The following is a 72,089-nucleotide window of genomic DNA, read 5'->3' as shown; positions in this document are numbered from 1 at the left end:
GTCTGTCTATTTATATAAATATATCAGATAGATTGTGGTGAGACCAAACACAAAGCTAATTTGCAATGGGTGCTAATTTAAACACAGCTTTTTTTTAAGCCATAGCATGGATTGTGATCCAAAAGGACCAGTGACCAAAAACCAGCCATTGACTGTACAATTTGGGCTTTTTGGGTCTCATAGTATTGGCGCCAGTTCTGGTGTGGAAAGTGAAGTCTGTCTGAGAATGTATTACTAAGTACCAGAAAGACTATGATTGAGACCAAAAACAGTAAAACTCCATAAAGTAAATACAAAGAAATTCCCAGAAAAGCGCTTAAACACAAGGCTGGAAAGATGAAGGGTGCGTCTGGATTCCAGCGACAGCCAGTTTAGCTCTTTTAATATGTCACAATGGTGGGTCCTGTAATTACATTGTAGCACAAATTGGCAGAACGAGTTATACAATGTATTAAGTTTATTAAGGTGGGTTTGCAATGAAGATGCATATACTACATCCCTATAATCAATGATTGGCGCCAGCATTTGCTGTACAATGTTTTCCTTTACTGTAGGGCTTGGGCTAGATTTGCTCCTGCACAGGGCACCTAGTTTTGGATAAAGTTTAGATGCAAGCTTTTCTATGTGGAGGCCAAAAGATAGATTGGGGTCTAACATCAAACCCAAGTATTTGAAAGAGTGGATTGCAGTCAGTGTGCTATTTGATTTTATTTTGATGCATAGATGGGAATTTTGTAATTTGTGTAATTTAGGTACTGTTCCAAAGATCATTGTGACAGTTTTGTCAGTGTTTAGGAAGAGTTTGTTTTTTGCGATCCACTTTTCTACCTCTGTGAACTGGTCTTGGAGCACAACCTCAAACTGCGGTAGATTGGATTTGCTTGCATAGATTACTGTGTTGTCTGTGTACATGTGTACATTTGAGGATTTGCAGACATTAGGCAGATCATTTATAAATAATGTGAATAGTAGGGGGCAGAGAATGGAACCTTGGGGAACACCACACGTGACTGGGAGAGGGAGGGAGTCGCTGTCAGAAATGGACACATATTGTGATCGATCCGATACTTATGATCGAAACCAGGTTAGCGGACGATCACCAATACCTGAGTTTTTTAGTTTGTGCAGTAGAATGTTGTGGTCTAATGTGTCAAAGGCCTTTGCATAATCAAGGAAAATAGCTCCAGTTAGGTCTCCTTGTTCCATGCCAGTTTGGATGTAATTGCAAATTTTTAAGAGGGCAGTTGTAGTGGAGTGATTCGGGCGAAAACCTGATTGATCAGGGGTCAGATATTTAGATTGTTGGATTGTTGGTAATACTTTCTAAGATTTTTGACAATACTGGGAGCAATGATATTGAGCGATAGTAACCAAAGTAATGTCACCGATTTTATGGATAGGCAATACTCTTACAGTCTTCCAAAGTTTGGGTATGTATCCAGACACAAAGGATTTGTTAATTAGGGTTGTGACAGGTTTAGCAATTGAGCTTCAACAACATTGCTGGAATTTGATCAGGTGCAGATTGTTTTTTTAATTTTTAGATTATTAAAGTGTTTGTAAAATTGAACTTGTCTCTATTGGGTCTTTGCAAAATTAGTGGGGCCTGATCCACATATATAGTTTCATGATGTGTGTCAATTTTTAGCTTGGCAATCAGGCTGGTGGAGCATGTAACAAAATAATTGTTAAAGGCATTTGCTACTTCTATAGGAAGTTGCAGGATTTGGTTGTCCAATTTGACAGTGGAGAGTTGGGAGTGGATTGGGGAAGTTTGTAAGTTATTTATGACTTTCCTAAACGTTTCTAGGGTTTGAGATGTTATTGTTCAGATTTTCACAGAAATATTAGGCCTCAGACAATTTGGTTTGTTTAGATATTTCCCCATGATTTATATGTACAGTTATTGTTCATAGAGCCAGTACGCTTGAACTTTGAAAACAATGAGTCCAGGAACTGGTACATTTGAATAAGGTCAACTGTGATCCAGGTCACATGTGCCCCTTTTACTCTCACCTTACGCAGCAGGGCATGCAAATTCCAAACTTGTAGGAGTTCAGACTAAAAGAATTAAACTGCACAGTCTAGATCTGGGATTAGGTTTAATCTGTGCCATGGGAGGTTCTTGATGTCATTTAGAAAGGATTCAAGATTAAATTTTTTGAAGGACTTGGTGATTTTAACCTTGGCAGAGGATTTTAGCCTTTATTTTGCGCACACAGTACACTAAACAGTGATCACTGAAACTGTTATGGAGAACATCTGCCTCCTGGATTCTATCAGGAGAAGTTGAGAGAATCCAATCGAGGACGATATGGTTATGGCTTTTAATGTTAATGCGAGTTGGGTAGGAGATTAATTGCTTTAGCTGCAAAGTATTAAACAGCGAGCAAGAACTATTATTTTTAGGATTCAGCTAATCAATATTAACCCCTTAAGGACACATGACGGAAATATTTCGTCATGATTCCCCTTTATTCCAGAAGTTGTGTCCTTAAGGGGTTAAAATCTCCAAAGACCAACAGTTAACTTTTGGGGTTTTGAGCTATGGTTTCACTAAGGAGATGGGCTATGTCAGAAAGGAAATGCACAGGGGAGCTATGTGGGCAGTAGATTCCTGCAACAATTATTGATTTACTGCACGGGATATCAATTGTGGCAGAAAGGAAGTCAAAGGTGGCAGGAGGGTTAAAGTTTTGTAAGAGGGTGAACTTTATGGAATTGTCAACATAAATAACTATGCTGCTTCCTCTTTTTGCTCTGTCATTTCTATGGCATGAATACCCATGTATTGCAATTGCAGAGTCAAGTATCTTTGTGGTTAGCCATGATTCAGAGAGCACAATGATTTTGGGCTTGTAATGTAAAAACGATGCTTGCAGTGCATTGATTTTTGGTAGTAAGCTGCGGATATTACAGTGCACAAAGGAGAGGCCTTTTTTAGCTGGAAGGCTAGAAATGGAATCTGTTGGGGGACCAGGGTTAGACTCTACATCATTAACAAGAGCAAGTAACATGAGTAATAGGAATTTGGACATAATCTTTGTTTGGTAGTATTGCAATTGTAGGGTTTTATATGTAATTATATACCAATCTGCAAGACCCCTCACATAACGACTTCACTCTACATGTCACCACAATGTAAACTCTTTAGCCAGCACACAATATCGAAAATGAGTGAACTCTGGATTTGTGAATTATAGAGATGTAGCGAACATAAAATTTTCCGTTCACGAATGGCGAACGCGAATTTCTGCAAATGTTCGCGAACGGGCGAACCGGGCGAACCGGGCGAACCGCCATAGACTTCAATAGGCAGGCGAATTTTAGGACTCTTTCTGGCCACAATAGTGATGGAAAAGTTGTTTCAAGGGGACTAACACCTGGACTGTGGCATGCCGGAGGGGGATCCATGGCAAAACTCCCATGGAAAATTACATAGTTGATGCAGAGTCTGGTTTTAATCCATAAAGGGCATAAATCACCTAACATTCCTAAATTGTTTGGAATAACGTGCTTTAAAACATCAGGTATGATGTTGTATCGATCAGGTAGTGTAAGGGTTACACCCGCTTCACAGTGACAGACCAAACTCCCCGTTTAACGCACCGCAAACAACCACAAGCAGTCCATTTGCACAACCGCAAACTCCCCATTTGCACAAGGTTGGATACCAAGCTAGCCATGTCCCGTTCCTTGTCCTCACTGATGTCATTGAAGGTCTCTTCCTCCACCCAGCCATGTACAACACCAAGGGTCCCCGAAAGGTGACAACAAGCCCCCTGGGACGCCTGCTGTGTTTGGTCTTCCACCTCCTCAAAGCCACCTTCCTTCTCTGACTCCTCTTCTTCAGACTCCTCTCTCTGCATTGCCTCTCTCTGCGTTATTATAAGGTGTGTTAAGTAGTACTATTCCTATCAGTTTAATCCCTGTTACGTCCCCTATCAGGGGACGTGTATATGGCATCGATTTTAGGAACCGGGAGATGGAAAAAGCTGCTTGGTCGGTCCTCCTACTTCAAATTTGGGGCACTGTGTGTGCAATCTAATGTGCCACCAGATAGGAGTGGTGTGTAAAGTAGTACTATTCTTGTCAGTTTAATCCCTGTTACGTCCCCTATCAGGGGACGTGTATATGGCATCGATTTTAGGAAGCGGGAGATGGAAAAAGATGCTTGGTCGGTCCTCCTACTTCAAATTAAGGGCACTGCGCGTGCAATCTAATGTGCCACCAGATAGGAGTGGTGTGTTAAGTAGTACTATTCTTATCAGTTTAATCCCTGTTACGTCCCCCTCATCAGGCCTTTTTTAGTCGAATGTATCGCCCACTGTCAGTCCCTTCGGGATCCATCCCTCATTCATCTTAATAAAGGTTAAGGTAATCTAGACTTTTTTGACCTAGGCAACTTCTTTTCTCAGTGACAATACCTCCTGCTGCACTGAAGGTCCTTTCTGACAGGACACTTAAAGCGGGGCAGGCCAGAAGTTCTATCGCAAATTGGGATAGCTCAGGCCACAGGTCAAACCTGCACACCCAGTAGTCAAGGGGTTCATCGCTCCTCAGAGTGTCGATATCTGCAGTTAAGGCGAGGTAGTCTGCTACCTGTCGGTCGAGTCGTTCTCTGAGGGTGGACCTCGAAGGGCTGTGGCAATGCGTAGGACTTAAAACGCTCCGCATGTCCTCCATCAACAACACGTCTGTAAAGCGTCCTGTCCTTGCCGGCGTGGTCGTGGGAGGAGGAGGATTACATTCACCACTTCCCCTTTTAGATTCCCGTTGTGCTGTGACATCACCCTTATACGCTGTGTAAAGCATACTTTTTAATTTATTTTGGAACTGCTGCATCCTTTCCGACTTGCGGTAATTCGGTAACACTTCAGGCACTTTCTGCTTATACCCAGTACAGGTCGTTCTCCTTCACCCTTTTTATACGAGGGTCCCTCAACAGGCACGACAGCATGAAAGACCCCATTTGCACAAGGTTGGATGCCGAGCTACTCATGTCCCGTTCCTCGTCCTCAGTGATCTCACTGAAGGTATGTTTTTACCCCCAGCCACGTACAAGACCACGGGTACCAGATAGGTGACAACGAGCACCCTGGGATGCCTGTTGTGGTTGGTCTTCCTCCTCCTCCTCAAAGCCACATTCCTCCTCTGACTCCTCTTCCTCACAATCCTCTTCCAGCGTTGCCGCAGGTCCAGCAAGCGATGCTGATAAGGCTGTTTCTGGTAGTGATGGTGACCACAACTCTTCCTCTTTACGCTCATCTACGGCCTGATCCAGCACTCTTCGCAGGGCACGCTCCAGGAAGAAAACAAATGGTATGATGTCGCTGATGGTGCCTTCGGTGCAACTGACTAGGTTTGTCACCCCCTCAAAAGGATGCATGAGCCTACAGGCATTGCGCATGAGCGTCCAGTAACGTGACGAAAAAATTCCCAGCTCCGCAGAGGCTGTCCTAGCACCCCGGTCATACAAATAGTCGTTAACGGCTTTTTCTTGTTGGAGCAGGCGGTCAAACATTAGGAGTGTTGAATTCCAACGTGTCGGGCTGTCGCAAATCAAGCGCCTCACTGGCATGTTGTTTCGCCGCTGCATATCTGCAAAGTGCGCCATGGCCGTGTAGGAACGCCTGAAATGGCCACACACCTTCCTGGCCTGCTTCAGGACGTCCTGTAAGCCTGGGTACTTATGCACAAAGCGTTGTATGATCAGATTACACACATGTGCCATGCACGGCACATGTGTCAACTTGCCCAAATTCAATGCCGCCAACAAATTTCTTCCGTTGTCACAAACCACTTTGCCGATCTCCAGTTGGTGCGGAGTCAGCCACTGATCCACCTGTGCATTCAGGGCGGACAGGAGTGCTGGTCCGGTGTGACTCTCTGCTTTCAGGCAAGTCAACCCTAAGACGGCGTGACACTGCCGTATCCGGGATGTGGAATAGTACCTGGGGAGCTGGGGGTGCCGTTGATGTGGAGCAAGACGCAGCAGCAGAAGAGGACTCAGCTGAGGAGGTTATGGAAGAGGATGGAGTAGGAGGAGTAGAGGAGGTGGCAGCAGGCCTGCCTGCAACACGTGGCGGTGTCACCAACTCCTCTGCAGAGCCACGCATCCCATGCTTGGCAGCCGTCAGAGGCAGCAGAAGAGGACTCAGCTGAGGAGGTTATGGAAGAGGATGGAGTAGGAGGAGTAGAGGAGGTGGCAGCAGGCCTGCCTGCAAGTCGTGGCAGTGTCACCAACTCCTCTGCAGAGCCACGCATTCCATGCTTGGCAGCCGTCAGAGGCAGCAGAAGAGGACTCAGCCGAGGAGGTTATGGAAGAGGATGGAGTAGGAGGAGTAGAGGAGGTGGCAGCAGGCCTGCCTGCAAGTCGTGGCGGTGTCACCAACTCCTCTGCAGAGCCACGCATTCCATGCTTGGCAGCCGTCAGCAGGTTTACCCAATGCGCAGTGTAGGTGATATACCTGCCCTGACCATGCTTTGCAGACCAGGTATCAGTGGTCAAATGGACCCTTGCCCCAACACTGTGTGCCAGACATGCCATTACTTCCTTTTGCACAATCGAGTACAGGTTGGCGATTGCCTTTTGTGCAAAGAAATTTCGGCCGGGTACCTTCAACTGCGGTGTCCCAATAGCTACACATTTCTGGAACGCCTCAGACTCCACCAGCTTGTATGGTAAAAGCTGGCGGGCTAAGAGTTCAGACAAGCCAGCTGTCAGATGCCGGGCAAGGGGGTGACTTTGTGACATTGGCTTCTTACGCTCAAACATGTCCTTGACAGACACCTGACTGTGGGCAGATGAGCAGGAACTGCTCAAGGCGAGAGACGGAGTGGCGGATGGTTGAGAGGGGGCAAGGAGGACAGCAGTGGTTGACATGGCTGAAGATGCTGGACCAGGAGGAGGATGGCGGCTTTGAGTTTGTGTGCTGCTTGTACTCATGTGTTGATCCCATAGGCGTTTGTGATGTGCGATCATGTGCCTTCGCAAAGCAGTTGTACCTAGGTGGGTGTTGGACTTCCCATGACTCAGTTTCTTTTGGCACAGGTTGCAAATGGCATCGCTGTTGTCAGAGGCAGACACACACAAAAAATGCCACACTGCTGAGCTCTGCAATGACGGCATTCTGGTGGTGGCAACAGCATGCGTTGATTGGCGTGCTGTCTGGCTGACCCCGGGTGCCGATGCATGCTGTCTGACTGTGCCACTAGCTCCTTGCGACGACCTCCCCCTGCTTCCAACTCGTCTCCTCCTCCTCTCTGTCTCCCCATCTGAACTTTCCCCCTGTTCTTCTTCTCTTCTAGCGGGCACCCACGTGACATCCACGCATCGTCATCATCAACCGCTTCACTTGTATCTGACAACTGAGCAAAGGAAGCAGCAGCGGGTACAACATCATCATCATCACACCGTACGTCCATGTGTTTAATGCTTCGTGACTGAGACATATCCCTGTTATCTACATCCTCTGGCAATAATGGTTGCGCATCACTCATTTCTTCCAACTGATGTGTAAATAACTCCTCTGACAGATCAAGTGAAGCAGCTGTGGTGCTAGTGTTGGTGGTGGCGGCAGGCGGGCGAGTGGTAACTTGAGAGGTGCCCGAAGCTAAGCTGGAGGAGGATGGTGCGTCAATATTCCGAGCGGAAGCTGTAGAAGATTGGGTGTCCTGTGTTAGCCAGTCAACAATGTCCTCAGAACTTTTCGAGTTCAGGGTACGTGGCCTCTGAACACTGGGCATTATTCTAGGGCCCAAGGGAATCACAGCACCACGACCACGACGGTCCCTGCGGGGTGGCCTGCCTCTGCCTGTCATTTTTTTTTCGATTAGTGGTACTATGCGTGCAAGCTACTGTGACAACAGATATGAGTGGCACTGTGCACTGGCAGAAGTTGGCAGAGTAGACGCTGTAGGCCTGACACCCACGCTTGCAGACAACTAACTGCTATTCAATCTATTGCAGTCAAAAATTTTTTTTTTTTTTAAATGTACACTACTGTTCCACCAGATATGAGTTGCACTGGTGTGACACTGTGCCCTGGCAGGCCCTGAAACGCACACGTGTGAAGGAAACTGACTGCTATTATTTCACAGTCAAAAAAGTTTTTTGTTTTTTTAAATGTACACTACTGTTACACCAGATATGAGTTGCACTGGTGTGACACTGTGCCCTGGCAGGCCCTGAAACGCACACGTGTGAAGGAAACTGACTGCTATTATTTCACAGTCAAATTACTAGTTTTTTTTTTTTAATGTACACTACTGTTACACCAAATATGAGTTGCACTGGTGTGACATTGTGCCCTGGCAGGCCCTGAAACGCACACGTGTGAAGGAAACTGACTGCTATTATTTCACAGTCAAATTTCTATTTTTTTTTTTTAAATGTACAGTACTGTTACACCAGATATGAGTTGCACTGGTGTGACACTGTGCCCTGGCAGGCCCTGAAACGCACACGTGTGAAGGAAACTGACTGCTATTATATTACAGTCAAAAAAGTTTTTTTGTTTTTTTAAATGCAAGCGATTGTGACACCAGACATGAGTGGTGGCACTGGGCAAGTGTGCACACACGCTGGCAGGCAGGCAGGCAACTGCAATTAGATTACACAAAAAAACAAAAAAAAGCAGACTGATGTTCTAGCCCTAAAAAGGGCTTTTTGGGGTGCTGTCCTTACAGCAGAGATCAGATGAGTCCTTCAGGACTGTAGTGGACACTGAATACACTAGCCTAGCTATCGATTTCCCTATTAAATCAGCAGCAGCTACACTGTCCCTCCTCTCACTAAGAATGCAGCTTCAGAATTAATCTAAAATGGATGCTGTCCAGGAGGTGGGAGGGTCTGGGAGGGAGGGTCTCCTGCTGATTGGCTGGAATGTGTCTGCTGACTGTGAGGTACAGGGTCAAAGTTTACTCAATGATGACGAATAGGGGGCAGACCAAACATCGCATATGTTCGCCCGCCGTGGCAAACGCGAACAAGCTATGTTCGCCAGGAACTATTCGCCAGCGAACTATTCGGGACATCTCTAGTGAATTAATGTTTTTTTTTTTTCAATAATTACATAAAGAAAAGGTATATGCACAGACCATCGACATTTCAGTCCTCGGAGGGACTTTTTCAAGATCCTAAATAAAACTAAAAAAATAAAATTAATTGTGATATTTTATCAATAAATATTTAATTGTATAGTTTCCTTTTTTTTGTGAAGCAGATTAACCATTTATTTAAAAGTTCATATTTAAAGAAAAGGCAAAGTGAGCACAATGTTTCATTTTATAATTGTGCAGTAATTCACTCAGGCTTATATTAACTGTCTTCATTTTCATATCAAAATCCATATCAGGAGCATGAGTGAAGAATGTGATAATTTTCACCATTTACAATATATACTATATTCTATAGAAAAGCATATAAAATATAACTTATAATAGGTATGAATCTTCTTTCCATCTTGGTTAATTAGATCCATCAAGAGCAGGCTGTAGACTAACTGGTTCCCTGGGGTGAAATTATCAATGATGACTGAATCCTTACCTGATTTACTGTGCAATTTTCTATTTCTTTTTCATTATTAATAAAGAATGGACTTTAAGAAAAATAATTCTCTTCCTTCATTATCATTTTATATGTTTAATTTCTATTGTATCGCCACATTCAACCTTTCCATTAAGTGTCCTATTCCAACGCATGTCTTAATCTTTGTGCTATTAACCCGTCCTGCCCTCTTTGCACAGAGCTAGCCAGCTGTCTCTCTGCAGATCTTTTGGGCACATTGAAAGGAGAAATAGCACATTGCAATCATCTTAAGATAAGGTTCTTGCGTATGAGACTGCAGATGACTAACCATCTAATAAAGATCTTATATTTTGACATATCACTGTGTGAGTTACAATACGGTAATTCTTTGCCTCGTGGAGAGAGGTCTTCATGAAATTTTTAGATGCAAAGAGAGCATATCCATATCCATTGATTAGCAATTTTAAAAAATGTCCCATATGTTTTTTTGTCTTGCATTTCAGATGCTAAATTATCAGTTCATTTGAATCTGCAAATTAATGTGGATATTTAATAGGAAAGGCGCTCTGATTAGTTATAATATTTTAATGTCCGGAAATTAACCTCCGCTTTAAAAATTATAGACCCTGCCATCTATTTTGCATTTTAAATTGTAAGATTGTACATTTACAAATTTAAGGCAATTGGCAAGTCATACAATTTCAGATAAATCCAAAGTGCTGTATGGACAATGAAACTAAAAAAGCACGGATGAGCCTGTTTGTTCGATTCGTGATTGGGAGTTCCGTCCGTGGCGCAAAAAAAGGGTTGATTGATGGCAAAAAAAATGATTGATGTCTGGGGAGACCTAATAATTGTTGATCAAGTGAGAAGTGACCAATAGAGAGGAAAGGGGAAAATACAGAGGAAAAAATGTGACCAATAGAGAGGAAAGAAAATTAGGAGCTGTAAAAAATGATATATTTATACATTGAATAAATATATTAATATAGTGTTTTACCGCTCCTCATTTTTTCCACTCTAGTAGATACTTTTTCTCACATGATTTAAGAACCAAAGGGTGAAAAAAATATGCCTTCAGTAGTGATGTCGTGAACATAGACAATGTTCGCAAATGGGCGAACCGGGCGAACCGCCATAGACTTCAATAGGCAGGCAAATTTTAAACCTCACAGGGACTCTTTCTGGCCACAATAGTGATGGAAAAGTTGTTTCAAGGGGACTAACACCTGGACTGTGGCATGCCGGAGGGGGATCCATGGCAAAACTCCCATGGAAAATTACATAGTTGATGCAGAGACTGGTTTTAATCCATAAAGGGCATAAATCACCTAACATTCCTAAATAGTTTGGAATAACGTGCTTTAAAACATCAGGTATGATGTTGTATCGATCAGGTAATGTAAGGGTTACGCCCGCTTCGCTCTGATTGGCCGTTTTTTGCCAGACACATGGTCTGCAGCTCTGCTCACTGGAGAGGCCTTGCACCCGGTGGCATACTGGGCAAGCCGCCGGACCCCCCCCTGGTGTCACTGACCGAGGACCTGACACAGTCTGCCCACAGGTGGTTTAGGTGGCCGCGAGGCCCCAGCCAGCGCGAGGCCTTAGGCGGCCGCCTAAACTGCCTAATTAGAGAGCCGCCTCTGACGTGCAAGCTACACCCTAAACATGACAGTGCCACCTTTCACAACAATGTACTGCTATATACTCATACCCTCAGTGCAACTAGCCATGATATGCGCACGTTCAGCCTAGCATGCTCAAATATAACACACTTCTGTCTTAAAAAAACTAAATACAAAAAAAATAAATAAGAATGCAGCTTCAGAATTAATCTAAATTTTATGCTGTCTAGAAGGTGGGAGGGTCTGGGAGGGAGGGTCTGCTGCTGATTGGCTGGAATGTGTCTGCTGACTGTGAGGTACAGGGTCAAAGTTTACTCAATGATGACGAACAGGGGCCGGACCGAACATTGCATATGTTCGCCGTCCGTGGCGAACGCGAACAAGCCATGTTCGCCAGGAACTATTCGCCAGCGAACCGTTCGGGACATAACTAGCCTTCAGTGTATGGCAAAAATATACATAACATTTATATTAGATTATGTATATTTTTGCAGGGATTGGCTGATTTTCATGCCCTTTTGGTTTGTCCAAATAGTTTTTTTATTTTTATTTTTTTTATTTTTTTGTTGTGCAGGTGAGTACAAAACAATTTCGAAACGCCACAGCAGCGTACACATTTATAAACAAGCAAAACAGTGGCAGGAAAAGGTATGCACATTTTTATATTATGAACAAGTTTAGTGTTTTACCATGTCTCAGAGTAAGACAAGTTGGGTATCAGGAGTAAAGAGACATGTGGTCGTTTAACCAGGAAATAAGTAGAAAGTAAAGTATGCAAACGATAACAGAACGCTTAATGTCCAAATAGTTTTTGCATGGACAAGTCGACCCGCCATATTGGCTATGTCACTGTCTTTATCAGACAAAGTGATTCACCTGAACCAAATTGTTGCCACTATGCACAAGTCTAGTAAATTCTATGTTTATATAATGCTAAAAATGAATAAAGTTCACTGCTAAAAAATAACCAATCTACTTCATTATTATTACACAGGTAATTGACATAATTAAACTCAAATAAATATAACCAATAATATTGAACACTTTCTAATTATGATCATCATTTGTTTCCAAAGGGCTACTAGTTTCTAATAGTGTTTACTATTTTATTTTTAAACTAAATATTTACTGCAAAGTTATTGTCATCATCACAATAAAAACAGTAACAATCTTCTGGTCATTATTTCCTGCACGCCTACACTTAGTCTACCCTGCTTGAACTGTAATATAAATAAACCTGTCCTGGTTCTCTGTTCTGGATGTACAATACAATTTCACATCAAGATAGGTAGAATTACAATTCAGGCAGGGTAGACTAAGTGCAGGAAATAGTGACCAGTCTAAGATGCTTTAGAATAGCAAAGCTGAGTCATCGTCCGTCACTCTGGCAGTACCAGTCATCGCATTCCGTCTGCCGTGATCCCCATTTAGGTCTTTGTTGCCAATTAGCCATGCTTCTGGAGAGCACGATGAGACACCTCTCTGCTGCCAAGGGAAAGGGCTTCTTGCTGACTTAGAATGGAAGCGTGGAGTGAAGTCAGAATAATTTATTTCACACATGAACACAACATTCCATCACATTAGCCTTTCCTGTTCTAACAGTAAACGTATTCATGGAAGTTTGGTCTAGCTACACCCAACGTCCAGGGTCCACTGCTCGTTTTTTTTTTCTTCTTCTAAAAATGATGAACACTCTACACAGTGGAAGAAGAAAGATTAACATCAAAGGGATAATGCAAGGTGAAGCAGCTAGAATTAATCAAGGTTTACAGTTTAAAGAATGGATAATTGGCAGTGATTGCATACAATTGATGAGTAATCAGTAGGGATTAAAGCAATAATCTCCTAAAAAGAGCATTTCATTGATTAAAGAAATCATAGAATGGTTCAGCCTGGATTTCTCTATTCAGGCAGTGTTACTCCAAGACATTCTGGTGTTTTTTTTAAAAAAATATTGGCAATATTCTGCATACAGAGTTTCCGGTATCCGATAATGACTGGGTCTTGATAATATTAATACGCGCATGCTTACTGAATATTAGCTGACAGTTGAGCAACATCCATTAGATCATGCTACTCTTACAAAAAGGTCAACATATAGTTTAAATATAAAAGCTCACAAAAACTATTTGCCTAATAGTGAAGGAACACTCTAAACACATTGGGTGTTTATTTTTTATTTTTTTCTATTGGCACTTTTATAAATTAACCTTGTTAATGGATGTCAATCAGACAATATGTCCTGTTACTTCCTGGTTTGGTTAGCTCAGTGGAGATAAACTCAAGATGCAACAATTGCCTAGAGCACCTGCTTTGCAAAGACGTCTCATTGAGCTGCATTGGGAAGTCTGTGATTGGACAGCCACAGAAAATCTGGGCGGGGTTAGAATGGGAGGGCTTACAAAGGCTGCAACAAGAGATCTGCAGCTTTCGCAAGCTGTTTTTAGATATTCACTCAATGAAAAGATGCCTGCATGCTTTCATTGGTGATATATCTAACAAATAGTGTTATTTTTTTTAATTTGTTTTATTTGGGCAGTGGGGTGTCCTTTTTTAACTATATGTAAATCATATCAATCTAATGATTTGATTTTATTGCAAGAGATTATCCTAATTCTTGAAACTGAATAGCAATTATTTTGTTACCATCTGTGAGTAATTTTCAATTTGAGCTCAAACTAGGTTTCCGTTGATCTTCATAGCTCTCTAGGGAGTTCAGAGCATGTTATTTACAGAATGTTTAGGTCAGTGGGGTATCTACTGAAAATAGTGCCTATGGTAATCCTTGGAGGTATTTGGCCATTACTTTTGCATCAAAATCTTGTGATGGTTGCTCACCACTGCTAGTTACCACAGTTTCTATGCAATGTAAGATGTAGTTGCTAGGGAACACTTGTGTGGCTAACTAGGGTAATATGACCTTTTCCCGTTTGAACTCTAGAGGAGAGAAATTATATAAACGATTTCCTGTACTCATTGGAAGGCCTCCTTTTCCTACTGATGGAGTTTTGGGAGAGGGCAGCTATGGTGGGCAAATTCCTCTAGTAGGCTTGGCAACAGTTCAGGTGTTGCTCGGGTAGACCGTAAGGTCTCTATGGTAGTTTTTATAGCAGTTCCTTGTGGTTGTGCATTGTACTTGCCTATCTTGGGAACGAGTCCTTGGGACATGATTTAAACATATAAAACTTTAATATAAACAGGGAAAAATGAAGAAACGACAAATAAAAATCCCAGGATGCTAAAAAATAAAGCAGTTAAACTTCATGAATAATAAGTGTGGCAGGTTCTTTTTTTGTGAGCTTAGGTGAGATCTTCACGCAAACCTCAGTTGTACTACAGGACAGTGGGATGAGACAGACCAACAGTAAATGGCTACACATCAGAATAGATATATGCCACTGACAGAAGCATTTGAAACATTTGAATGATAGTCAAATGCAGCAAATGTGAGCACTGCATTAGGTTATTCCCAGGTCCCAGATAAAGTACGTGTTGAGTTGTAGCTGGAAACATTGTGTGCAAATTGTTACTTTGTAAATTTAGGATATAGGATCCTTCAAAAATGGTTATGCACATTCTGGTATGGAAATTATTATCAGAGGAAGCTGTAATCTATTTTTTAATTGAAATTGTCAGGTGTCACCCAGCCCAAGTCTACAGCATGGACATTAATCATTTACCACCTAACAGTTTGTCTCTGCTCCCAGCTAGAGAGCGCACAGGGCAGCTGCCGAGGACAAGGTTAGTTGGTTGTTGGTGTTATAAGCATTAGTGGACAACTATATAAGCGATAGGACTACTTTCAAAGCATTGACCAAATTGTGAGGATGAAGTGTTTAAAAACATTACCAGAGTTACAGTTGTAATCGAAATTAGTTGACCACCGTTGAAACTCAGGTTTATTGTCAAAACTTAAAGACTTTCAGTTGTTTGCAATGAACAAATAAAACAACACCAGTTGTGCTTTTTGGGTCGCTCGAGGGATCAGTGAAAAGACTTGACAGCCTATCCACTTCCTTATCTTTCCAATTGGACCAATTGGAATGTGGTGTTACTGGTTTTATCATTTATTTTTGGACTCCATTATATCAGCCAAAGTACAGCCATGTGAGAGGAGCTTGCTAAAATATAGCCTTGTTAGTAGGTTTATTTCCCGGACGTTCTTGTTATCCATATATATATATACATAATTTCTAATGCCATATGTCGATGTTTGAATATTTGTACTAATATCTTCGTTGGAGGTTCTTATTACCATTATGATTTGCCTGGCATTTTTACCATGATTGATTTAAGAATATATTTACGTGTACATGCATATATGCCATCAAGAGTACATTGGCACAAGTATGAGAAACACTTTTAATTATTCGTTTTTCTTGGAAGCTAAAATCAAGGCACAGCAAGCAGTTCTATACAGTACCGTCTCTCCATCAAATTATTTACAGTGTTTACAGAATTCCAAGGTCCCACTTGGGTGATAATGTAATACTTTATTGCCAGTACCATCAGTTAGTAATGACCCCAGTGATAAGTAAGGGGTCAGTAAAGCCTCAACGGTCTAGCTAGAACTATAATTCACAAAGCAAATCTTCAAAAGTTCAAAGGTCTCAAAAAAGAGACCCGCAATTAAATTCTAATAGAATGGTCATATCTATTACTCATTTCTCCTATAACGGGAGTGTTCTCTGTGGGATAATATTAGTAATTATATAGAAAAGAAGTTGTGATACAATATATCACAGTGATATCTATGATAGAAATTCTCAGAAGGTCCGTATGAAAGTGAGTTACTGTCATTGTAAAGCCTCCATGTCATAGGTCTCAGTGGCCTTTTTCAGTATGGTATATACAGTCTTTAGCAATTAATAAGAGAAAAGCAATTTCGCAAGTACTGTGTGGTGGTTATGGTGTTTGGACGCTGAGAAATGCCTTTCAGCAACTCCAATGTACGTTGGTATTGAAAGTCTAGTAGATGTCTTTTTTCTGCTACAGAATATAAAAGATATAAACTAATTCTGGCTGCCTGTGCTTGCCCTTTTTCAAAATAACATGTAAATAAATTGCATACAATAACCTTTATTACAATTTCTCCGTTTCTGTTGCCAAGTGAAATCCTGGTCAAAAACTAGCTGTTACATTTCATAAAGCAAATATAATAGTACAGGATATCACAACAAACAACGAAACCCAGTCTATGACCAGCTTCTACACCTCTGCCAGATTATAATAGTTTTTTTTTTTATTTGCTTTCTGTTCTGTCTAGTTGGCGTACTGGTACTGGTACTGAGTCCATTCACAACAACAACACAATTACATCTCTTGCAATTTAAACGGACAGTTTGGATTTTTCTCTTTCCTGTATTCATAGTGGTTGATTAAAACATTTTTGCAGACCTTTTTGTTCCGTGGACACATACGCCCAAAGACAAAGTGTGAACAGTATGGCTATCATTTCGGATTAGTGGCACCTGTTTTTCCATTGTCTAGAATCGAGCGGAAGGAAAATTATATTAATTTCAATGGAAATCTTGGCAGGTTTTAGGGTTTTTTCAACTGTTATTTTGAGCTTTTTTATATATATATGTAAGGATCAATGTTCTGTGCAACAGGAGATCAAAGAAACATGCCTTAAACGGTGTAAATACAGATAATCCTTTATTCACACAGTCTTTACAGAATTTATATATCATGGCATAAATGGTGAACACCCATATACATTGTTTAATCTATGTATGTATGATATACATACAGTCATAGGAAATAGAAAGTACACCGTCTTTACATATCAGGACATAATAACAATCATCTCTTCCTTAGCAGGTCCTAAAATTAGGATTAAACAACCTCAGATGAACAACAACACGTGACGTATTACACAGTGCCATGATTTATTTAACAAAAATAAAGCCAACGTGGACTTAGATTTTCACACAGGGCTTCTCCATTTTGGTTTTATTTTTGTTAAATAAATTATGGCACGGCGACGGCGTAATATGTTGTTCATTTGAGATTGTATTTACCAAAAGACCGGCCAAGGTATAGATGATTGTTATTATGTCCTGATATGCAAAACCATATAATTCAAAGAGGATGTACTTTTTTTTTCCAATCACTGTATATATCTTAAAGTAAATTTAGAATTAATGGAATATTCTAAAACTGCAATGAAATGAAGTGGTCTAGGTTCCTATAGTGTCCCTTAAACTTGTTTCCTTTGTAATACTAATGGTTAATCTGCTAAGAACAATCTGTAACATAATTAGAACAATCCAGTATAAAAACTTTAATTTTGTCTCCTTGCCTTCGTTCATCTTCAAATGATTTACTGACATGCTGCTGCCAATCTGCGTCACTCCTGTCTGCCCTAGGGGCTGATTCATTAAAATAAAAGGTTAAGAATACAATGTAATTTTCAATCTGAGAGACAGAGCTGATCTCATTTCAGAACGTAGACACTTTGATGAGAATGAATCGTTAAACATGGTTTTAGGAGAAATTTGTAGAAGCTATTTAAAGAAAAAATATCCATGTGTCAGGATGACTATCATGCGAAGCCATGCATCATCATTTCTTTCATATTATATGTATCTATATACTAACACTGAGAGATTGTCCGTGTACATAGCCAACTAGGAAAATTGCTCACCTTAAATGGCTACTTCAAGCACCATGAACACGTAAGTGTTTTGTCATTCGCCTGTGTGCAATCGATCAGTATGAATCTCTGCACATACAAAGATATTTCGGCTAACTTTCAGAGATGTAATTCCAACTGCAGCAACGTCATTAGCCAGCCCAGAATGAGACACTCTTAGCTAATGCATGAATGGTAGAATTAGCATCCGGCATCTGCACCCCTGGAGAAACTGGATGTGGTTCAGCTGCCATTGAGGGAGGTTAGGCGCCTTGTTGGACCCAGGTAAGAAGCAAATCATTGCAAAATGACCTGCCCCTTACCGGGAAATAGCACCAACGTACTCCGAGCATGACAACCACTACAGTGAGCTGTAGTGGTTATGATACCACGACTAACCCTTTAAGGTCACTAAACTCTTATAACTAGTCAGACTGTGGGACCTCACCTTAGAAATAGACATCACAACTTTTGACTTCCTTTGAGGTCATAGTCCTGGGCAGTTGGGGTGCCTGGAAGATGGAAACCGCCATAAATGTTTATTTATATAAATAACATTAAATAAATAATATTACCTGGAAGGAGGCATTGATATTCTATGTTTAATACTATACACATACTATGATGTAAGGACTTACTTATTCCCTGGGAGCTAGAGTCAGGTGTCTATTCTGAAACCTATGCTTCTCTCTCCTACTTAAATCTATTAGGTTTTATTGGTTGTGAAGAGCCAGGAGATATCACGGTTCCTGTTGATGCTCTATATCTATAGTTTAGACAAAGTATCAAATGTATCTGTAACAGTTTTCCTTAGAAATGAGACTACACCCCTCCCGAGTGCCATTAGAGCCAGCACTGGAGATATCAGCAAATAGGTTAAGCTCCTCTAGAGTATTCAGTAGTAGGTACTCAACATTGATCTTTTTAAATTAAAGTGGTGGGCTTTAATTTGTTCCTCAGGTAACCCGAGGGAAGTGTGATCCTATAGCAATTATCAAGTTTGTGTTGACTGCTATCAATAAAACTTAATTCTGGTCTACATGACTTTCTTGTTCCCTCTAAGCTCTCACGCACCGAATCTAGCCATCCATCAATCTCAGCCATGTAAATACTCTGTGATGAGCTAAACTGTCAGAGAGACCTGCAGTAAGAGAAAACCCAATTACATCTAAGAAATAAAAATAAATCAGCTTTGCACTCATTTTCACAATGAATTAATTCTGTCTTAACCTACAATACGTTTACATATCTCCATTGCTCTATAGATGTCACCCTTATTGAAAATGTTAGCAGAGCACCTACAATTCCAGTCATGTATGTCTTGTTTGCCATTGTTTGTTTGTTTTTTCTGTCTGTGTCTGTGGTTCTCTGTGCTTTGGTATTCTTCTCATTGATTTCTCCTCTTATGTTTTTTATTATTATTTATTTTATCTCACCTGTAACCACCCCCTTTGTATTTCTGATTCCATTTTGTTTATTCAAAAATTTCCTTAAAATAAACTGCATAGCGAATAACTTTACTTGTTTTTTATAATGTTAGCTTTGAAGTCCATGATATAATGTAAGCAACAAATGAAAAAGCAATATATCTATCGAAGTTAACCCAAATAAAGTATAAGTATTATAATTTTTTTGTTTTTTAACATTGTGGTAAGTTGGCAACTGACGTGAAAAAGCCAAGTTGAAAACAATATACATTTCAGTGTTCAACAGCCGTACCATACTTAGTGCATGTCACGAATATGGAGTGACCCAGCTCACAGAATTTTACTTCTCCGATAGGAAATGGAATATTACCCAAACCGGACCTGAGAATGGCCGGAGTGAAGGTAATATAAGAGAATAGTCAAAAACAGGTCAAAGTCAAAGGGAACCAGAGAACAGCAAAAACAAATAACCAGAGCCAAGAGAACCAGAAATCTGAATAGTCAATGAGGAAGCTGAGTCAAAACCATATTAACTACAAAACCAGAAAAGTACGCGCTCTTGGGATACCAGCAAGATAGGAACTGCAACAGGGCACTGAAACATTGGTCAAGTGAGTTTTTATATGTCTGGGGAGGTGGTTGATGTAGTCACGCCCCCAAAATGAAAGAGGACGCCAGTAAATCCCGCCCATCGCCTGATGTCGGCACACGTGCACCGCGTCATAAAAAGGGGTGTGGGCACAGTGGCCAGAGTCTAGGAGACTATCCGATCAGGTAGGAAGACTGAAGGAGGTGGTCCGCTCGATCGGAGGAAAAGTTGATCGCTGGACTGACAAGGTAAGTATAGGATTCCTTACAGAGTCGGTTATGTTCAGGTTCCCACCACTGGTCCAATGGTTTGACCTATAGGATAGAAGTTGCTTTTTTTGGTGAATGTGGATGCATCAGCAAACCATTTCTTCTCTTAAACTAAGGCGTATTTACTGTGCCATACCTGGACACCAACTTTTGGGACATACATACTGCCCCTGTAATTCAGCAAATGGAAGTGGCGCCGTTTCTAAGAGATGGTAATATTTACACTTGGCAATTTTGGCAACTAATTTAAATAGATTAAATTGATATGATGTCTGGCATCACCATAAAATGTATACTGACACTGGATGCTTGAATTGGATTCAATGCTTCTCATAACGAAGTCCTAGACTTATGGATTGTGGTGATCGCCATGCATGCAGCATGTCCTTAATGCTTCTCATTAATATCCATCTAAACCAGGCTTCCCCAAACTCCGGCCCTCCAGATGTTGCTGAACTACAACTCCCATTAATCTATGAATTAAATAGGCTGGGAATCATGGGAGTTGTTGTTCAGCAACATCTGGAGGGCCGGAGTTTAGGGAATCCTGATCTAAACGGATAAAAAGTCATTAGGATTGATAACTTCACAAGAAAAGGATTGGGCTGCAGTGAAGAGTCTGTCCCATAGCTGGAATAATGTTAAGTTCAATGGCTTTTTAATGAGTAAAATAAAAGACAACTGGGAGCCCAGTATTCAAAAAATAAGGAAGATAAATTTTAAATATATACAATGTTCATTTACTGTCTTAACTTCCTCACTGACTCCAAAGAAGGACATCAATCACTGAAAATATGTGTAAGACCCTATAATGCATTGCCCCCAGGGCCGGCCTTAGGGGTGTGCGAGCTGTGCGGCCGCACAGGGCGCCATGGTGCAGGAGGCGCCCTGCGGCCGCATAGCTCACACTGCATGTCTGTTAGCCGCAATGCTAACAAGGCATTTGCCTTGGTCGGCATTTTCCAGGGGGCGGCAAAAAAAGCTGCCCCCAAATGCCCAAGGCAAATGTCTTGTTAGCCTTGCGGCTAACAGACATGCCGGGCTGCTCGGCGGTCGTGCGGCGCTGGCGGCCGGCCGGCGAGGGAGCACTTCCCCTGAGCTGTTTGCTCAGCCCCCTCGCCGGCCGCAGAGTGAGGCTGGGAGGCGGAGCCGGAATATGACGTCATATTCCGGCTCCCAGCCTCACTCTGCGGCGCGCGAGGGAGCTGAGCAAACAGCTCAGGGAAAGTGCTCCCTCGCCACCCGCGCCGCCCGACCACCCATCCCAGCCCAGCAGCCACTGGACCACCAGGGAGGAAGATACCCCCCCCAGCATTCCCAAAGGTAAGGAGGCTGGGGGGGGTGTCTAAATAAATGTAAAAAAATGTGTTAATGTGGGTGAGTGTGTGTGTGTGTGTATGTTAGTGTGTGTCTGTTAGTGTGTGTGTGTATGTTAGTGTGTGTCTGTGTCTGTTAGTGTGTGTGTGTATGTTAGTGTGTGTCTGTGTCTGTTAGTGTGTGTGTGTATGTTAGTGTGTGTCTGTGTCTGTTAGTGTGTGTCTGTGTATGTTAGTGTGTGTCTGTGTATGTTAGTGTGTCTGTGAGTGTGTTTGTCTGTTAGTGAGTGTGTGTGTCTGACTGTGTGTGTGTGTGTGACTGTCTGCCTGTGTGTGTGTGTGTGTGTGACTGTTTGCCTATGTTTGTGTGTGTGTGAGACTGTCTGCGTGTGTGGCTGTTTGCGTGTGTGTGTGACTGTCTGCCTGTGTGTGTGTGTCTGTCTGTCTGTCTGTGTGTGTGTGGCTGTCTGACAGTGTGTGTTTGTCTGTGTGTGTTTGACTGTTTGTCTGTGTGTGTGTGACTGTGTGTGTGTGTGTGGCTGTTTGCCTCTGTGTGTTTGGCTGTCTGCCTGTGTGTTTGTGTGTGGCTGTGTGTGTGGCTGTCTGCCTGTGTGTGTGTGTGTGTGTTTGTGTGTGACTGCCTATGTGTGACTGTCTGGGCAGACTAGATGGGCCGAATGGTTCTTATCTGCCGTCACATTCTATGTCTGTGTGTGTGTGTGTGTTTGTGTGTGGCTGTCTGTGTATGACTGCCTGAGTGTGTTTGTGTGTGTGTGTGTGTGGCTGTCTGCCTGCCTATGTGTGTGTGTGTGTGTGTGTGTGTGTGACAGGGTGTGTGGGAAGGGGTAAGGAGTGGGGGAGGGGGGGGCGCTGTGAAGATTTTTTGCACAGGGCGCCCAAATGCCTAAGGCCGGCCCTGATTGCCCCCATCTTCAGATAAAAATTATAAACATAAGAGGCAAACAGTGCGATTTCACTAAGAGTCTGTGACATCATTCTAAATAGATTTGTTATTAATTATAGCAATTATTATTGAATTAATAGAATTTCCTTATTCATTTCATTATCGGTGTGGCTGCTTCACAGAGAAGATACCACCTCCTGTGTGTCTTTATAGACGGTTACTCAAAATAATCTTATAGGTTAAATACATTTACACAAAAAGAATAATATATATATATATATATATAGAGAGAGAGAGAGAGAGAGAGAGAGAGGGGGGGAGGGAGGGAGGGAGGGAGAGAGAGAGAGAGAGAGAGAGAGGATTACTATGTAAAAACATACATTTTATTAATTGGAATCAACAAAAACATTAATATGAAATATTACCATCCGGCATGCTTTTGGGATTTCTTTTTTTGTTTGATAAAAACAACATTTTGGATTATAGGAATGTTAATTTAATTTATCAGAATCTACTACATATATTTAAGATGCCTAATAACAAAATATGTCAGGATGACTAATTTCTAAAACAAAATTAATGTTATTATTAATCTTCGGAGACTGATGGCACGTGCCAGCAAATTATAATTGTTTAGCAAAAAAATAAATTTTAGATTTTCACTGCAATGCTGACACCTGTTGACTATATATGAGCAAAATGCATTGCATTTGAATAGATCCGATCTCTCCAAATTAACCATGGCTAATCCAGACACCCCAAATGTTTGTGCCAACCATTAGCGTTATTTTATGTTCATTGTATTCCTTTGCAAAGGGCTGTTATCATCTTTCTAATAATTTCACATTATTCGATTTGATGGGAATTTGCATGTCTAACACATTGCCCAGCTCAGTGAAGTGGTCTGGGTGCAGTATCCCAATCTCTTTAACCTTGCAACTGTAATTATTGCAGTTTCTCAGAAACTGCAATAATTACCTTGAGGGGTTAACTCCACCTCTAGTGACTGTCTACCAGACAGCCACCAGAGGGACTTCAGTGTGGTTAGGCAACCAAAAGTCGTCTAACTGATGCTGGACGTCCTCACGCTGTGCATGAGGACATCAGGCGTCTGCTAAATCCCCATAGGAAATAATTGATGCAATGCTTTCCTATGGGGAAGCCTAATGCAAGCGCAGAGGAAGAGCTTGACCCAGCGCCGAGAGACATCTGCGCTGGATTCAAGTAAGTGACCAAAGGAGTTTTAACCCCTTCAGTGCCAAGGGGGGCACTATAGGGAACTATAGTGGCAGGAAAACAGCTTTGTTTCCCGGGCACTATAGTTTCCATTTCAAAATAGCAGGAAAAGGAGTAGTTTAAAGAGGAAAAGGTGTGGCCTTGACAGGAAGGGGTGTGACAAATTTAGATTAGGAGCGTGCCCATGTTTAGTCATGCCTAGGGCAGCGCAAAACATAATATTCACCACTGGTGCATCTGTTCAAAATGGAGGAACACTGGTTCCAACTTGAAGATCAACAACAAGTAGATAGAAACATAACATAATCATTTGTAAATACCAAAAAAGTACAACTTTGAAAAACAGCAGAATTAGTATCTTTGTGACGCAATCGCAAAATAAAAGCCTGCACTTTGAGCCTCACAAAGTTATATAGCATGCCTTGGAAACACTTGTCTACAAATAACACAAATAGATGCTTGACCTGGTCTAATAAGTCATCTATATATTTTTTCATATCTGAAAATGTTTGAATAAATCCAAAAGATTCTCTCAATCCATAATGTTTGCATCTTACTGATAAACATAGTGTAGGGGACTGTGCTAATATGAGCATCCATCTTATGGCAGTAATTAGGTCAGAAAACTGCTCTGCGTGGTCATTTATTGGACAAAAAACATGTTCCTGTTTTTCGAAGACAGTGGTCCCTTATGCTGTGTCATTGTTCCATAAGGGTAATGTCACCATATACATTTATAGAAAATAAAAAATAAGTTTATGAAAAACAGCCAAATGTCTTCCTTGCCATGCATAATCATCAAGTCTTAAAGGGACACTCTACTGACCAAACGCAAAATAAATGCAGTTCAGTGAGAAGTCTATGCATGGCAGGTGCTCTGAGCAATTGCTGACTCTTGTGTTTAGTGCAACAAAGCTATTCAAACCAGGAAGTAACAAGACCTGTTGTATGATTGACAGCCAGGGGAAGTCACCAGTATAATTTATAAAAGTGTCAATTTCTATTCAAATCTGCACTTTTTGCAAAATGAAAAATTAGGACACACTCTAAACACATTAAGCTTTTCAGCAGGTTAAGTGCTTAAGGGGTCTGGAGTTTCCCTTTAACATCCTTGAATTTGTAGAATGTTCTGAATCCTAAATTCAAAGTGCTTTAATCCTTGCCTTCATGGCTCAAAAAATTGGAGGTGATCCTTCCTAAAGAAAGGTTAAGTGCCCATTACTCACAGGTCAGGACTTGAATGACAGGATTCCATGATTTAATGAAGCTGCAATGAAGGCAATGTGTGGCTCTGCTCAATAGGAAATTGATATTTAAATATTGTTACATGCCATTCATGTAAAGGGTATTCACTTGGTAACACTTTCTCCGTCTGTGATATGAAAGAGGGTGAGCACTGTAGTCAGTGAATAGTAATGATAATTGTTTAGAACAATTATAATTACAAAAATAATTGTTTAGAACAATTTTGAAAAGAGGATCCTACTGTAACTTTTGTAGGTAGTTCTAGAGGTCTTTGCACCAAACACTTAAAAGAACACGGTAGACACTGTCATGCTAAACTCATGAGGAGAACTTTGTCTGGGAAGCAATGGGTTAAAAATCTTGTTGGAAACTTTTGTAAATTATTTTTAATTTGCTGTTGTCTTTGTTATCATTTGTTTCTCTACTGGTCCGTAGCCTTCTCTTAATCTATTCCTGTTTCTTCATAGTTCAACCTTTACATTAGTCTGGCTACTCTAAGGTCCGGTAATACAGCTCTTCCTATCCCTCTGTCTTTGCCTTTCATCTCGTTGATGATCCACTAGCCAACCCTGACAGTATGGGCTAATTTTATTTAGGACTGGTTGCCACTGCCATTAGTATCAACCAGGGAAAACTTTAGACACACTACCTTGAACTCCTTAAGGAATAATATTGTCAGGGTATTTATATCGGCAGACATTTTGTGCTATGATAGAAATTAAAATGTACATTGTCAGAGTCACTCTAAACAGACCAGACTCCATTTTGTTATTTTCAAGTTAACAAAGAGACACAAAACTTCTATCCTTTCTGTAACTAACCACTTTGCCAGAGCTAAGGAATGCTTGTATATACAAATCGAGTGATAAGAAATGAGAACGGGGGATGGACAGACTGTTAGCTAAATGCTAATGGAATATAATTAATTCTAAAACCCAGACATTTGTGACAGAGAAGATTAAATAATTTAATTTTACTTTCGATAATGTATAAGAGTCCCATTGTAATTTAAGGGTCATATTTAGTATTATAACTGTCATATTAGAAATTATAGCTGAATTTGCACGACACATAGTCTGAAGAAAATTCGAAGAAACTCTTGAACTGACAGAAAACTTGAGTTATAGACAACTATAATGATAAGGTAAATGACGTCAAAATAGCCACCAGGAAAAGTTAACTAAAAGTTAATCGGGGGCAAAGAGTTGGAAGCAGGCTAAGTCAGGAGACAGAGAAAGAGACCCATGACATTCAAATTCCTGAGAATACCTACTAATCTGATGAAAATATCTACTCAACTGGTAAATATGCTGGATTCATTTAATTAATATAAATTAATTACAATTTTCTAATAGCATGATATATGACTGGATAAATCACGATCAGATTTCGATATTTAGAAATCTTAGTTAACTAAGAAGTATATATTTATAACCATTCCATGCTGCAGATGGAATTAGAATAAGTATGTATTTATGTGACATATCACATGTTAGCATATCGTGATATTTATCCAGGTGTATTGATTTGCTCTAAAATAAGATAAAATATCTGTTTAGGCAAGTTAAGATTCTGCTTATAGAACATGGTAGATTAATCTTATTGGATGGTTCCAGGAAATGACTAATGAACTGGTTTAATTGTTATTTTATTTAAATTTACATGAGAATAGGTCTTAATTACCTAGGAGGTCTAGCCAGCATTGAAAGGGTTATTCTAACTGTCAGCTAAAGTTTTATGGCCTCCTGCTGCAAGCTGTGTGTGTAAGTTTCACCGTCGTTTCTCTGTGAAGCCCATCATAAATCATTGTCTTGACAATTAAGACTGTGTTAGCCATTGGGAGATGTTTTTACATTACCATATTGTATTGCATTCTATGTTATACTGAATATTCATTGATTATTGTCACACATGTTACATATTATTATTATTTAAATTGTCACAATAAATTGCATCTATTTTTATAACAAATTGTGACTTTATTTATATGGAATACATTTCACTTACACGATAACAATCTTTGGGATCTGATAATTGAAATAGTGGGCAATTCTCAACTGTTTACTATTATTATCCCATAAATATCCCCACAATATAATACCGGACATTCTGAAGGACATTCTCCACTCAAGCATCATGTTTCCTTTTTCGTTTAGATAAAGATTTTTAAAGACCCAATAGAGACTTCAAGACCTAATGATATCATTGATATTGATTTGTAATTGAATGATATCTATTGTTAAAGATTTGCAGATGCTTTGGTCTGTTAAGGAAGCACCTTCAGCATACTAATGTCCCTATAATACATTTTATTCTTTATAGAATTGTGTTCATTCAGGATTGCGTGCAACATTCCACTTTCAGACAAATTCTTGCATCTACGAATTTTCACATACTGAAGTGCAGGCATGTTTCAATTTATGAATATTGTTTTTGTCATATTTTTTTTTTAGAATTTAATGCTGTACACTACCTTTTTCTGACAAAAATACAAAAGCTTGACTGCTTTAATTTAATATTGTTGGATAAGCTTTTTCAAATGATTTAATGTTTTGTGGATACACTTTTACAATTATTTAATATTATAAAAAATATTTTAATTAATATTTTGGTATTTTTTATATATTATATACAATTATTTTAAAAGTAAAATAAAAAATATTAATTCATTTGGATAGCTTATCCAACAATATTAAATTGTGAACTGCTGAATAGAACAATTTAGCAATGGTAATTTCTTTAGAGATTAGCACAAGCAATCAATGGTTTGGGTGGAGATATTCCAAATCGGGAAGCAGTCTGAAGAATAAATCCCTCAATACAAAGTAATGAAATCTGGAGCAGATCTACCTCCAAACCATGGTCTCAATGTAATATTTTTGGATAATTCAAATGATCTAGGATTTTTGGATAAACTTTTAAAAAATATTTAATACTAACATAGTTACATAGGCTGAAAAGAGACGTGTCCGTCAAGTTCAGCCTTCCTGACTGAAAATGTTTTAAAATATTTTCACTTTTTTTTTTCTACATTGATATATTTTGATATACAATATATTTTTCATTTCATTTCTTATCATTTTAAAAGTTTATCCAAACGTATTAAATGTTTTGAAAAGCTGTTCTCATGTCTCATATGGTAAATGTGTGTAACCAGCTTTTTTTTTTTTCCAAAACAGTGCAGCAATGTCGGATTCCACAAGTTTTATTCTTACCACAAGTTGTATTCTTACCTTGTGAGCTACATTGCAATGGTAAGTTGACAATTTCATAGGCTATTATCTACGAGTTTCCCATTTAAAAAGCAACTTTGGCTACCAGTAAAAAGCACAGATTAGCTCCCTGAAAGACAGACCCAAGAACAAAATGCATCCTTCAAACCGGGTAAGGCTTTCTTTTACAAATTGTTGCCAAGAATCAGGGTTGCCTCTATAAAACAATAAAGATATATACCAGAATACTAATGGAATAACTGGACTACAGTCCCCCTGTTTGGGATTTGCTGTGATCATCAATAAGGCCAGCTACAATTACAACTACTTAGCAACCAGCGTGCTTCCAAACGAGATAACAAATTACCTTTGGTCTGGTATTATTCAATTTAACATACAGAGTCTATTGTTATCTTTCACACATATAACATCTCAGGTTAATGTTCTACTTTCACGAATAAAGAACATAGACTTTAAAGAGTCTATTTATATAACTTCCTTTGTTACCGGTAGAGTTTGTAGACCATTCAAGGACACGTTGTTGAACCATTATTTGGGGTCTATATATGGAATGCCTTTGGTGAAAAATTCTACAGTAGTTTTCTATTTTCTATTTTTTTCTTCAACTTCCAATCGTGTTCGCTGGCTGTCTGAAAGCACTTTAATCTTGCTCTTTCCATTTTAGACTTCAATCAGTGGCCTCTCTACAAGATTAAAGCAGTGATTGAAAAGCTGCCTTTCAGCTAAGAAGGACTGAGAAGAACAGCGAACACAATACCTCTTTACCGCACAATGATAAACTGAAGGATGTGTAGGGCAATGTACGTCTGCTCCTTAGGAAACACACACACTGCTCAATGACTCAGTGACAGGGACAGGGCCATGGGGGAAAAATGAAAGTGACAACTCAAAAGAAGAGAAATTTTTAGCAGACGCTTTGTTGTTACATTTTGAATATGAGGAACTACCATTTGATTATCCAAGCCAACTCTACATCAGTAAGACAAACTTTGTGGTACAAATCGTTTTACGAGAGACTGCGCTGAATGAAAACAAAGAATAAAACCAGACAACAGCTATTAGACTGCGGAGAAATAGCAATCTCTGGGGAGATTGAATGCAATATAAAGGTGTAGATAAAGAGTCGTGTTCTATAAGTGTGTCATAACCTAAAATCATGAACAATTTGCTGTTGTAAGCTACAGCTAAAGCCTCTAACAGATGCTGAAGACCACCCAGACTTTGTATTTTTCCAATAATTGTGCTATCCATTATTAGATAAGCTTTGGAAAAAAAAAAGGCAAACTTAAAGGAAAATTCCAGACACCAGAACAATTTCTTCAAAAGGAAGTTGTTATCATGCCTGGAGGCACCTGGCACTGCATTCATTTTTGGGGTTAAACCATTCATGAATGGTTGAACCCTAAAGTATCCTCTCCAGCTTTTGTTTTACTCTGCACCTGCCAACATCCGATTTCTGAAAGTCTTTTAAAAAAAAAAAAAACGGAAGCTCGAACTGCCGAAGGTAGGGTCACCACTGATAGGCTTACAGTGGTCAGCTTACACTCTAAGCCAATCAATGGATCCCCATTCATAAAAAATGGCTTGAAAAATATATGTATAAGTAATATGATATCTTAAATGTAAATCTAAAAAAAACGTATTTACTATTGATCATTTCTAAAGCTTGCATTTAAAGGGACATTACAGTAACCAAAACATCTTTAGCGTTTTGATGTATAGATCATGCCCTTGCCATCTCACTGTTAAATTATTTGCCACATAGGAGCTAAATCCCTTTTTTATGCAGCCCTAGTCACACCTCCCTGCATGTGACGTGCACAGCCTTCATAAACACTTCCTGTAAAGAGTCATCTAATGTTTACATTTTATTTTTTTTTCTCCTGCACTGCTAATAGTTTGCTAGGTTTATCAAAGTGTAATGAAGTGTGTGGCGGAACCCACCTCGCCACTGGACATTGGAGGGGCCTGGCTGCCTGCCTCCTACCTGCTGACTATGGCCCCTGGGTTATTTGGGGCATATTGTACTTTATATTGCTGCTACTGGCCCTTTAAAATCAGCAATGGATATATTGGGACTTTTGGGACTACTGTCCCTTTAAGACTGTGGAGCATATTCCAGTATACTGCCTTTAATATTACATATGTATTTATGTGTTGAGTTTAACCTGGGATATGTATGCAGCATTCACCTGATTGTTCGGTAGAATCACTCCATTCATTATATTGAGTGAAACTACCGAACAACCAGACCACCCAGGACTAAGTGTGCCTCCAATTACAGTTTGCAACAATGTTGCAAACGGGTAATTGGCAATCAGTGTAATGTATTCTTTGTCCTCTGGGTGGCCGCCATTCGGGAAACAAACACGTGGCGGCGGCCATCTTAAACTACCGAACAGCGGTGTTTTGCCGTCGAGTGTCTGGAACTAAAATCGGACACTTGACTAGGCAAACACCGCTGAGACCTCCATACTTCCAGAAATTCGTATAGAAACTACCGAATGACCCGCCATTCGGTAGAAAGAACCCCACAAACAAGGGAATTCATTCAAACCCTCTCCAGGCTCTATAACACAGGCAATTCGCCTGTTTTCATTCCCTTGTTTGTGACCGACCGCAGGGCCAAAATGCATGGAACTGTTTTCGGATACTTTACCCATGCGGTCGGTCAAATCTTTGGAACCTCATATCTCCCGAACTGTTCATCCGAATGACTTGAATTTTGGATATGTTGTCCCCCTGAATAAGGGCTATCCAGCGATGCTGGATTTAAAGGTGTACCCCCTGTTTTTGGGGTACATCCAGAACTTGGCTGGAAAAGTGTACCGGATAATTGGGTTTAATGTTATCTGAGGGGAGGGGATGTGTGGGCTGAACCATGTATGTGATTGGTTATTTTATGCCTCCCCCTGGGTGTGGCCTGTATGTGGATTATTGTAATAAAAGCCAGGCTGGATGAGCCAGTCCAGAGTTCCTGTTTTACCCTCAAAGTGATGTGTCGTCTCATTATTGGGGGGAAGGATTTATGGCATGCTGTTCCAGTTGACTGCTAGGAGTACAAGCCTATTCGTATGGTTCCTATTCAATGGTCTACAGCATTCCTATGCTTGAGAAGGTTCATATGCTGCATCGGTTCGGTGATTGTGGTGTCTGCCAGAGTGCTTGGAGTCCTCAGGAAGCACTAGGAGCATCCATTAACGGAGGTACCAAGTCGGGGTGCCAGGTGATCCGTTACAAAGTGCAATAGTGTAAAAAGGGAAGAGTCAATGAGTGTGTTTGTTGGTTCAATTTTTTCCAAGGTAATTGCTCCACTTTTAATACTTTATACCACTTTTTAAAACAGAACTATTTTACTCCTGGATGTGGAAACGTCACCTGGAGGACCCGGTAGCTGTAGTGGTTATGGTGTTGGGAGTGTTCCTTTGTGCTTGTTACATATCCTCCATCACTACTGTTACTTTATTTTTATTTTCTATTTTTACATTTCTGTGTGAGTCTGTTTTACGCATGATTTTCAGGTGTCGTGAAATGAGGCTAATTTACATGAAGCAGAGCCTTAAAAGACAACATATTTCATGATGATATAATAAATAGGGATTACAGTGAGTATAATAGTTATCAACCTGTGCTACGCTTCATTACTGAGCATGGCAGGAAAACTAAAGAAATGTATAATTAAAACGTTACACGGCGTGGATTAAAAAGAAAATAAAGATAAATGCAGTTGTACATGTTCAGCATGCTTTTGTGTTCGTTTTTTTTAAATGAGTGGGTTTAAGTTCAGGAATTGTTTTTATGCAAATTATGTTATTTTATGTCTTTGTACATGGATAAATAGTTGGAAAATCTAGTTTGCCTAGGCAGCCTAGCGCCTCTAGTGGCTGTAAGGAAGACTGCTATAAGAGGCATATTTTTTACCTGCGATGTAAGCATTGCCTTATCTACAAAATGCAATGCTTTGTATGCCAGGGTTGAAACTAAATCACCCATGCATCCAGAGCACTCCTAGGAGAGTTGGTCTGGGATAATTTAGAAGTCCTTTAAGTATCTTCTACTTGTTTTATGCTTGTTTTGCATTCATTCAAATGCGGTATCTGTGCATGATCAACTTTCTGTGGTTTTGAATCCAATTTAACATAACATTTTGTTCCTTCTTTGAAAATTGGCATGTAATGTGCTCTGTTATTTTTCAGACCACAGGTGAGGAGCGTACTGTCTGCAAGGATGATGCAATATTCACTTGCCATAGATACAAGGTTGCTTGATTAAATGTTCTGTATGCAATATTATCCCTTGTTGGAAAAATAACCAGGAGCATCAAGTGCTAGGGTTCAGAAAGGAAACAAAATAAACACAAAATGCAACTACTAACCATATTTCTAGGGACATAAATAATTCATAAATCCCATTTTTTTTTTTCTATCTAAAGACATTTCGCCTCGTGAAAAAGCAAAGAATAGTTTCTGAATAATAAAAAAATCCTATATTACAGGGATGGTTACCGGAACGTTATCAAAAACAAACACAAATTAAACAGGCTGTATAATGCAGCTGTGGTCTGTGAATTAACCTAGATGGAATAATGAACCACTTAAAGGAACACTATAGTCACCAGAACAACTACAGCTTATTGTATTTGTCCTGGTAAAATCATTCCCTTCAGGCTTTTTGCTGTAAACACTGTGTCTTTTCAGAGAAAATGCAGTGTTTACATTACAGCCTAGGGATACCTCCACTGGCCACTCCTCAGATGGCCACTAGAGGTGCTTTCTGAAGCAGTGCTGCACAGTGTGACTGACATTCATTGTCTCCACCATCAGCATGGAGACACTGAACTTTCCTTGTAAAGATCCATTGATTCAAAGCATCTCTATAAGGAGATTTGATTGACCAGGGCTGTATTTGGCTTGTGCTGGCTCTGCCTCTGATCCGCCTCCTTGACAGTCTCAGCCAATCATTTGGGAATGCATTGTTATTGGCTCAGACCACCACTTCTGATGATGTCAGCCAAGCTGGCAGATCAGGGCCAGAGCCAGCAGCAGCAGAGTGAAATAAAAGTAAGGTTTTACTATATTTAGGAGGACCAGGGGGCTAGATGGGGATTTTAACACAATAGGGTCAAGAATACACGTTTGTGTTCCTGACCCTATATTGTTTCTTTAAGGACCAGTCAAGGTCTACACTGTTATATTTATATAATCCACAATCCTGTTCTTGTTTTTTCATTTCAGTTGTTTCTAGACTTACGATGTTGTGTGTTGTGTGTTAGTCCTCAACACAAACACAGTCTGACACTAATTTGCAGCTGGTAATGTTGCCCAACTCATTGTACATTTACACAGGGCTATGCACTAAGGGGAGAATTCAAAGTGAATTTAACCCCTTAAGGACACATGACATGTGTGACATGCCATGATTCCCTTTTATTCCAGAAGTTTGGTCCTTAAGGGGTTAAAATTTAAGATCAAAACAGCCAAACTGGAACAATTATCTTACTTGATTGTACCTTCAACTCAGCTATGTTGTCCTTAAATTTGAAATTCACTTTGAATTCTCACTTTAGTAACTAACCCTGACTGTGTTATGAACTAAAGCGAGAATTGTTAGGAAATGAAAGTAAATTCTAAGTGAATTACAAATTTAAGACCAAAATAGCCAAAACAAGGATCATAGCTGAGAATGTTTCCAATTTGAATTCCTGACAATTTTCACTTTAGTAATTAACTCTGACCAAACTGGGTTTAACTTTTGTCATTTATTGTTAATCCACAATTTTAAGATCTATAGGTTCAGACTGATATGTTAGCAACTAAGAAAATTAGGATTTCATGGGCTTTGCAATTGAAGGTTATCAGACAATTCTATAACCTGGTATTATGGTATTATGTGATTTGTGGATAACACCATAAAAACCCTCTCCTAATCACGCCATTTCAGATGTTTGTTGTGTTTGTTTTACTTACGCATTAAACTGTTGCTAAGTTTGATCAGTTAGATTTTTCTTAATATGTTGAAACTTGTTGTCAGAAATCTATCAAATCTTTTTGACAGTTTGTTAAAAAGGAATGTCTCAATAAATCTTATCAGCACTGATTGTGATAACTTAAAGGAACACAAGACTGGATGTGAAGCGGGCGCTCTAGGGCCCCAGATAAGTTGTCAAACCCACTTAACATTAATTGATAAATGACACTGGTTCTCCTGGCACCATAACCACTGTTGTGGTCATTGTGTCTGGAATGTAACTTTGTGGTTGGTTGCTTTATGAAAGATATTGGGCCTTTTCTTGTTGAACCAAAAATGTCAACAGTTTCGTCAACACTGCAAAAGGCTGTTCAACATTGATTATGATCAAGTCTCTAAGGATCTTATTCCAAAATGTTATGCCTTATTTTTTTAGCGACAGCAGTGCTTTATAGAGCCGACAAAGTTAATACAACACTTTATTCTGATAAAAGATCTTTAGGAGCCAGATTGGGCTGGTAGAAATATATATCCCCAGTCGTTAGGGCAGGGGTTCTCAACCCAGTCCTCAGGACCCCCTACCAGTCCAGGATTTGGGGATTACCTGGATGTGTCTAAGGTGTTTAGACTCTACGGTGTTTTTTTTTTCTTTTTCTAAACACCTTGACACACCCAGGTAATCCGTAAACCCTGGACTGGTAGGGGGTCCTTGAGGACAAGGTTGAGAACCCCTGCTTTAGGGGATTAAACAGCGCACATAAACATCCCATAAACAATGTAATTCAAGATAAAAACAAAGGTATTTATTAGTCTGTAGTATGGGCACTCTGATCAGATGGAATTCATCTGTATACTCAAAAGTCCAATTAGAAATAAAATGAGTTTTCACGGTTCCGTGGATCTACAGATCTGCATTCAAATGAGTCGTTCAATCACTTTTCTGTATGTCATACTATAAAAGATAATTATTCCTATTAAAACAGATTTAATTGCTTTTCCCTGAACTGCAGTGATAGCTATAGCTCATTTAATCCTTCTAACTGCTAACCTGGGCACAATAGTTTTAATTTAATAACGAATATTGCGTAACATCTGCTATCATTCGGACTCTAGAGTCATGTTTGGAGATATAATTCCAACGAGTCACATTCTACTTGTGCTACATTGTATCACTCAGGGAACTGCATCTATTGCAGTGAATGCTATTCATTATGCTGTTGTAATGTACGATCATATGATAAATACTACTGTAATTGACCAATATTACAATTCTTGTGGCTGTCTGTATTTAATTATTTTCAATGTCCCATTGCTGTCTGTATTTGGAACTTTCAAATATTCTGTTCATTTGAATATCTCTACTTAACTTGTGCACATCAAAAAGTTTGGTTTGTTTGAATCCGTTCGTCTGCATAAAAAAAATTAATTGTTCGACCGATTTTAGCCCTTTCGGTATTTCAGATAAATTTTGTTTCTTTGTTTAAAACCGAATTCACAAGTCTAATCTCTGCCTTAAAAGGTTTGCTATCTATATCGGGACATTTGTAACATTCAATTGACTCTCTAAGTTCATATCCTTCTATTGGCTTTCTATATTTGGACATCTGTAACAATAAACATTTTGAAACATTCTGCTCGCTTGGCTGTATCTACATAAAACTTTGACACATTCTATTAGTTAGCTATATGTGGACATTTGTAACATTCAATCAACTAAGTTGGAGGTTTATATCCTCCGATTGGCTTTTTATATTTGGACATACTGTAACAGTCTACTGCCTGTATTTGGAGGTCTGTAACATTCTGTTCCCCTTGTAGATTTCGACAGCATGTAGCATTCTAATATTTAATGTTTGTTTGTATATTTGTACTATCCGCTGTCTGTCTTCAAGTTTTTAACATTATGTTGACTGTCTGTTAAAAAACAATTTTGGAATTAGAGCTTCATGAATAAGAGCTGGTCATGAAGCGGAAAATTATGCTAAGAATTATTTTTTTTAATTCTTCATTTATTCGCAACAGTAATGACATCAGTTTTGAAAGTATAAATTAAACACAATATAGAAGAAGTAAAATAGTACATAGGTGTAAAATATAGTAATATGCACGAATGTCAGACTCTTATGTCGTATTTAGTGAAAATATTAAACCAACAAATAGAAGAAGCGGTAGGAGATAAAAGAAGGGAATAAAGGGGGAAATAGTGAAGGAAGTGGTCCCATCCCCCCTGGCACTCCTCACCGGGCCACAGTTACATGTACTCTGAACTAGTGAAGGCAAAGGGCTTATGCCTGGTCGCACTCTGATGAGATGATCTGTGTTGGTTAGTGGATAGCCTGTTAAACAAGTCCTATAAGGAGACTTCATGGTAAACATCACCCTTTTTGTAGCTCCAAAGAGATATTACCCACGGTTAATGTATTCTAATAGTTTATGCAATCCATACAGAATCCAATGCTCTCAATCTAAGAACACAGAGTCGAGGTGTACACAATTCAGAGTTAGATGAGGATAGATGGAGTCCAAAACGTGGATAATGGATGGAGGAATAGGGAAAGCAAACAGTATGGAGCAGAGATAGAAGGGGAAAGGTAGGCTGCAGTGATAATAATGTTCTTTTTCTGTCCAAAGCTATGAGGTTGAGGAGGTGTATTACACATGTTTTCAAACAAGGGTAATGTGTTACAAACTACTTAAACGACCAATTAAATTATTTTCTGCGACTTTTGTTTTAAAAGGAATCTTTAGTGTTAGGAATACAAATCTGTATTTCTTACACTAGAGAGTCCTCTGGTTTCCCTCTCCCTCCGGTTTATGAAGGATTAAAAAAAACCTTTTATCACCTGATTCCAGCACCAATTTCCCTCGGAGCTGCGTGGGTGCTTAACCTCCTCTGACATCACATGTGCGAGGAGCACTGCAAGCACATTAGGCCCTCCCCATAGGAAAGCTTTGCTTCAATGGTTTCCTGTGGGGTTTTCATTGATGCTAGATGTCCTCATCCAGAGTGTGAGGACATCTAGCATCAGTGAAAACCCCAGTTAGGCGACCAAAAGTCGGTTAGTCACCAGGAAGTGCCTCTAGTGCTGTCTGATTGACAGCCACTAGAGGCAGTCTTAGTCCTGCAATGTAATTATTGCAGTTTCTAAAAAACTGCAATGATTTACACTACAGGACATAGTGTGACAGGGACACTGCATCAATGAGATGAAGTGCTCTGGATGACTATAGTGTCCCGTTAACATTCCTTATTAGAGGGGCCATAGTATTCAACCACAAAGCAGCCAAAGCTTCCCTTGCAACCACCGTGATCTTATAAAATAACTTTTCTGCTCATTTTAGGAAACCATAGAAGGTGTCGAGTACAAAGGGCCTGTGGAATATGGTTGCAAGTAACAGTTCTACCTCCCTCCAATAGCGAACCACCACCAGGCACCTCCACCACATGTGCAGATAAGTTCTGCAATAGCCACACAATTTCTCACGTTTCACCCATTCCTGACTGTTAGAACACAGTGTTCCATCTTGTTTAATCTCCTGAACATCTTTACAGTAAGAGACTGGACTGGGTGGTCTTTACAATTTCTATGCCAAGTGCAGAGGACTGAATTAAATACAGGAAGGGAAGTTTGTTTCATTACCAGGCCATGACCAGTCCTTAAAGGAACACCATAGCGTTAGGAATATAATTCTGTATTCCTAACACTATAGTGTCCCTGTATCTAGTTTTGTAGGTTTGTTCCCCTCCCTCCTGTTCAGTTAAAAAGGTGTCAAGGCAGTGGTGGGACCTAATGTACATGCGCAACACTTGCTATAGGAAAGCATTGAACCAGTGCTCTCCTATTGGGAATCTGAAGCAGTTAGATGTCCTCTTGCGATTTGTAAGGATGTCCAACATCATTTCATGTAGTATAACTCCCTTAGGGACCAGGAAGCACCTCTAGTGGCTGGTCTGGTAGACGCTAGAGCTGGAGTTAACCCTGCAATGTAATAACTGCAGTTTCTTAAAAAGGGCAATGTTTTACATTGCAAGGTTAAACAGACAGAGGCTTTTCACTCAGACCAGTTAAATGATACGACGTGGTCTGGGTGTCTATGTTTTCTCTTTAAGCACAAGAGAAGGAAAATGTACTGACATGGTGTAAAAGCCCCAAACTGTTTATTTTAAATTCCCATTGTTCACTGGACACATAATTAAAGACCAGTCATTTCTTGTTGGCCTTTCATTTTAAGCTTTGCCTTTTTGTATTTTGTTCTTAAGGAAATCTTTTATACATGACACAGAGGTTCCATTACACTGACTTTAAATAAAGCAACTGTTTCATATTGTGTTTTTTCTGCATATCTGTAATTTAGTTACAAAAGCTATTAAAAAGAAAAATGAAATCCTTCCCATCTTGCCTACGTAAAAAACAATTAAACATTATATTATCTCCCAGCGTCTTCATGTCGCAACTATAGATGGATTACAGAGACCCGTGCTTTAAATGTGGATTATTTTGTTTATTTAAATTCAGATAAATTGAAATCCAAGCATTTGCTTTAACGTTTAATCTGATTCTCTAATCTTGTTTCAATGGCAATGCATAGATCAGTCTGGTTTCTATACCCTCTTAATGTAATTAGTCAAAGGAAATACAAGGAACTAAAATACATAATAAATTCACTTTGTAAAACCTTTCATTTTTTGCAGTTTCACAGTTTATTTATTTCCTTTTGCTAATGTTAGTGTTATTTAGTTACTAGAGATTTAATCAGCAATAATAGATTTTTACAAGGTTATCTTTCTTGCAAATCTTATTATCTCATGGCCAGTAGAGGTCACTAAAGAGAAGGTACAACAGATTTCACTGCTACTTCCAGAAGTGGATACAAATAAATGGTTAAACCATTTATGTGTCCTATTGATAGATCACCCTTCCAATTAAATGTTATTCTTATCATACTCTTGTTTGACCTAACAGCTTAGTCCCTGTCCCTTTAGATAACAGATTTTTTTTTCTCAATATAGTCAATACTGAAGAATCCTTTATTTTACCTATTCAGAAGATTTTTCACATTGTAAGATCTGTGAATTGGTTCTTGTACAGAACTTACATCCAATGTACAAAATCAACATGTAGCAACCTCCAACATAAATCACTACCCCTGGGTGCAAAATATATTTTTTGTGATTCCATGATAACCCATTTGTAAAATGTTATAAATTTCATTTTAAATGGGCATTTCAATTAGCATAGAGATGTTATTTAAGACTTTAAAATTCAGTTTAAATACTCTACTAACATATGGTTTGTTTCAATGCTTGTCTCAATCACTTAGCGTTAAGTCGGTCATCACTAGAATGGCTGTCACTATCATTAGCGACTACCAGCTGTTTTTCCTGCTACTAAATGTAACATATAACTACTGGTAATTGGCAACTGATTAAAGTTTTACCACCTACCAAAGAGATTAATGGGAGATGCTACATAATATGCAAAATCTGTTTCCGTGTTACATGGTACAAATTACTACCTGTTGCCATGTTACTAGACTTGTTGATAAGTTAATGACTGCAGACTCTCAAAACATTCTATATTAAAAAAAAAAATACTCTATTCTATATTTAGGGGTTTAAGCCCTTCTTTAAGCCTGAGGTATGTAATTTTTAAAAATATATGTGAATTTGAGGTGCATGGAAATACACATTGGAAGGTGAAGTGAGCATGTTTAAATTAATTATTTCCAAGCGTACCAGACATATAACACAAGTGTTGCTGAACATGGAATGGAATTTGTAGCAGCAAAGCTCTACCAGCTTTTGGTATTAATCATGTTTAACAGTGGGTTTTTAATAGCAAGCATATAAATTAGCCAATTTTAGGTCAAATAAACAACAGGTAAGGCTAAATGAAATCACGGTAATATACATGGTGATTTCTATTATCTTTAAAGCGACGTTATAGTCACCAAAACACCTTTAGCTTAATTAAGCAGTTTTGGTGTATAGATCATGCCTCTGCAGTCTCACTGCTCAATTCTCTGCCATTTAGGAGTTAAATCACTTTGTTTATGCAGTGCTAGGCAAACCCCCCTGCATGTGACGTACACAGCCTTCCTAAACACTTCCTGTAAAGTGACATCTAATGTTTATATTTCCTTTAAAGTCTGTTTAATTTAGAATTTATTAACACCGTTCCTGTTAATAGTTTGCTAGACCTTGCAACAGCCTCCAATGTGTGATTAAAGTTCAATTTACAGAGCAGGAGATAAAAACCTTTAAAGTAAGTTAACATCTGATTGAAAATGAAACAGTTTTTTATCATGCAGGATGTGTGAGTCACAGTTATTTTATCATGCAGGATGTGTGAGTCACAGCTAGGGCTACATAAACAGAACCAAAAGTTATTTAACTCCTAAATAGCAGAGAATTGAGCAGTGAGACTGCAGAGACATGAGCTATACACTAAAACTGCCTCATTAATCTAAAGTTGGCTGGTAAAAAAGAAGACAGGGGAAACACCTTTAGGGTTACACCAGTTAGTTCAAATAGTTTGTATGCATGAAAATTTTCCAAGCCGAAATGCCATATGGACAGGAAATTCAGAACATGAAATACCAATTGGACTGGTTGAGGGACTTGGCTACATGTACCTGATACCATATTCTCTTAAAAAGTATTTACATATTTCCCAATTCTGATTTATATGATTCATTTCTGTTGGATTTCTCCTTTTTTGATATACAAAGCTTTTCTAATTTAATCTTGGCACTCATCTTGTTAAGCATGTTGCAGGCCTTGTTGGAGGTCTTACCTGCATCCCCCTACCCCCCCCTCTCCATACACCACACATACACATATAGTCTTTACAGAGTATGATACTAGACCCAAAGGTTGATCCACCTTTTGTGTAACAATTTAAAAGTTTCACAATCCCTGTGAGGATCATACTTCAATTTATAAATGTTTAATTTGATTTCTATGCCTGTCTCAAAGGGATATTTAGTATCATATGACCTTGCATACTTAAAAGCAAAAATATGGGGTTCTCTGGTATGCTATGATTTTTCCATTATTGTAACTGCTCTGAATCTGCTAATAAAAAGATAATAAAAAATAAAGAAAGATTGAGAATTTATTTTGTAAGGTTTTCTGTTCTGTTTATTTTCCCCATGCGCTATTTTAAAATGCACACGCTAGTTATGTTGGCTATCGCACCAGCCAGACCTCAAGGTCGTGGGTTTTATTCCTTGCTTGTGCAACTTTCAGCTGTAAGAAATATGAACAGCATTGTGATGGGTCATGGTAGCGCCTATATATACCCATTCTGTGTGCAAGAGGACGCACAAAGTGCATCGAGTCTACTTAATTTGTTAATCATGTTACTTTTATTTCAAGTGTTATTTAAATATATTGCATCATTCCCTCTGTCTGTTTTCTAAGATATTACTGGCTGTGTGTTTGAGAAATATGCCAATCTCCATATATTTGAGTAAATCAATGTGCATTAATAGGTAGGATTTGCTTAGTTTATTTAAAATTTGACCATGGGCCACTCTTGGAACAGAACATTTTTCAAGTCATGGAACCATAAATAATGAAGGTATTCGACTCCAGGCTTGCGAACCCGCAACTGTGCCAATGTATACATCACTAGCGGCAGTGCCATAGCCCTGGTAGCTGATACCAACCAATCAACATACATGGATATTGTTATGTTTTATCTTCCATACGCAACACACAGCTAATCAATATGGGGTAGGTATGCAACTCCACATTGTAGTCTTTTGATCAAGGTGTCTTGTGTTGGACAGACATCCTAAAACCCATAGTAAAGCATGGAGAATAGTTGCAAGTATGTTAATGCTAAGTCTCCCTTCCCATTTGAATAGATGCGCAGTGGTCATATGGAGTGAAAGATTCCTGGCTTCAATATGGAGTAAGATAAGCCATCACAGATATTTAATTCATCTGTTGTCTTAGATTGTTGCAATTATTTACCGACCGGTTCTTAATCGCTAAAACGTTTCTTGCGCTCAGATATTTCCATGTTAAAAAAAAAAAATTTAACATTTAACTACTGGTATTTAGTGGATTGCAAAAGTTGTAACATTCTTAAACATCAAGCGACATCCGGATTCTGTGATGATTAATAAAAACCTACAACCTGCATCTATCTGACTAAAATGGTACTGCAAACTCTCATTAAAAATAATTGAATTAAAAGCTAGCATGGTGTATGCCCTTTTCAACTACCTGTGATATTTTGCAAAATCAAACTGCTCAGACAATCACAAGTAAAATGTGCGTGTGCTGACTGCACCTTCTTTATAGTATCCTTTTGGAGTTGCTATCATTGGATATTTTTTATCTGCAAACATTTACAGGATGTTGTCATTATCCGACCTTAAAGGGCACCTGTCATGCCCCAAAATACGTACGCTCATTAGATTGAGTATAGGATTCTATCTCTACATTGTGCTAGCAGTTTTTGTAGCAAATGTAATTGATTAAGAGAAATAGATTTTTCTCCCAACTGTCCGTCAATGTCTCAGTGTGTCGAGGTATTGACTGACAAGGGAGAGCAGAAACAACCTTCCACAGGAAGTCCCCCCTGCCCTCCACCTGTAGCATCTACAGCGCCTGTGCTGGGTTGCTATGGAAACCTTCTAGCCTGCACTTCTAGGAATGGAGCGACGGGACACCAATCAATTTCAGATAAGTAAAATTATTCATAACAGGTTCACTTTAGTGACTGCTTTTTAACAGCAATTATTGAAACAAGTTCATTTTTAGGTAAAATAAACAGGCCATGGAAAGGGTTATATGTCGTTGTAATAGTTAATCATTTGGGAGTCTAGTTAAGTGTTGCTGCTAATATGCAGCTTAAGTCCTAAAATCATAATTTCTAGCAGAAAAAAGGCCTCCATTATAGCCACAAACCATTGTATATGAAAACAATGAGATTGCCACTCCGGTTGTCATTTTGTAGATGAAGTTGTGGTTTCTTGGGCATTTAATGTCCTATTTTCTGGTGTATTCGAGCCATACATCATGTCCTACTGACTGTCACTGATTAGGCTTTCTAGAACAGCCTGAATGGGCATAAAATTAACTCTTTCAGAGATACAACTGAGAATAGTACAAGTACCACTCCGGCAAGATTTTTTCACAATCTCTTGCTAAGCTCATTTGAGCAGGGTACTCATCTACCTATTGTTCCTGTGTCACTGTGCAATTGTCTCATCTATTGTAAATTTTTCCCCCTTTCATAATATTGTAAAGCGCTGCGGAATGAGTTGGCGCTATATAAATACCAATAATAATAATAATATAATAATAATAACCAAGAACTATATAAATACCAATAATAATATAATAATAATAACCAAGAACTTATGTTGAGTTAAAATATATACTGCTAACAGTGAGAAATGCACAAATCAGTCCTCAATAGTGATGTACCGAGCGGTTCGCAGGCGAATAGTTCCTGGCGAACATAGCGTGTTCGCGTTCGCCACGGTGGGCGAACATATGCGCGGTTCGATCCGCCCCCTATTCGTCAACATTGAGTAAACTTTGACCCTGTGCCTCACAGTCAGCAGACACATTCCAGCCAATCAGCAGCAGACCCTCCCTTCCAGACCCTCCCACCTCCTGTACAGACTCCATTTTAGATTCATTCTGAAGCTCCATTCTTAGATAGAGGAGGGAAAGTGTAGCTGCTGCTCATTTGATAGGGAAATGGATAGCTAGGCTAGTGTATTCAGTGTCCACTACAGTCCTGAAGGACTCATCTGATCTCTGCTGTAAGGACAGCACCCCAAAAAGCCCTTTTTAGGGCTAGAACATCCGTCTGCTTTTTTTCCCTGTGTAATCTAATTGCAGTTGCCTGCCTGCCAGCTTCTGTGTCAGGCTCACAGTGGATACTGTGCTCACTTGCCCAGTGCCACCACTCATATCTGGTGTCACAATAGCTTGCATTTAAAAACAATTTTTTTTTTAACTGTAATAGATTGAATAGCAGTTAGTTGTCTTCAAGCGTGTGTGTCAGGCCTACAGCGTGTACTCTGCCAACCTCTGCCACTGCACAGTGCCACTCATATCTGGTGTCACAATAGCGTGCATTTAGAAACAAAAAGTTTTTTTTCACTGTAATAGATTGAATAGCAGTTAGTTGTCTGCAAGCGTCTGTGTGTCAGGCCAACAGCGTGTACTCTGCCAACCTCTGCCAGTGCACAGTGCCACTCATATCTGGTGTCACAATAGCGTGCATTTAAAAACAAAAAAAATGTTTTCACTGTTATAGATTGAATAGCAGTTAGTTGTCTTTAAGCGGGTGTGTCAGGCCTACAGCGTCTACTCTGCCAACCTCTACCAGTGCACAGTGCCACTCATATCTGGTGTCACAATAGCGTGCATTTAAAAACAAAAAAAGTTTTTAACTGTAATCTAATAGCAGTCAGTGTCCTTCAAGCGGGTGTCAGGCCTACAGCGTGTACTCTGCCAACCTCTGCCAGTGCACAGTGCCACTCATATCTGGTGTCGCAATAGATTGCATTTAAAAACCATAAAACTTTTTTCACTGTTATAGATTGAATAGCAGTTAGTTGTCTGCAAGCGTGTGTCAGGCTTACAGCGTCTACTCTGCCAACCTCTGCCAGTGCACAGTGCCACTAATATCTGGTGTCACAATAGCGTGCATTTAAAAACCCCAAAACTTTTTTCACTGTTATAGATTGAAAAGCAGTTAGTTGTCTTCAAGCGGGTGTGTCAGGCCTTCAGCGTGTACTCTGCCAACCTCTGCCAGTGCACAGTGCCCTCATATCTGGTGTCGCAATAGATTTAAAAACCAAAAAACTTTTCTCACTGTTATAGATTGAATAGCAGTTAGTTGTCTGAAAGCGGGTGTCAGGCCTAGAGCGTGTACTCTGCCAACCTCTGCCACTGCACAGTGCCACTCATATCTGGTCTCACAATAGCGTGCATTTAAAAACAAAAAAACTTTTTTCACTGTTATAGATTGAATAGCAGTTAGTTGTCTTCAAGCGGGTGTGTCAGGCCTACAGCGTGTACTCTGCCAACCTCTGCCAGTGCACAGTGCCACTCATATCTGGTGTCGCAATAGATTTAAAAACCAAAACACTTTTTTCACTGTTATAGATTGAATAGCAGTTAGGCTGAAGGAGAACGACCTGTACTGTGTGTCCACGCTACTAGACCCCCGGTATAAGCAGAAAGTGGCTGAAATGTTACCAAATTACAACAAGTCGGAAAGGATGCAGCATTTGCGTATAAGGGTGATGTCACAGCACAACGGGAATCTAACAGGGGAAGAGGTGAAAGTAATCCTCCTCCTCCCACGACCACGCCGGCAAGGACAGGACGCTTTACAGACGTGTTGTTGATGGAGGACATGCGGAGCTTTTTAAGTCCTACGCATTGCCACAGCCCTTCGGGATCCACCCTCAGAGAACGACTCGACCAACAGGTAGCAGACTACCTCACCGTAACTGCAGATATCGACACTCTGAGGAGTGATGAATCCCTTCACTACTGGGTGTGCAGGCTTGGCCTGTGGCCTGAGCTATCCCAATTTGCGATAGAACTTCTGGCCTGCCCCGCTTCAAGTGTCCTGTCAGAAAGGACCTTCAGTGCAGCAGGAGGTATTGTCACTGAGAAGAGAAGTCGCCTAGGTCAAAAAAGTCTAGATTACCTCACCTTTATTAAGATGAATGAGGGATGGATCCCGAAGGGACTGACAGTGGGCGATACATTCGACTAAAAAAGGCCTGATGAGATGAGCTGCCTTGGGCTAAAAATGGTCCACACGCTGCTGTACTTTAGCTCTGAATGCCGGTTGACTTGCGTGACTTATCCGCCACCAACTTGGGTTCAAGCCGCAATGTTTTAGGGCACTTTCTGCCTGGGAAACAAACATCAATTTTTCTGGCCGCTGCTACAGCGGCTGCAACAATACCTAATTTTTCAGGCATGTGTACATGCCTAATTTTTCGGGCCTCATGTGCTGCACTGTGGCTTCAAAAAAACAAACCAAAAAAAAGGCACATAACAGGGATTAAACTGATAGGAATAGTACTTTTTAACACACCACTCCTATCTGGTGGCACATTAGATTGCACACGCAGTGCCCCAAATTTGAAGTAGGAGGACCGACCAAGCATCTTTTTCCATCTCCCGGTTCCTAAAATCGATGCCATATACACGTCCCCTGATAGGGCGCCAGCTCGTTATTCTCTTGGGCGCCAGCTCATTATTCTCTTTTTCACTTCACTAGGGACACTTTACTGCACTATGGGCACTTAGACCCACTCTTTGTCTTGCACAGTGTTATTCCTAGCCAGCATCTGTGATGGGAAATCAGGCAGTCATCTAAACGTTTAGATTGAGCTTTAGCTCAGAAAACCCTTGAAGGTGTTTAAGGAGATTAGGGCTAGTTTAGAGGATTCTTCTTAGACCTCTCTGAGTCTTTATAGCCCTTCTACCTATCCAGCATTTCTGGAAACTAGCTAAGAGAATGGGTGGCTGTGTGTCTGTGATACATTTAACTTTATATCACCTTATTGACACTTTTTATGACAGCATCACTCTGGTCTCCATACTCTCTGCCTATACCCATCTATTTAGAGGGAATTTCCTTGCCCCTGCCAATATTATATAATAGGTAATAGTATTACCATTATTACACAATTAACCACTATAGCGGAATGAGTATAGTATCCCTTTGTTATTTATAAATGATACAATAAAGACTTTTGTCCATTACTCAATTTACTTTAACAAAGGGTACTAACCACGGTATTAGGAAGCATTACTCTGCTTTCCCTTTCTCCCTCTATTATACACCTATGCTCACTGGGATTTGTAGGTATCACTTTATTATAGTTGTCTAACCTTTTCCTATGCCAGTTTTAGATCTCCTTCTTGGGAGATTTTTTCTTTTTTTCAGTTTATTAGCATACCTGGGTACAAGCCCTCGGTGGGGCTGGCACCACCACCTGACCACATTTCCTCGTTTGTTCCACTCATACCGCTTTTTCCATCTTTGAAGGGATTTGGCGAAACAAGGAAATAATCCTCTACTCATAACAGGGATTAAACTGAGAAGAATAGAACTACTTAACACACCTTAATACCAATAATGCCAATAATGCAGAGAGAGGCAACGCAGAGAGAGGAGACTGAAGAAGAGGAGTCAGAGGAGGAAGGTGGCTTTGAGGAGGTGGAAGACCAAACACAGCAGGCGTCCCAGGGGGCTTGTTGTCACCTTTCGGGGACCCTTGGTGTTGTACGTGGCTGGGTGGAGGAAGAGACCTTCAATGACATCAGTGAGGACAAGGAATGGGACATGGCTAGCTTGGTATCCAACCTTGTGCAAATGGGGAGTTTGCGGTTGTGCAAATGGACTGTTTGCGGTTGTTTGCGGTGCGTTAAACGGGGAGTTTGGTCTGTCACTGTGAAGCGGGCGTAACCCTTACACTACCTGATCGATACAGCATCATACAGTAGGTCCCCCCCCATTATTTTTATGGCCCCACCCACCGCTCACGGGTGGGGGCGGGCGGGATGACAGTAGGTCCACTCCATTGTGATTTATGGCCCCCACCCCCCTTATCCTTATTTACTGAATATTCCCCTGCATAACAATGTTTGGCATTTAGTGAATATTCCCTATTCTGCTCTGTGTCAGTGTGTATCTGGGTCTCTGAGGACAGGTGTCAATCCATATCTGCCAGGTGACCCTATGTAGGAGGAACAGTCCCTATTCTGCTCTGTGTCAGTGTGTATCAGGGTCCCTGAGGACAGGTGTCAATCCATATCTGCCAAGTGACCCTATGTAGGAGGAACAGTCCCTATTCTGCTCTGTGTCAGTGTGTATCAGGGTCCCTGAGGACAGGTGTCAATCCATATCTGCCAAGTGACCCTATGTAGGAGGAACAGTCCCTATTCTGCTCTGTGTCAGTGTGTATCAGGGTCCCTGAGGACAGGTGTCAATCCATATCTGCCAAGTGACCCTATGTAGGGGGAACAGTCCCTATTCTGCTCTGTGTCGGTGTGTATCAGGGTCCCTGAGGACAGGTGTCAATCCATATCTGCCAAGTTACCCTATGTAAGGGGAACAGTCCCTATTCTGCTCTGTGTCAGTGTGTATCAGGGTCTCTGAGGACAGGTGTCAATACATATGTCAAGGTGTCAATATGTCATATGTCAGGTGTCAATCCATATCCATTGTGATTTAGGAATGTTAGGTGATTTATGCCCTTTATGGATTAAAACCAGACTCTGCATCAACTGTGTAATTTTCCATGGGAGTTTTGCCATGGATCCCCCTCCGGCATGCCACAGTCCAGGTGTTAGTCCACTTTAAACAACTTTTCCATCACTATTGTGGCCAGAAAGAGTCCCTGTGGGTTTTAAAATTCGCCTGCCCATTGAAGTCTATGGCGGTTCGCCCGGTTCGCCGGTTCGCGAACATTTGCGGAATTTCGCGTTCGCCGTTTGCGAACCCGAAAATTTTATGTTCGCGACATCACTAGTCCTCAATCCTCACCAATAAATAGCATAGTTCTATTCGGACATAACTATGTAACTCATACGATTTTCTGTGCCTCTAATAAATCAAGGCCATTGAGGGGCTTTTTCTTAGGGAAATTATCAATTGTGTTTATAAATAACGTGCACAACATTCATCAAAATATTTGATCTGTGAGAGAGAAAAAAATCTCAGGAAAACTTTTGTTTGGACGAAACAAAATTGTTCGTTAAGACTGAATTTCACCCATGCAGTGATTCAATTCAGACTAATTTCGTCCATGCAAACAATGATTCGCACAAACCAAAATAGAGTGAAAATGGGCCTTTCAGTGAACTGCAGATATATACATAATATTTATGCCCCATTTCCACAGTATTTTGTGCTGTGAAACGGTTAATAGACTGACTGTTACTTCTCCTCCTGGGTCTAACAAGTGACTTATGAGTCAAGAGAACCAGAGAGAGCATCTGACTCCTCTATACACTCACAGTAACCACTGCACCAGGCAGCACTGTAGAATGGCCTATATAAATGCAGTTTAATATATTACTATATATATATATATATATATATATATAATGCAAAAATACCAGTGTGTGTGTGTGTGTGTGTGTGTCAGTCTATGAATGTGAATGTGTATGTGTGGGTCAGTGAAGGTGCATTATTTGTTTGTCTCATTGAGTGTGTGTATGATTCAGTGTGTGTATGGGTCAGTGTATGTATGGGTCAATGTTTGTTAGTGTACATGCATGGGTCATTGTCTCTGTGTCAGGGTGTGTATTGTTCAGTATGTCCATGTCAGTGTCTGTGTCAGGATCGGGACAGGGATCCAACACGCAGAGTACAAACAGGTGGTAGGTACGTATACCGGACCTTAGAATGGCCGGACTTAACGTAAGGAGTAAGTAGAGAATGGTCTAAGAACAAGCCGAGGTCGAGGGAACGAGAGGACAGGTAAGCGAGAGACAAGCCGAGTCAAAGGGTAACAGAGGTAAACAGGGTAGTACAAACAAGCCGGGTCAGAACCAAAGAGACAACTAGAATACAAGAGCACTGAGTGACTAGACAGGCTAGAACCACGACAGGGCAATGAGCAGATGCCGAAAGCCTTACTTTATACCTTGATTCTAGAGGGTAATCACGCCCCCGACGAGTCCTGATTAGTGCTCGGGACTTGACGGACAGGTCGACCCGGGTTGGCGTCATGACGTCGACTACTGAGCGTCGCATCATATAAGGAAGTGGATCCCTCGCGGTCAGCTTGTAAATGGCCGAGAGGACCGCGAGGAACGGAAGAAACAACCCCTCTGGGAGGATAAACGTCTAAGTCTCTCACCTCCTCTGAGGTAGAGACTACAGGTACCCTGACAGTACCCCCCCTCTCAGAAACGCCCACCGGGCAGAAGGAACCGGGACGAGATGGAAAACGGGAGTGAAAAGCCCTGCGGAGGCGAGGAGCATGTACATCCTCCTGAGGTACCCAAGTCCTCTCCTCAGGGCCATATCCCTTCCAGTCAATAAGATATTGTAACTTCCCCCGGGAGAATCGAGAATCGATGATGGAGTTGATTTCATACTCCTCCTGACCCTCAACCTGAACAGAGCGAGGAGAGGATATAGTGGAGGAAAATCTGTTACAGACTAACGGTTTCAGTAAGGAAACATGAAAGGAGTTAGGAATGCGTAAGGCAGCTGGAAGAGCTAGGCGATACGCAACTGGGTTAATTCGAGTCAGAACCCTGTAAGGGCCAATGTAACGAGGAGCGAATTTCATATAAGGAACCTTTAAACGAATGTTTCTTGTACTCAACCATACCCTATCACCTGGAACAAAAACCGGAGCCGCCCTTCTGTGCTTATCAGCGTGTTTCTTGAACAACATGGAATTATGTAGGAGAATTTGTCGAGTCTGATCCCACAACTTCCTCAAATTGGCAACATGAACATCAACCGACGGTACCCCTTGGGAAGGAGAAACCGAGGGAAGAATGGAAGGATGAAAGCCATAATTCATGAAGAAGGGGCTGGAACGAGTAGAATCACAAACGAGATTATTGTGTGCAAACTCCGCCCAAGGAATCAAACCGACCCAATCGTCCTGGTGTTCAGAAACTAAACAACGCAAATATTGTTCAATCTTTTGATTGGTACGTTCAGCAGCTCCGTTAGACTGAGGGTGATAGGCAGAAGAAAAATTCAATTTGATGCCTAGTTGAGAACAGAAGGATCTCCAAAAACGTGAAACAAATTGGGAACCTCTATCGGAAACAATTTCGGAAGGTATCCCATGTAAGCGAAAAATCTCTCTCGCGAATATCTCCGCCAATTCAGGAGAAGTCGGGAGTTTAGTTAAGGGCACGAAATGAGCCATCTTAGTAAACCTATCAACCACCGTGAGGATCACAGTCTGTTTATTAGAAACAGGCAAATCTACAATGAAGTCCATAGCCAAACAGGACCATGGTCTCTCTGGAATGTTCAAGGGATGTAACAACCCACATGGAAGCGTATGAGGTTGCTTAGTCTTCATACAGACCTCACATGCTCCGATGAAATCCCTAATATCCTTCCGTAAAGAAGGCCACCAGAAATCTTTAGAGATCAAGGAACATGTCTTGCGAATACCCGGATGCCCAGCCGCCTTACTGTTGTGAAAACACTGTAAGAGTTCCAGTTGGAGTTCAGGAGGAACGAAATGCCTTGCCTCAGGAGTCTGTCTAGGCGCCAGATGCTGCAACTTCATGATCTGACCAAGCAACGGAGAGTGAATCTTAAGACTCGTGTTGGCGATAATATTGCACCTGGGTACTATAGAAGACAAAACCGGCTCCGATATCGCAGAAGGTTCATATTGTCGAGACAAAGCATCGGCTTTAGAATTCTTAGAACCAGGTCTATAAGTGAGCACGTAATTGAAATGCGTGAGGAATAAAGACCAACGAGCTTGCCTGGAGGACAAGCGCTTGGCCTCCCCAATATAGGACAGGTTCTTGTGGTCTGTCAAAATAGTAACAGGATGTAAGGTGCCCTCCAATAAATGTATCCACTCCTTTAAAGCCATGATAACTGCTAGTAGTTCCCTGTCACCAATGTCATATCTGCTTTCAGGACCTGATAGTTTCTTGGAAAAAAAAACACATGGATGTAAGGGCTTATCCACACCTAACCTTTGGGACAGGATAGCACCTATACCTGTCTCTGAGGCGTCTACCTCGAGTAGGAAAGGCAGAGTCGTATCAGGGTGAACTAAAATTGGTGCAGAAGCAAACAGTTCCTTGAGTGTTTTGAAGGCAAGAAGGGCTTCAGTAGACCAGTTCTTAGTGTCAGCCCCCTGTCTGGTCATATTGGTAATAGGAGCTATAATTGAAGAGTAACCCTTAATGAAGCGCCTATAATAGTTGGAGAATCCAATAAACCTCTGAATGGCCTTGAGACCCCTGGGTAAAGGCCAATCCAAAATGGACTGGAGCTTATCCGGGTCCATCTTAAACCCTTCCCCAGAAATCACATAACCAAGAAAGTTTATCTGGGATTGGTCAAAGCTGCATTTCTCCAATTTGCAGTACAGGCCATGTTGAAGAAGCTTGCGCAATACCCTTCTGACTTGTCTGTGGTGAGTCTCAATCTCTCTAGAGTGTATAAGTATATCATCCAGATATACAATAATGCAGTCATGTTGAAATTCTCTAAGAACTTCATTGATCAGGTCCTGAAATACTGCCGGAGCATTACAGAGACCAAAAGGCATTACTGTGTATTCATAGTGCCCATAACGGGTATTGAACGCCGTCATCCACTCGTGTCCCTGCTGAATTCTCACCAAGTTATATGCCCCTCTGAGATCTAACTTGGTGAAAATCTTGGAGCCTTTTAGACGATCAAAGAGCTCGGTAATCAAAGGAATTGGGTAGGCATTTCTAATGGTTATTTTGTTCAAACCTCGATAATCAATGCAAGGTCTTAGTGTACCATCCTTCTTTTTAACAAAAAAAAACCCAGCCCCGGCAGGAGAGGAGAATGTCCTAATGAATCCTTTTTCAAGGTTCTCACGAATATACTCCTCTAAGACTAAGTTCTCTTTAGTGGACAAAGGATATACATTACCCCTGGGGGGCATAGTACCAGGTAGTAGATTAATCTTACAATCAAAAGACCTGTGTGGAGGTAAAGTATCAGCATTCTTTTTGTCAAATACTGCCTTTAAATCCAGGTACAGGGGCGGTATTTGTACCTCTGTAGAGTAGGTAGAATTAATCGGTGTGTTAACTGCGCAAAGCGGTGACACTGTCCGTAAGCACCTGTCCTGACAACCCTGACCCCATGAGATTATCTCCCCTAATTCCCAATCAATAATAGGGTTATGTTTTTTTAACCAAGGATACCCCAGGACTATGGGAACAGAAGGAGAAGAAATAAGCAATAAAGATATGTCTTCCTCGTGTAAGATACCAACAGTTAATTTAACGGGTATGGTTTCACGGAAAATAACAGGCTCAACTAAAGGTCTACCATCTATGGCCTCAACGGCCAAGGGTGTCTCCCTTAACTGGGATGGGATAGGGTGTTTGGTAACAAAAACTTGGTCGATAAAGCTCTCAGCAGCTCCGGAATCAATCAATGCCATAGTTTCTAGTACTCCCTTCTCCCAAGTTAAAGAAACGGGTAGCAGAAGCCTGTGATCTTTATAATTAAGATTAGAGGACAAAATAGAAACACCCAAGGCCTGTCCTCTAGAGAAACTTAGGTGCGAGCGTTTCCCGAGCGATTAGGACAATTTAGGCGTAAATGACCTCTGACTCCACAGTACATACACAACCCCTCCCTTCTCCTGTACTGTCTCTCCTCTTCTGAGAGGCGAGTATTGCCTATCTGCATAGGTTCTGGAAAAAGTGAGGTTGTGGATTCAGAACTTTGAAATGAAGGAGCTAGTTTAAAGGAAGGTCTACGGTTTCTCTCTCGAGTGTTCTGCCTCTCTCTTAAACGTTCGTCAATGCGAGAAATAAAAGAAATTAAATCCTCCAAATTTTCAGGAAGCTCTCTAGTAGCAACCTCGTCAAGGATTATGTCTGATAACCCGTTTAAAAATACATCTATATAAGCCTGTTCATTCCACTTAACCTCTGCCGCCAAAGACCTGAACTCTAGTGCATAATCCAAACAAGTGTTCGGTTATCTTGTCTAAGGCGCAACAGTAATCTAGCTGCATTGACCTTTCTACCTGGAGGGTCAAAAGTTCTTCTGAAAGCAGCTACAAAGGCATTATAATTATATACTAACGGATTATCATTCTCCCACAATGGATTGGCCCATCTCAAAGCTTTCTCAACAAGTAATGTGATAATAAATCCAACCTTCGCCATATCTGTAGGATAGGAGCGGGGTTGTAATTCGAAATGGATACCTATTTGGTTTAAGAAACCACGACACTTCTCTGGAGAACCACCATAACGTACAGGTGGAGTGATACGGGAAGAAGCACCTACAGTGGCTACCTCTAGACCTGAACTCACAGGAGAGATAGAAGTATTACGCTTCTCCTCTGGTTGATTACTAGAACGAGATAGTAACGCCTGTAGTGCTAGAGCCATCTGGTCCATTCTGTGATCCATGGCGTCGAACCTAGAGTCAGAAGGACCAACCTGAGTGTTTGTACCTGCAGGATCCATTGGCCCTGTCGTAATGTCAGGATCGGGACAGGGATCCAACACGCAGAGTACAAACAGGTGGTAGGTACGTATACCGGACCTTAGAATGGGCGGACTTAACGTAAGGAGTAAGTAGAGAATGGTCTAAGAACAAGCCGAGGTCGAGGGAACGAGAGGACAGGTAAGCGAGAGACAAGCCGAGTCAAAGGGTAACAGAGGTAAGCAGGGTAGTACAAACAAGCCGGGTCAGAACCAAAGAGACAACTAGAATACAAGAGCACTGAGTGACTAGACAGGCTAGAACCACGACAGGGCAATGAGCAGATGCCGAAAGCCTTACTTTATACCTTGATTCTAGAGGGTAATCACGCCCCCGACGAGTCCTGATTAGTGCTCGGGACTTGACGGACAGGTCGACCCGGGTTGGCGTCATGACGTCAACTACTGAGCGTCGCGTCATATAAGGAAGTGGATCCCTCGCGGTCGGCTTGTAAATGGCCGAGAGGACCGCGAGGAACGGAAGAAACAACTCCTCTGGGAGGATAAACGTCTAAGTCTCTCACCTCCTCTGAGGTAGAGACTGCAGGTACCCTGACAGTCTGTATGTGTGGATGAATCAGTTTATGTGAGTTTGTAAGAAGGTCAGAGTGTGTGTGCACAGGCCAGTGTCTTATGCTGATTTACAGGTCAGTGAATGTATATTCAGTGTGAATGTGTAAATCAGTGTTTGTGTGTCACTGTCGGTATAGGCTAGTATCTTTGTCAGTGAGTGTGGATCAGTGTCTGTGTGAGTGTATGTATCTATGTTGTGTGTTAGTGTGTGTCAATGAATATGTGTGACAGTGAGCATCTCCTTCCCAGATCTAATCTGTCAGTGAGGTTATGGGTCAGAAGTGGGTGTGTGAGTGGGGTGGCATTGGGTACTACGAAAAGGAGGTTGGGTACACAAATTAAAACTCATTCCTGGTCACCTCATGACATTGCTATGCCCCTACTATAATTCACAGAAATGAAGGGCAACTGTGACTTTCCTGTATTTTTTATATTATATTCATTAATCCTCTATATTCAAAAAATATGTATTTGTGAGGTATGAAAAATAAAATGTAAATAAAATCACACCTCTCTTTCCTGCAACGGGGTGCCTCCATATTAGCTCAATCATTGTTCTAAGTTCTGTTCTTTCAAGCTAGCAGTCAGCATAAAGAGAGAGCAGACAGAGAAGAGGAGAAATGAAACAATGTTTCTATTACTTCTCTTCATTTGCAATGTCTGAGGACTAATGTTAGGTGCGATTTTTCAATGTTTTATTCAACGTTGCCATTTCCAGATAAGTGATAGTTTCCCTTAAATCATTTGTCTGAATAAAATCCCAGTTCCACATCATATTACAATGTAATGTTTTATGTCATATTTACATATATTAACATTTAGTACCATTAGAACTTGACTTACGGGACTTTAAAATCATTTGAATCGTACATTATTAAATTAACGTGCAGTTTAATTAAATCGTATTGTCTTATTTGAATTGCTATTAAAAGTGCAATTTTCTGTAATTGTTTAGTACTGGCATCTCTGATTAATGAACGTTGCCTATATTCTGGGAAATTCAGTTTATATTCACAAGACAATTACTAAATCCCCTGTGTGTATGATGTGTGGGTTTAATGTTCGGGAATGGAGGTGTTTTCCTGAATTCAGGGTTAAATCTAAACAGCCTTTTTAATGTTCATTGAGTCGATCCCTAAAATGTTTTCTTTACTCACATAGAAATATATTTGGTGATCTGTCATATGACAATTTCATAAAATCCACTAAGTGACATAATGTATCACAGACCTAATAAAACTGATCCAATGAATCCATTAATATCAAAAGATCCGTGAGGAGCAGTCAGATAACACTATCCAACATGGCAGTAATGCCCTACCCCTTCTATAGATTTGATATTCAGTATTTACAAAATATACCATGAAATATTAAAGAAACGCAGACAAAAATACAGAATATAGAAAAGTAATAAAAAAATGAAAACATTGGAAAAAAAATACTTTTTACCTTTAAAAATATAAAAAAATATATATATTTTTTTAACCATTCTTCTAGTTCTAGATCTGGACATTTAGTACAGTATATAGTTCCTATACAATCAGACTAATGGCATTATCAATAAACTATAGTTAAAGCCATTCAAACACTATAATTCATGTCCCACATTTATCCCGGTCACTTTCTAAAAAGCATGACTAACATTAATTCAATTGAGGCATTGTGGTACTAAGGAAATGTAGTTATAAGCAAATCATGTTTTATTATAAAACAATGTTTCATTATGTATACAAATTAATGCCAATTGGCGGGATAACAATATACAACTGTTCATCAATGGAATTACATATTCTCTTTAAATAAAAGAGGGATGACTCTCTCTCTATATATAAAATGAATATTTTAGCAGAAATTATTAAACTTACTGAAGAAGTATAGTAAAGGATTTGTCCTGAACTGGATATACTTTTTTTGACATGTCTTTCATTTATCAGCTTTTTAAAACCTCTTTGTGTTTCTGCCAGTCATATCACTACCCTGGTAGAAATACTAGCAGCCCATTGATATGCTATGTGCCATACTTTATGCAATAATAAAAAGAAATGTGAGGTTTCTCAGTCCCATGTTACAAAATGGACATTTCTGAACCTTGCAAACTCAATAAAATTCAAAAGAAAGTGATAAAAAATTTATTTCTGGGGGGGGGGGGGTGGTTAAAATAAACAAGGATAAACGGTAGGGACCACCACTCTTGTGGTTGTACAGTGGTCCACAGTAAATGCAACATCGATTGAGTGTAACATTATTGATACATCTGGTTATAAAGTTTTCCTCTGAACAGTGACATTATGTCCCTTAGACCCTTAGTTGTATCGTCTTTTGTGAGTTGTCCCAGTGAAGTTGGTGGAGTCCCATGGTCTTTAATGCGTGGCCTGCAGGTGTTGGGGGGTCGTGGTGTGGTCTCCCTTGCACGCTGTTGTTTGGAGTATCTAATGTTGAGCGGTGCTCAGGTTAGCGAGGCATAGGTTTGGTTTACCTTGAGGTCCTTGCTTGGTGAGAGTGTTGGATGTAGGTCGCCTTGTCTGTGTGTGCTTGCAGTTCCGGTGAGGGATGGGGTTTTGGTGTGGGGTTGATCGAGTTTGGTGGTGGGCATGTTTGTGTATCCAACTGTCTATGCTGGTTGATGGTTTACTTTCAAGTGTGTGTGTGCTATCTCCTGTTGGTCCCCAGGCCTGTAGTTAGTGATGCGGTGTCCGGTTGTGGAGGGGTAAGGGACATTAAGCGAGAAGGTATAACTGAGGAACTATGTATAACGGATGCGGCTCAATGCTCGGTTTCGAGGTAGGATATAGAAAGAGGCGTATCAGTAGTTGGGGGTCACCCCAATCCCCCTGGGAGCAGGATAGGCATTGGAGGGGAGGTGGAAAGGGGGAAGGGAGAGAAAGAAAAAGAGAGGGGAAAAAAAACAAGGAGAAACATAAGAGGGTGACTGTTTTTTACTGCATGGGTTGGTTCTGGGTTCTGCAGTGTGGTGCATTGCCTATGGTGCAGCTAAGTGGGGTGGCTCTGTGTACTTCCTGTGTTACCCCATAGTGGTGTCCTGTGAGGGGTTGTCCTCTGGTTAGAGGCAACTGGCTGTCCAGAGGTCCCATATTTTGTGGAATGTCTAAGGGGTGTCATGTATCTGGGCTGTCAATTTGTCTAAGTGGTGGATTTCTCTGATTTCATGTTTTACTGTTTCTAGGTTGGGTATACTTTGGTCTGCCCATAGTTCACCGATTGCTCGGTTATTTTAGTCTGAGATATCAAGGGAGTGCAATGCTTCCCATATGTAGTGCCAGTCGCTGGGTTTCTCGGGGGGCCCAGGTCACGTTCCGACGCCGCTATGTAGAGAAGGATGAGTTGTGAGGTGTGCGTGGTTAGTGTAATGTAAATCATTGAGATTTTTACTTTTTTCGTGGGGTGGTTGAAGCATTGTTTTTCCAATGTTGTCGGTGGGGCTGTAGCGGCTTGTCAGATTACAGGGGAGTTAGCTAGATCCCGCAGTTGCATGTAGTGGAAGTGATCTGAAGTACGTAGGGTGTCAGGGTTGGGTAGGTCTGAGTTTTCAATTACCTTAGATTGTCGGTACAAGTGGAGCAGTCTCGAGATGTCTCGATTGTCGAAGTTAATAAAGTGTTTGGGGGTCATCCCTGGGTGGAAGAGGCGATTGTGATAGATAGGAGTGAGTGGGGATAGGAAGGAGGAGAGGTCATATTTCATTTTCAGTTTGTCCCATAGGGCTAGGGTGTGGGTTATTGCCAGTGAAGTGGGTGATGGGAGTTGTCTGTAAGTCTGGGGGACCCACATGTAGTGTGTGGGGAGGTCCCATCCCAGGATATTGTGCTCAAGATCTATCCATCGTTTTTCGCTCGGTGGTGAGTGCCATCTCTAAAGTTGCGTCAGTTGTACTGCGCGGAAATATTGTTCGAAGTGTGGTAGGCCTAGACCCCCGTGGGATGTCGGTACATACATCGTGGTGTGTCTGATTCTCGGTTTCTTGTTGTTCCAAATAGATTTGTCGATGGCTGCTTGGAGCCTTTTGAAATCTGTGCCTATCAGGGGGATTGGCAAGGCTTGGAAGAGGTATAAGAAGCATGGGAGCAAATTTATTTAATGCTGTGTAGGCTGAGTTGATCAGTGGTGTGTAGTTTAAGGAGTAGGTATCTTCTAGGTTGGATGATATGCGAATTCCTAAGTAAGTGAGAGGGGTCTGTGTGATTCTAAGTGGGAAAGTGGCTCTGATGACAGGTAGTTGTGTGTCGTCTATACTCAGTGGCATCAGTTCGGATTTCGAGAGATTAATTTGTACCCTGTAAAGGTGGTGTAGTGATTTATTAGTGTGAGCGTGGCGTGGATAGAGTCTACTGGGTTCGTCGGTGTAAGCAGGATGTCGTCTGTGTATCCTGCAATTGTGTATGTGTCTTGTCGGATTTGCACGCCTGTGGTATTAGGGTGGGTGCAGATGGCTTGTAGCAGTGGCTCAAGGGAAATGGCGAAGAGGAGGGGAGAGAGAGGGGGCATCCTTGGCGATTGCCGTTACTGATCAGGAAGGAGGTGCTATTACGTTTGGAAGAAAGAGATGTCCATATGTGTGCCAGTACTTGTAATAAAAAGGGCCAGATGAGGCAATCAAATGCCTTTTCGGCATCTAGGGTGATGATCGCCGGGGGAATATGACATTTATGGGCATACCAGATTGTGTCGTATGTTCTGCGCATGTAATCCGCTGCTTGACACCTAGGGATGAATCCGACTTGGTCCGGGTGTATGATTTTGGGGAGGAAGAGGTTAAGCCTGTTTGCAAGAATCTTTGTGATGATTTTCACGTCTACGTTTAGTAATGAAATTGGACGATAGTGTCCTGGGTCTAGGCGGTCTTTCCCTGGTTTAGGGATGAGGCAGATGTGTGCCGTTTGCATGTCTACAAGGATCGCGTTGCCTTGTAGGAGTGTGTTAAATATTTTGCAGAAGTGCGGTATAAGTTGGTCGGTGAATGTTTTGTAATACAGTGCCATGAGCCCATTCGGTCCCGGGCTTTTAAGGGGTTTTAGCGATTGTAAGGCTTGTTTGACCTCTTCAGACTAAATGGCGGCTAGCACTTCTTTGGCCTCACTTGGGAGTACAGGGAGATTTAGGGGCTCCTGAGTTGCTATCTGAGTTGCCTCTACTGGTGCCTGTGCTAGTGTGGTTGGCGTGTGGTTTTATATGGAGGTAAAGTATGTTTGGAATGTAGATGCAATGGCGTCTGGGTCGTTCGTGGTGTCACCTGTGGGGGTGAGAATTTGTGAGATTTTTTTTTATTTCGCTTTGCCATTTAAGACAATTCGCCAGAAGTGCATCGGCCTTGTTACCTTTTTCGTAAATTTTCTGTTTAGTCCACACATGAGGGATTTTGAGATGTCTGCCGTGGTTAAGGTGCTCAATTGTTTTAATACTTAATAAATCACACAATTATTAATCATATCAGTTAAAGTTAAAGTTGGTGGTAATTATGTATTCAACAAGTTTATCCTTAATGGTCAATTTATGTATTGATCATTTCTTATGTAGTGTGAATATCCTCAGATCAGTACTTCCAATATTCAAATTACCGAATCACATAACTTGGTGCCAAACAGGGATGATCTAGGATATAGTGATTATTAAGCACGTTGATTATTCAGTTATTAAGAATCCATATAGCAAAATAACATTGTGTTGTCATCGAATGTCATGTGAAACATTGTTTATGCTTAGATTAGCTTTCAAAAATAGCTTTTTACAAATCCAGTTGGATTAAATATTCTTACTTTTGGGTCTTGGGTCTCGACATGGGTCTACCTACAGATGACTGGTCAGACATTTTTCACAGTATGCACACATTTTCATCTTGCATTCTAATTAAAGAAAATGCCTTCAAGATCCTCTACAGATGGCATTGGTTGGATTCTGCTCCTGCGGCTCCCCAGCCATATATCTCCTTATGTGGTGAACTTGCCTCCAAGTCAGCTTTTTATGCAGGAGGTTTTCTGACTATTCATGGATTGTTTAAATTAGAATGTAGATTCTGACCTTTTCAATTCAATTAGGACCATCAATTGGACCTAATTATAGATTGTTTATAGCTACCAGAACAATGATTGGCAAACACTGGAACGGAAATCTCCTGTTTAATTAACATATGATGTATATACAAAACAAAGCTTAACAGTCTCCCTATTTTACACTAAAGAAAAAAATCCTAATCACCCGGGGAACCTGAATACTGCAACACTCCTCTTCCTCCAATGGATGCTGCTCTTTCATAGATGTCACTAAAGGTCTCAGAGAAGCTCTCTTATACCCCCCCGCCTTCTTCCCCCCCCCCTACTTTATGTTATATTCTTGTTCACTGACTTTGATTCACTATATTGTGTATCAATTCTTAAACAGACACCCCAGGTACACTCAGGCCCCCCGATAGAACTTAACTACATTTGAAAGCTCTTGACCTTATAATAATGCTGTATTTTATCACTAAATTCAAATCTATTAAGATTTGCTAAAAAAAATAAAACAAATTGCAGCTTTCTGCAGTGTAACTCGCCCCCACCTAAGCCACACTCCCTAAAGTAACTTGCTTATTAGATGTATTCACACTGATCTCTCATTGGCTGAAACATGATGTCCAGGAAGACTTTTTGTGAAAAGCAGAGACATGGCTAAAGGGGGAGGGGTTATAGTGCAGAAAGCAGCAAATCTATTTTATTTTTTAAGCAAACTAGATTTGAATAGGAAGAAAAACACACCAAAATGCATTTAAAGGACAACTGTACTCAATTCTCACTTGTTTTTTTTTGTTGTTTTTTTTTTTAAAGTTTATTACATTTAATAAAACGTAATAATTTTTTTAATGATGTATATTTATTTTGTTTTAGAAAATTTCACTTTTTATCTGGATGAGCAGCCATGTTGGGTCAGAGTCTACTGTCATGTGACCAACTGCTGCTCGATCTAACGTGCCTGCAGGAGCCAGTTAGTTTGAGCAGAAGTTGGTCACATGACAGTAGACTCTGACCCAACATGGCTGCTCAGCCAGATGCAGACACAACATGGCTGCTCAGCCAGATACAGACACAATATTTTCTCAAAAAAAAAAAAAATATACATCATTTAAATAAATATATAATTTAGTTTCATTAAATCGAATAAACGTCTCAAAAAAAAAACAAAGTGATAATTTGATGGCAGTTGTCCTTGAAGTTGTATCTTGTATTGGCAACTTGACCATCACTTTACTTTATACAATAGAAATTACATTAAACAAAAGATAAGAAAAAACTGGTTATCTGGTAATAGCAACAACTTTAATGGATCTCACAATTTGGGGCTATAATTTGCACATTGGTTGTTTAATTCTCAATGTTGATGATTAGACGAGAACTCCTGGCTCATTTAACATCACCCCCAACATCCCGGAGTCAGAGGCTATGTGAATTAGATAATATAAATTAAAGACACACACTCAATTAATTAAAAGTCCACATGAAAGCTGTGCTTCTCTCATATTCTTAACTTTGGACAGCTGGAGACCTTGTGGCTGTTGTGGATTTCTTAATGAGTGCTATTTTTGAATTAGTGCAAGGCACATGACACAGATTGTGATGGCACAAAGAACGAACTTCTCAAGGCAATTAATTAATCCATCTGCTCACAGCCAGGGTAGCAACATAATGCAAACTCATTGCTGTCCCTTTTGGCAATGATAGGATTGTTCCTAAAATGAAAACAAAATGTTCAATATATATACTGTGTTTCTATCTATATATCTATCTACCTACTTATGATCAGGAGTTTCCTACAAGAGAGAAGATGATTGCGCTAAAGTAAGTGATGTATGGCCGTCAGTCTCACAGAGCTGCTAGTGAAATGAAGACAGATCACCGTTATGGAAGTAAAGACTAACAAGGTATTGGAAGTGTTTCAACAAATCCCCAATAAGAACAGCGTATTAATAATTGTATTCTATTCCCGACGGAGCAACACTGTACCAGGCAATCATTCCAACACAATTGTGAAATATTGCAGACACCCTTCACGACATGCATAGATAGAAGAATATAACAAACTATTATCCTTAATAAAATGTTTTTTTGAAATAAGTTTTGAACATCAACGCAATAAGTGGAATTTATTTAAAGGTATTATGTACATCCATTCTGCAACCAATCGCAAACCTTTATTAAGAAAGCAGATCGATAACAAAGGTGAACAAATTAAGAAGAAAGTTACTGGTCACGTTTTGTGTCTGATACACTTTCTCAACTTTAAATTCTACCCCTATCTCTTTTTTCTATTTACCCAGGAAACTGCACATCACTGTAAAATGTTCATAACTGCGCTGAATATGAAAAATGATTAAGAAATGGCCACATCCACTACTAGATTATATCCTCACTGTGTGCCTTTCCTCTCTCAATGTCAATGGACCTCTCTAGCCATCTCGCTATCTTTCTCACTAGTACATTTACATTAGATTTGCTCAGCCCAAAATCCTTAGACTTCCCCAATTTTCTTAGCCTTTCACCTCCTCCCACATATCACTACTTCTTAGCTTTAACCTCCCAATGTAACAAGCTCATTCTTGCCCCATTTGACTAGCCCTCAATTTCCCTCTCTACACCCTTTGTGGTCTAAGGTGTCTTGTAGTTGTACTGCTTACCGGAATACAGCTCTGTACTGCATACAGGCCCAGTACAATTCCCACAATCCTCTTACATCCATCTAGGGCGCTGCTAACTTTTAACTGTTTAATCCGTGATCAGTCAAATTCCCTATCGCCGAGCCAAAGTGTACAGGCATCCAAATTCTTTAATCTATGTATTTTCACAGAAGCATCCAGAATGGTATACTGCCAACCACATTTCCTCTCATTCAAACCATGGCAATTGGCATCGTTGAAAAAAAATAAAGAAAAAAATTAAAGTCACAATGCAGCATTAAAAAAAATAGGTTACTTTGTGTATTGCCATACAAATCATCAACTCGCATATAACACAATAACCACTAGTCTCCTTGCAGTATGGTACTTTACGGACTTGTATCAAAAACCTCTAAGCACATTGAACTTGCAATGTATTCCTACATTCTCTGCTCTGGTGTAGTGGAAGACTGTTAATTAAAGGTACACTATGGTCACCAAAACAACTTTAGCTTAATGAAGCAGTTTTGGTGTGTAGATCATGCCCCTGTAGACTCACTGCTCAAATCTCCTCTTTTTAGTAGTATTTAGTATTTCAATGTGTTCATACATCCCTAGTAACACCTCCCTGCATGTGACTTACACATCTTTTCTAAACACTTCCTGTAAAGTGAGAGCTAATGTTTATATTTCCTTTATTGCACATTCTGTTTAATTTAGAATTTATTTTCTCCTGCACAGTTAATGGCTCGCAAGATCCTGCAGGAACCTCCTGTATGTAATTAAAGTTCATTTTATAGAGCAGGGTATAAAAACTTCTAAAGTAAATAAAATCTGATTAAAACTTAAACCATTTTTTTCATGAAGGCTGTGTCAGTCACAGCCAGGGGAGGCGTGGCCAAGGCTGCATAAACAGAAACATATGTGATTTAACTCCTAAATGGCCCAGAATTGAGCAGTGAGACTTCAGAGGCATGACCTATACACCCAAACTGCTTAATTTAGCTAATGTTGTTTTGGTGACCGTTGTGTCCCTTTAACTATAGAATTATTGGACCAGACAAAGAATCACCGGAAATGCAAGCAGTGACATTAAAATGATAAAAATCCCATAATGAATTATAAATCCAATATCTTTTTGCTGCTGCACATAAGCTTTAAATAAATAATGTAACAACCGATTATCATGTGAATAAATGTTACGTTATAACAATCATATGTCAAATGTATAGATTTACTTTGGGGCATTATTAATTAATGCTCTCCTTACTTGGAAACACCAGGTCTCATCATCTCAGCAGGATACAGAAGAGAGACAGTTGTGTCTAAAACTTTGTACATGTGGAGCCAACAGTTAATTATATGCTGCCTTGTATGCTACACATTTTACGCCTGTTTAATTATACATTTCAGGGTCGTAACTGGAACAAATGCTAGTTAGTACCTGGTTCCATTACTCTGCTTCTTGATGTGGTTCCATAAGTCCTCTGATTATAGAGATAACTGATAAGCTGGTTTTCTTCAGTCCCCTGTAATGGTACATAATTACCATCTATACAACGTGAGGATGGTAAGTGTAGACTAGATGAAGGAAGGTGGGAGGTATGACCATTCAGGATTTCTCTTGAGAAGTATCTTCAGCTACAATGGCTTTCAATAACTGCTAATAAAATAAGAAAACAACTTGAGTGTTAAGAACACTTTTGGGAAAACAAGATGAGTATTGTGAATCTTTCGGAGTTGTTTTATTCATGAGACCTCCCTAATACGAACACTTGCACAAAACAAAGGGATGTCTTCATGCTGAAGAAGATATTTGAGATATTTATGAAAGATGGTGAATATTGTTTTTATGATATGCAAAACAAAATGAGACAGAGCTGCTAGAATAAAAAAAAGCATTTTTTATTTATCAGATTATTCATGAGGGGAAATAATCACAAATACAAAGACGCAGACAAAGCCTATTCCCCAATACCATTTGCATATCACGCCATGTTACATTATGAAATATGAGTTTGTTAACAGAATGTAGTTTGAATTCTAATTTAAGTATAAAAATATGTGGCTGTATTTTGGAGTGTTAAACATGTGAGAAGTTTTTTTCACTTAATTAAGTTTATTTAATGTCGGTGTTCTCGGATAAAATGACATTGTGGTAGTTTTTCGTAAAGGAACGTCAGAGCCAATTTTACCCTCAATGTGGGGGTACTGGGGCAATTAGCCTGTCCCTGCAGGGTCAGTAGTTTAAACGCTGCCTATTCAGGGCAAAGATAGTGTTTAGACTGATGCCCAAATTCACTTATTGGAGCTGTTACTCAGACAGCCACTAGAGGAGCTTCTTAGCCGAGGTCTTACAATATTTGCTCGACCTATGTTTAGTGTCTCCATATGTCTTTGTATGGAGACACTGAATGCTCCCCATAGAGATGCAGGGCTGGTGCAAGGATTTCGGGTGCCCTAGGCAAAGATCCATTTTGCCACCTCCTCATGTCACTAACTCACTGACAGACACACACTGGCAGACACACACACTCACTAACAGACACACACTCACTGACAGACATACACTCACTCACTGACACACACACACAGAAACTCACTGACAGACATATACTCACTCATTGACAGACATACACTCACTCACTGACAGACACACTCACAAACACACAGACACTTACTCACTGACAGACACACAAACACACACTCACTGACAGACATACACTCACTGACAAACACACACACACACACTCACTAACAGACATACACTAATTCACTGTCAGACACAGACACAGACACTCCCTGACAGACAGACATATACACACACACAGGCAGGCACTCACTGACATACATACACTCACTTACTGAAAGACACAGACACAGGCAGACACTCACTGACAGACACACACACACTCACTGAGGTCCAGTTTGGGGCAGCTCCTCACTCCTCTAGTGCATAGTTTAATATGCCGAGGCCAGAATGACATCATATTCCGGCTCCCGGCATCACAGAGGGCAGGTGAGGGAGGAGTGAGAGGCTGCAAGAACAGCCTCCCTCGCCGCCTGACTTTTCTGTCCCCCTCTCTTCCGGATGGTCACTGGCATTTGTTGGCAGAGCAGGCACCTGCCATCAAGGTAAGCAGGCGCCTGCCATCAAGGTAAGCAGGTGCCTGCTCTGCCTTACCTAGCACAGCTTCGGGGGCGCCCAGAGGTGGTCTGTGACAGGGCTCTTCTCGGCGCCCCCACCTTTGGGAGCCTTGAGGATCGGCCCGGTGCTGGGAGAGGCTCAAGAGCTGCTCGCCCAGCACTGCGGCCCAAGACAGGGGCAGGCAGCCCACCAGGAAATATTTTGGTGGGCGCCCCCAGCAGGCAAATGCCTAATTCGCCTAACAGTTGCGCCGACCCTGTAGAGATGGATTGATTTAATGCATTTCTATTTGTGCAGCACAGCAATTTGCCACACATGCACCGAAGCCTCATAATTTGTCCCACAGGGGAGGTCAGGAAAAACAAATCATCCAAATACATACATAAGGAATTTACTGGGTACACCAGGAATTGTGGAGATTTTTCAGGGAAATTGTTCATCTTTTCAGGCCTTCGAAGGACGCAATGTCTGCACGCGTTGTCTGATTTACTGTAAATGCTTCCCGCCTCCTTACATATATAGAGGGGTTCTGTGGTTATTGGTCCCAGCAGTGCAGGATTAACCATAAAGTGCACTGACTTCTAGGACCCAGGAGTTCGAGGCCCTGAAACTATGTATTTGCTTTGCCCCATTTACCAACTCTAAATAAAGATAAAGGGGGGTCCCAAACCGTTAACCTGCCTAGGGCCTTAGAGGGCCCGTAATTCTTATCTGGGGCCCAAGAGCGTGATTATTTCCCCATTGTTCATTGTTTCAACCATTTTTCTTTGTCCGTGTTTTTGTTTTACCTTGAGACACTGTATTACCCATAAGACTGAGTTTCTCTTATTTATTATTTACCCTGGTGGTGTGTGGATGGATATTCAGAGACCGATTCATATTCGTATTCATTCCCCTCAGGGCCGGCCTTAGGGGTGTGCGAGCTGTGCGGCCGCACAGGGCGCCATGGAGCAGGGGGCGCCGTGCGGCCGCACAGCCGATTTAAAAAAATAATTTTATTTTTTTTTTTAATTTGCAGCGGGGGCGGAGCTTACCGTGCGGTGGGGGCGGAGCTAAAAGCGCCGGAAAATGGCTGCATGGGAAGCAGGAAGGAGTCCCTGCTTCCCAAACAGTCACCAGGAGCTGCACTGCCTCAACAATGAACTCCACAGGTAACTGTGTGATTGTCAGGTGAGTGTGACTCTCTGCCTGTGTGTATGACTGTCTGCCTCTGTGTGTCTGTGTGTATGACTGTCTGCCTCTGTGTGTGTGTGTGTGTGTGTGTGTATGACTGTCTGCCTCTGTATGTCTGTGTGTATGACTGTCTGCCTGTGTATGACTGTCTGCCTGTGTATGACTGTCTGCCTGTGTGTGTCTCTGTGTGTGTGTGTGTATGTATGACTGTCTGCCTGTGTGTGTGTGTGTGACTGTGTGTGTGTGTATATGACTGTCTGCCACTGTGTCTGTGTGTATTACTGTCTGCCTCTGTGTGTGTGTCTGTGTGTATGACTGTCTGCCTCTGTGTGTATGACTATCTGCCTGTGTGTGTGTGTGTGTGTGTGTGTGTGACTGTCTGCGTCTGTGTAGTGTCTATGTGTATATGACTGTCTGCCTCTGTGTGTGTGTCTGTGTGTATTACTGTCTGCCTCTGTGTGTGTGTCTGTGTGTATTACTGTCTGTGTGTGTCTGTGTGTATGACTGACTGTCTGCCTGTGTGTGTCTGTGTGTATGACTGTCTGCGTGTGTGTGTGTGTATGACTGTCTGCCTCTGTGTGTATGACTGTGTGTGTGTCTGTGTGTATTACTGTCTGTGTCTGTGTGTGTCTGTGTGTATGACTGACTGTCTGCCTGTGTGTGTCTGTGGGTGTGTGTGTGTGTGACTGTCTGCCTGTGTGTGTGTGTGTGTGGATGTCTTCCTGTGTGTGTATGGCCGTCTGACTCTGTGTGTGTGTGTGTGTGTCACATACAACCAATACACGCATATCACACACTGTTAATATACCCATTACAAATATCACACATAGCATACATATCACACACAGTCATCACACGTACTATTACATACACAGACAACACAAACATAACAGCATACATGGATGACGGGGGGCGCTGTGAAGATTTTTCGCACAGGGCGTCTAAATGCCTAAGGCCGGCCCTGATTCCCCTGGAGGTTTATAAGGAGGCTCTGCTTTGGTGAATATTGAATCTAAATCCAAGACTGGATTGCTTTGGGCTTTGCTTAGCATGTGGACGGTGTTCATACACAGCATACATTCATTATTCTTATTCATATCTTGAATATACCAAACTTTACAGGCCGTGTTTAGCAGGGCTTGCAGTAGACAGTTGACTTCAGAACAAGCAATCTGATGTTTCTAATTTTACTTTTTTTGTGATTTTAACGAGGATGGACATTTTTTTCCCTCTGGCTAGAAAGGTTTGATGATATTGTGACCTCATAAATGTGTTTTTCTACGATATTTTTTATTTTTTTACAATCTTTGCAATTGAGTGTGCAGATATGTTGTAATATTTGTTAATTGTTAATTTTAGATCACAAGAGCCAAATCCTCCATCTGAGTATTTTCATCTTAATATTTTAATTTCTTTTGTTGGTTCCCCACAGTTCTGTTTTAGAGAGAAAAAAACATACCAGTATATGGTTTATGATATTTATGATTACATTTAAATAAAAGCTTATATATTCCTTGAATCTAATGCCATTCATGAATAAAGACGTAAGAAAATGTTGAATTGGATTAATCAGAGTCAACATATATAGATATACCGGTATATTTCTTAGGGAATCTTTTCTGCGATTGATTTTGTTCTTGAGGATAGTTTGCAACCTTTCTTTAGTCATTAAACACCATAGCCATTGCTGATATTGATGTTCTACAGTGAGTCACTCCAACCTGATTGTCGTTAATCCAGTACAAGACAGGCTAACCAGCTTTCATCTGTTGTAGCTAAGAATCTATAACCTCCTTGAATAGATGATTAAAGAATATAAATCTTAGAATAAGAATGTACACATTGTTTGCAACGGTAGAAAATTGCCACTAAGTAGCAGTATGCATTCTATCTGTCTATCCATCCATTAATTTGTATTGTATCTATCTATCTATCTATCTATCTATACATATCTCTCTCTCGCTCTCTATCTCTCTCTATCTATCTATCTGTCTGTCTGTCTGTCTGTCTATCTCTCTGTCTGTCTCTCTGTCTCTTTATCTCTCTCTCTATATCTATCTATCTATCTATCTATCTCTCTGTCTGTCTGTCTGTTTGTCTATCTCTTTATCTATCTATCTATCTATTCATATTTCTTTCTATCCTCCTCCCAGCCGCCCATCTCTTGCCAACAGAGGAGAAGAAGCTGTCTTTGTATAGATGTTTATTAGTTTACCATAAGGATGTCATATCATTATAATCATTGCAGTATGTTGCTGATACCATATTGTAGTTGTGACAGTGGCTGAACTAAAGTAGAGAGGGCTCTGGTGCAAGGATTTCTTTTGGGGCCCCCTATCGCAAGATGGAAAAAAGGTAGAGCCCCCATCTGTTGTACAACTACCACAATGCTTTGCCAGCAGGGGTTCTACAATTTGCTCATCTTTGGATGGTTGTTTTTAGCAGTGTTTATATGTTTGAATGTAAGCATGTTTTTGTGTCGAGTGTGTGTGAATGTAATGGTGTATTTGTGTGCAGTGTTGTGTTGTGTAGGTTTATGTACTGTTACCATTTGAAAGCAGTGGTTTACTTGTGTGTGTGTTTACATTTGAATGTAGGGGTGTGCTTGTATGCACTGTTGACATTTGTGTGCAGAGTCTATAATTTTTTTTTTATTATTATTCTTTATTTTTCGAGCGAAAGAATAACAAACTGACGGGTACAGCCACAACAGTTGTGCCCCGTGACATTATAACTAAACAAATGCAATATAAGACATTGTGGTGGTTAAGTTCGCCCATTTTTTTGTCTGGACTGATAGGTTATAGTGAGGTGTGTGTCTGGATGTTAGGGAGTGTGGACCACTCGTCTAGGTGAGGGTATCAGCACTCCACTTGGTTAGCCGTGGAGTCAGTAGAATAGAGGTGCCCGGGTCGTTGTGGTTGAGTGTTTTTATATTTTTTATTTATTGACATTTTTTTTTTTTTATTTTTTTTTTTAAGAGTGTTGTCTAGGCTGGGTAGTGATCTGTAAGAGTGTGTCTCTGCCGGGTAGCTTGAAGTGATCGGGACGCTGGTCCGTGGGTGTCAGTGGTTTTGGCTCGCTGGGGGCCATTTCGGTGTATAATGTGCTGATTTGCTTCAATTAATCTGGACTAGGTCTAATGGTGAGGTGTAGTCAAGAAACCACTGTGGTACTCCGCAGATGTGGCCAAAATAGTAAAAAGTTAGCATTTAGTAATTATAAAAAAACCCAGAGTGAGGAAGACAGAATGACCTATAAGATTAGGCAGAAAGAGGCTAAGCAAGTTATAAGAGCTTCCAAATCACACACAGAAGAGAAAATAGCACAGTCAGTAAAAAAAGGGGGACAAAACTTTTTTAGATACATAAATGGGAAAAGAAAAGTAAAACAAGGATTAGTTAGATTAAAAACAAAAGAAGGAAGGTATGTAGATGAGGATAAAGGTCTAGCTGACTGCCTCAATGAATATTTTTGTTCGGTATTTACAGATGAAAATGAAGGAAAGGGACCTCAGTTAAGAAAAAGGATAAATGAGTCATTTATTACACGTGAGTTTACAGAGGAAGAGGTTCTATTTCAACTGTCAAAAGTAAAGACAAATAAGTCAATGGGATCTGATGGAATACACCCAAAGCTATTAAAAGAGCTTAGTGGTGTACTAGCAAAACCATTAACAGATTTATTTAACCAATCATTGATAACAGGAGTAGTCCCAGAAGATTGGAAGTTAGCGAATGTTGTGCCCATTCACAAGAAAGGTAATAGGGAGGAGTCGGGCAACTATAGGCCAGTAAGCCTTACTTCAGTAGTGGGGAAAGTGATGGAAACCATGTTAAAGGATAGGATTGTTGAACATCTAAAAACACATGGATTTCAAGATCAGAGACAACATGGGTTTACTTCAGGGAGATCATGCCAAACTAATCTTATTGATTTTTTTGATTGGGTAACTAAAATTATAGATCAGGGTGGTGCAGTAGACATTGCTTACCTAGATTTTAGTAAGGCTTTTGACACTGTTGCACATAGAAGGCTTATCAATAAACTACAATCTTTGAGTTTGTATTCCAATATTGTTGAATGGGTAAGGCAGTGGCTGAGTGACAGGCAACAGAGGGTTGTAGTCAATGGAGTATATTCGAAGCTTGGGCTTGTCACCAGTGGGGTACCTCAGGGATCTGTACTTGGACCCATTCTCTTTAATATTTGTATTAGTGATATTGCAGAAGGTCTTGATGGTAAGGTGTGTCTTTTTGCGGATGATACTAAGATATGTAACAGGTTGATGTTCCAGGAGGGATAAGCCAAATGGAAAATGATTTAGGTAAACTAGAAAAATGGTCAGAG

Source organism: Pelobates fuscus, chromosome 3 (assembly GCF_036172605.1).
Source record: "Pelobates fuscus isolate aPelFus1 chromosome 3, aPelFus1.pri, whole genome shotgun sequence".
In the NCBI taxonomy this organism is placed as follows: Eukaryota; Metazoa; Chordata; class Amphibia; order Anura; family Pelobatidae; genus Pelobates; species Pelobates fuscus.
The sequence above is the reverse complement of the archived record's forward strand: the minus strand, read 5'-3'. Positions refer to the sequence as shown.